General features: G+C 29.0%; 4 protein-coding genes across 8 annotated transcripts; 3 read left to right on the plus strand and 1 right to left on the minus strand.

Moving 5' to 3' along the window:
• The first annotated feature begins 8478 nt into the window (after positions 1 to 8478).
• On the plus strand, positions 8479 to 35842 carry LOC112602310 (prestin-like). The gene is made up of 3 exons (XM_025350327.1): positions 8479 to 8593; positions 32937 to 33853; positions 34483 to 35842. The coding sequence occupies exons 1-3, from the start codon at positions 8581 to 8583 to the stop codon at positions 35599 to 35601; spliced, it is 2049 nt and encodes a 682-aa protein (XP_025206112.1). The 5' UTR covers positions 8479 to 8580; the 3' UTR covers positions 35602 to 35842.
• A 14730-nt stretch (positions 35843 to 50572) lies between these two features.
• Positions 50573 to 55861, plus strand: LOC112602382 (GATA zinc finger domain-containing protein 8-like). 5 transcript variants are annotated; one of them, XM_025350439.1, is made up of 11 exons: positions 50573 to 50906; positions 51948 to 52094; positions 52433 to 52628; positions 52768 to 52908; positions 53753 to 53869; positions 54065 to 54250; positions 54336 to 54479; positions 54541 to 54770; positions 54846 to 55005; positions 55091 to 55236; positions 55640 to 55861. In XM_025350439.1, exons 2-10 carry the CDS (start codon positions 51999 to 52001, stop codon positions 55231 to 55233), a joined length of 1413 nt encoding a protein of 470 aa, XP_025206224.1. In that variant the 5' UTR covers positions 50573 to 50906; positions 51948 to 51998; the 3' UTR covers positions 55234 to 55236; positions 55640 to 55861. The 5 variants fall into 5 exon arrangements, with proteins under 5 accessions (XP_025206224.1, XP_025206245.1, XP_025206230.1 ...); XM_025350460.1 differs by having other exon boundaries at positions 54065 to 54091; XM_025350445.1 differs by having other exon boundaries at positions 50573 to 50895.
• A 120-nt stretch (positions 55862 to 55981) lies between these two features.
• LOC112602462 lies at positions 55982 to 57520 on the plus strand. The gene has a single exon (XM_025350538.1). It carries the CDS (start codon positions 56162 to 56164, stop codon positions 57518 to 57520), a length of 1359 nt encoding a protein of 452 aa, XP_025206323.1. The 5' UTR covers positions 55982 to 56161.
• Positions 57521 to 61436: 3916 nt separating this feature from the next.
• LOC112602468 lies at positions 61437 to 63641 on the minus strand. Its single transcript, XM_025350551.1, has 3 exons — positions 63177 to 63641; positions 61977 to 62235; positions 61437 to 61891 (listed from the first exon to the last, which is right to left on the minus strand). The coding sequence occupies exons 1-3, from the start codon at positions 63639 to 63641 to the stop codon at positions 61437 to 61439; spliced, it is 1179 nt and encodes a 392-aa protein (XP_025206336.1).
• Positions 63642 to 72089: the final 8448 nt, after the last annotated feature.

Genomic DNA, 72089 nt, shown 5'->3' on the forward strand with positions numbered 1-72089 from the left:
TTAGTAATAACATTGTAACGGCTTGTACCTAGTCATAGAGTATACTAACTATATATATATATATATATATATATATATTACGAGTATATACGTATATATAAACAAAGGAAACCAAATCTATTATAAATAAATTATAGTATTCATTTTATGGTTAGTTTTCATATACATATAACTTTATAGGAGTTTTTAATTGAAAGCGCTGTATGGATTTTGAGGTATGGATTTCACGGAATAGTTTACTTGTATACATATAAATATATAATATATACCTGCAGTCAACAACACGAATATTAATGTTACTTAGGTTATAGCTATTCTGTTTCCTCTTTGAACAAAAATAGTTGTTGTAGCTGGTTGTTTTAAATAATATTTAGATAAATACTAAAATTAATGGTAAATAAAGTAATAACTTAATTCTAAATTAAAAAAAAAAAAAAAGGTAAATGCAATCACAATAAATATTATGCTGTTTATGGTATATCTCAATTATCATTATATATTTGTCTACAAGTAACAGTATAATATTTAAATGTTGTATACCTAAATAAAACTTAAACGATTTAAATAAAAATATTATAAAAAACTTCATGGTTTGAAAAATATCGTTTTTACTTCTTCGTGATGATGGACGTTACATCTGCTTATATTATGGTATATTAATGACAGGGTTATTGTAAAAAATAGGTTTTAACATGGTTTTAACAACAATATATTTCATTATTAATCATTATTTAAAATAAATTATTTTTTATAGAATGAATTTCCTACGATAAGTCTTAATCGATTATCATATCATCTAAAAAAACTTTACTCATCATAATAACTTACAAAAAACTAAAAAAAAAAAAAAAAAGAAACATTCTTCTGATTTTGGAACAATATAGATTATATATAGATTTCTTTGTATTAGTTAGTTTTTTGTTAAAACACTATATATTGTACTAGAAATATTGGCAGATCTCAATATGCGACTAAATACGAGTTAGTTAAATAATTAATAATATTACTAATAGACGGCGAATAAAAGAAAACACGATCACATTTATTTTTTTTATCGTCTCTCTTTCCCTTTCCCTTTTTTTTTTTTTTTTTTTTTTTTAATCAAAGTTTAATATATATAATAATTATTTTTTTAATTTTTCGAACGCGCGAGCGTGATAAATTACCCAGTAAGTTTCAATTCCCTCTCCGCGCAGTTCTCACTCAATCTCCGAATGTGCCAACGGCGTAAATCAACAGTTAATTACCCGCGTTGTTGTTTTTCCACAACTAACGGCAGCCACCCCGTTTTATGACGCCGTCTAATCCATCATGTCACGGGATATCCGTCTGCACCACTCGTTGCCACTGTCGCCACCGATCACCGCTCACCCTCTCCCCCACACATACACACCCGAATTATTACAAATGAAATTGTCCATTCGAGTTAAGGGAGATGAACGAGAATGACGCACGAAACAGTGTCTGCACACCAATGCCCTTATTATACAGCCATTATTGCTATAGTAATAATAATTTTTTTTTCGTAACGCTAGCCAACAATATCATAATTTACGATAAAACAATGAGATTTTTCCATCAGCGCGATCGTATTCGTGAGTTTCTCGTAAGACGTTCGTACGATAAAAATCAGATCCCCTGAAATGTTTTTTTGTCTTTGAAACTGATGAAAGAATAAAAAAAAAAATCAAGTGAGCATATATATTATATATAAGAAAACGACGTGCGCTCTCGTGTCGAATTAAACAGCTTAATATAGGTATTATATTGATGAATACGCTGGCTGTATATTTTTGTGTGTATACTTTATAAACTACAGAGTGATTTACCAAACATGCTCATTTTTAATTTTTCGTTTAATAATAAATGTATCCAAAATCTTTTTGATAACTGTATGTAAAAATAGGAGGGGGTTCTCATTTTAGAAACAAAAAATTGTATCTCCATAAGACACTACCTACTTAAGTAGTATAAAACAATTCTCAATAATTTGAAATTATGATCTATAGACTTTAAGCATATTTTAATATTACGAAAAACAGTCAGTTACAATAATTGCACTGTTAAAAAATAAAGAGGTGAGTAGCATACTCGGCAAATCATCTTGTATATTATAAACTATAGAGGATTATGTTTTTTCATACATATTATAATGCATCTGTGAAATATATAGTTCAAATGGGAGAACGTGAATATTATAATATGTACGTTTACTGATACAGTAATCGGCTTTTGTAAACAATATAATTTATTGTGTATAATATTATGTATGTGCGCACATATTTTGTTCGGTTATAACTTATAAATTATAACGTATAGTGGAATTGCGGACAGACGTAAATTAATAATAAGACGGCGACGTTTAAATGCACTCCAATTCATAAATTGCATGCGTTTCATAATAATAATAATAATATAAACAAAACAAAGCGAGAAAAAAAAATCAAATAGATTGGCGTGGCGCCGGTTATTCACATCTCGTGATCGATAGCAGCTACCACGGTCAGTCAATTATTGCTTTCGAGTAGCAGAAGCGTGAAATTTACACAATAACAATAAATTTGAGAACATTCAACACAATTTGATCAATCGATCAATCTACGGCAAATCGCTGATAACGTCCAATAGCATGACGTGACTTCACTCATCATAACGTCGAAATCAGCTGCTGTCGGACTCTAATAAATGCTAGATCACCGTAGATGAGCTGAGGAAAAATAATGTTGTCGAATACGAATAAAAATTAACATTTTATATTAATATTAATAATAATAATAAGAGAATATTTATCGTATTCGTATACATAGTTATAGAAAACTCGTTTAGACATATTTTCAACTTTAATTTCGATATAAAACCTAAGCAATTTATTGAATTAAAAGTCGTTGTCATGGAAATAATAAGTTTCTTTCAAAACAAATATCGCACTAGACATTGTTTAAATTTTCGATCGCATCACCCACAAGGAATGTGATGATTAAAATACAATATTGAATTACAAACTGGAATTGTAAACTAATAATCAAAAAATTAATTCCTTGGTAAAAAAAAAATAATAATAATAAAAATAAATATATTCAGTTAACCAATGGCGCTTTAAATACTTAGGTAGCCCCGGGGGCATGTTGATTTTTCAAATGTAAAATAAACATAGGTTAATTAATCGAATATAAACATCTAACTATTAAACATGTTATGCTTATAGTATTACCTATTACAATTATAAATTACATTAAACATTATACGTACTACAATAATATTATTATCATACTTAATGCTAAACACTAAGTTATATATACTCGTTGATTTACGTATTGTGTAAACATTATTATTAGGTAGGTATTAACTACTTAATTTCTGTTATTTATACAGATCTAAAGATAACATATTCATAATATTCCAAATTCAGACTTTTCTGGTCTCTATGCATCAGTCAACGATTTATAGAATACCGTACACCAACTCAATATACGTTTCGAATAAGAATTTTAATATTTGAAACGATAATGACTTACTGTTCGTTACAGTAATAAAATATGATGGTGGCATTCGATGTTATTCGACAAAAAATTAATAATTAAGCCGTTAATAACGATTAATCGTTTATAAATAGCTGCCTGTACTCTCATGATAATAATATTAGAGGGATTTAGTTGAAAATATGTTTGAGACACATAGAATAAGCGCTAATAATATATTATAATAAAATACAATCTGAGGTATCTTTAACAATATTTTTATCGTATTTTTACCCACTTAAAATTGCATATTACATTTTAAAACGAAAACCTGTGCAATTGAGTACACTTGGATTTACGTATACAGATCATTATGTGGGAATCGACCAAACAGTCTTGTGATAAATTACAAAATCCCCTTAATAAATTATTTAGACAAACAGAATAAATAAAAAGAAACTGAACTAAATTTCGATAGAGGAGGGAAGAGTGCGAAACGCATAAAATAGAAATGTGTGACCATTTGCATTCATTTACATACATTCAGAGAGCCGATTTGTTGTGGAAATGGTAAATTGTACAGCGCAAAATCATGTGCATGTTTGTGGTCAATTGTGCATTTGTGCTAACCTGCTGGATGAGTGCCAAATTAATTAAACTGACAGAAAACTAGAATAAATCCATATTAAATGTGAGGTAACAAAATAGTAAAGTCGCTGAACAAATTCCAAACTTTTGACAATTTCAAATATCGTCATATTAAATATTAATATAATTGTACATTGCGTATAGTATATTATAAGCCCTTCTAATGTTGTGTTTTAAACTCACAATAAGTTCATCGACTTTGCACGAATAGTTAATTATTACCTGTATCGTTTCCTATATTCTTTTCGTAGCATAATAATTATTATTGTGATACCGTAATACGGGGAGGAGAAAAAAATAAATATTTAATTGAAGGACATAAATTTCTTTATCGCAGTTTATTTGAAAGATTGTTATTTAAATTGGTTTGTCGACTACCTATATTATCTCGATAAGATTGTCTAATTGGCTTTTAATATGTCACTCATATCGAGCAGTGACTATTAAAGTCTCCGATTGTACACGGTACGGCGCGTCGGTGTGACTATTGTCGTTAGCAAGGAGAGGGTACCAAACCTATATTTCTTCAGGCATGAAAAAAAAAAAAAAAAAAAAACATAATACTTCCAAACCGTAAATTATAATATAAACTATGACAATAATCATGAACCGAAAAACTAAAGACAACAAAACGTCTCCGGGACACAATAAGACTCTGTGTACACAAGTTACGCGCGTTCGCTTATTAAATATATAATATTTAAATATGGTTTGAGAAGTAAAAGTCATGATGTCGCTAAGGACATGACTAAACGTGGGAGTGGAATCGTGTTTCCTTAATGGAAATTATAAACGTACCTGCATCTGTATATGCATATCGGCACGTTGAATTAAAACAAAATAATATATAATGCGTATATGGAGTCTATATGACTAAATGATTACATACATAGACACAAATACGAATATAGGCGACGTTATGATATAATAAGCACGTGTATTGTTCAGCAAAATGCAAACATTTTTTTTTTTTTTTTTTATGTAAAACTATTTGATTAATAATTGGTATCTACCAACGAATTATAATAATATAAAGTAAAATATCAAGATGTATTCAGTCGAATGGTCTAATTTATTTGTACGATATGGAAAATAAATTAATTTTAACTTTGCGCTTAAATTCATTTAACGAGGCACCCATTACGTTGTTAATCATTTTTACGGCCTATTGTATCGATTAATTATTTAAGCGTAAACTTTAAATACAATAAATCCGGTCGATGAAAAAAAATAATAATAGTAATTGTAATATTAAAGACATGCAGTACGTATGTAATATTTCGGTACTTAAAATAATATAATGTTAGTTTAATAATACAGAAACGTATCGTCAGAAATATACGCAAAATCCACTCGTGGGTTTTTGGCTTGACGTTTACGACTGTAGTTTTATTGTTAAGAGAAACAACCTAGAACCGTATAATTACAATTAATTGTTTCATTAAAACAACAGTCGTAATTCGTAACATCGAAAAGGCGGATGGCCTAGGTACATTTATGATAAAGGTGAATACTTGCTACCACACTTGACGTTATTGTTCGTGTCGTGTGCATGTTTTTTTTTTATTTTACGGTCGCTTCGAATACGAATGGTATCGTCATTAAAATAACTGTCGAAGATTAATAAAATGATTTGTATTATGAAGGCAAAACACACATGCGTTACCTTAAAAGCAATTGTAAATGTTAGGAATGCATACGTCATCCCTGCTCTCCTATAATAAAATAATATTAATATTGTAAAATATTATATTATAACATCGATGTGAAACGCAAGGTTAGGTTAGATAAACATTATTTTTTTCTTTTAACCTTAGTAACAAGCTTGAATATGCAAGTAGTATATTGTTGGCAGAATCAAGCCCGGACTAAGGAGAAGCCTGTGGGGGGCACTGTTCTGGGGCCCACTGATTTTTAAAACTCATCTTTTATCAAATTTATATTTTTGATGCATTTAAAAAAGTTAAAAAAAAATTATTTCAGTGGGTATAGTAAATGATTAATAGTTATAAAACGAAAATGTTCTTAATTTTATATTACAAAAAATTACCAAATGATAATTGATATTACATATCCTTGATCTATTCGCATGAGGTGCTCATTTAAAATTAAAATAATTGTTCAGCTGAAAGAGCATTTTCAAAATTAATAAGAATAAAAAATAAATATAGAAAAAGCCAGACTAAGGAAAATTTAAAATCATAATATGTTCAGAAAATGATTTTTAGCAATTGATCGATTTCAATAAAATCATTGAACAATTTGTAAAAGAAAACATTTGCAAAGAAAAAAAATTTAAATTATTATTCTTTTTAACAAATACAGTGTTTTTATACATATATAAAAATAATAATATGTGTAAATAAATTATTACATAACTATTAATTTATATAGCCTTATGGCTTATATATATATTTTGACAAATTGTGCAAAGTTATACAATAATATACAGTTTTTTAAATGTAGTGGTACAATTTTTTTGAAGTTAAAGTTGAAAGGGAGGCCACTAAAGTTTATGGTGTTCTGGGACCCAATCGATCGATTAAGGATCCTTAAACCAGGTTTGGGCAGAATTATATTTTATTTGTTCAAAAGTTGATTGGCACCTGCTTAAAATAGCGCATATACAATTATTTTACAAGCCGAACAATGATCTTCAATATTCACACCTACGGGTGATAAAAGATTAGCATATTTTAATAATTTATTAGAGCGAATATCGAGGAATTCGTTAATATTCAAATACTTTCGCGCAATGAACATATAAATGAGTAATGACGAATCGACCAGATGTCTTAAAATACATCATAAATTTGACACTATACAGTTATAAGTTTAAAGGTATGGGTATAAAGCCTAATGAGGTAGATCTGAACCGCATTTCGTTTTATTCTACTCACTCGATCGACTGACGGACGTTTGGTGTACGTACAAAAGCGAATTATAATCAAAAACGAAAATACGAAAACAAAACTTCCATACAGTAAGACGCGTATCTTTCGACCGAAAGATGAAAAGAAAACACTACCCCTTGATGTTGTTTGGACGCCTGATACCGCGTTGTTGATAAAAATGAAAAAAATAATAATAAACATCAAACAACGTATATCCATTGTACCTCCCGAAAAACCGTTCTTCTACAAGCAAGCGTATATATCTATATTATTATAATAATATACGCTCTGGATATTATTGTTGGACGGCTTTGTTTAATTACCACAGTGGCCGGCATCGCATTTTAAGGGGACGATCCTGAATACAATTTATTGTTATTATTATTATTATTGGCGGTTTACACTAAAAAAAAAAAAAAAAACGGAAAAATACGATTATATAACAGTTGAGAAAAATTTCGCCAGTAGCATTTTGTCGGACGCAATATGTATTTTTATTTGTTGTGCCTACGATGACGTGTTCACAAGAGAGAAAGACAGATATGCATTATTATTATTATTATTATTATTATACACGAACATATGATAATCAAGAATTCCATTGTTCCGTCGGTCGTTAATTTTATACCGCATCAATTATACTTGAATCGGATGGGACAGACGAAAATGAAAGAAAAAAAACCACCAAAGTTTTAAGTATGCGTTTATAGTTTCAACGAGTTTTGCGTGGATCAAAAAACGCCGAGCCAGACCGTGAAAAAAACGATACGACGTACACACGCACATGAACACGTTTATTACATAAATGATTTTAGTACGGCAATATTAATTAATGTTTTCTTTTTGTTCCAATTCAATTAATACTTATTGTTTGTTTGTTTTTTATTTTATTATTATTTTTTTTTTTTTGGCGCAAAAAATAAATATATACCTACCTATTAAAATCGTGTTTATACTTTATACATAATATATGATATGTATTGATCATAAAAAATTCGTTTTATTGTTCCAGAAACATTCTATCACAAATACATTCGATACTTAAAAAACACAAATTCATTTGGCGTTAAAAAACAATAATAACGCTTTTTAACATCAAAGGTTTACTATTGTTTTTTTATAGATGTTATTATACAACAAAGATTTTAGGTAATGGAAAAAGTCTGTTGAAACTCATATTTGCTTATTGGTCATATTTTTATATTTAAATTAGTGTGTACAGTAATTATTTAATGATTTTACATTGACTTATTACGGGTTTTTGGAAAAATTAAAACTGAAAGTATGTAACAATTGTTACAAGTATTTACGTAATATAATTGTATAAATATATGATGTTCTAATTGATACCTAGTATTTATTATTTTTTTGGTAATTATACAATTTTAATGACAGTTTATTTGTAATAATGACTGGTAGTTGTTTTAAAGTGATAATTAGTCGACATTGTATTTACTCTTTCATTACTTTTGATTTAGGCTATCGGCGTCAGTCTTATTTTCAAACCAAACCTATACATTAGTCAAAAAGTTACTCAAATTTATTCAACTACGGAAACATAAGATATAAAGAACGCCACTATGTATTTTTCCCGTAAGTATTAAAAATTAATCATAATAATATTTTTATTTAATAATGAAACAAATATTTAAAACTTACTATTATATTTAAAGTGATAGAAATAGATATATTATAATTCTTATTTTAGAAATAATTATTCACCTTTCTAATATCAAGTCGGATTTCATGGTTCACTAATAAGTTATTAAATATTAACTTATTTAGATAATTATTGTCATTATCTTTATCTGTGTATAAAGTATTTAAAATAAAAAAAAAAATAAATATTTTTTAATAGAATCACGTTATATTATATAACGTAATTAAATATTAAATTATACACTATAGATAAGATTATTTGTTTCAATCTTCCACATAAGTGTGGTTTTTGGTAACATTTTTGATCTAATTAGTACTCAGATCAAAAATAGGAAAATATTGGTATATTCTTTATATTCTTTTCTATTCAAAATTTATTCCGATTATTTTAATTAAAGCCATTTAAAAATGTAATTTACTTTATTTGCCAGTCTATAAATTAAAATACTTGTCAATATTAACTATATTATTTTTTTTTAGATTTAAGTATTGTTTTAATAATTATTATATATAGAAATTTTTATAACTGATACTTAACGCTACATGCTTAAGATATTTTAAATTTCCACAAAAATATTGCATGTAGAAAATAATTTGTTTTTAATAATGAAATTATTTATTTTTTATTTTCTCGATCCATAATTCGTATTCATTTAAAAACCACACGTACAATGGTGTACATAATACATCTTTCTTACATGTATAATATACATATACAATAATATATTGTATTACAGTATATGCATAACGTTATATCTCATTTTTCTTCGTTTTTAAAGTATAATTTTAATTATTATCAATCAGTAGTCATAATATTTTTTAGTGGTTCTGAGAAAATAATATATATATATAATAATAAAGTATGATACAAAACTACTTGAATAGGTGAAATGCAATATAATATATATTAGTACTGTTATTTATTATGTATATTGTATGTAATATTTCTCACATAAATTTAAAACGTAAAAGTCATTCAGTAATTTCACTGTTCAGTATAACCATATTTTTCACGTGGCTAGTCTAAACTACTCATACAAATTTGACGAACATGTATTGTAAAATGTGATATATTTTTTCTTTGGATTCAAAATAATATACCATTTGCCGTATTATTCTCGTAATACGATTTTAATTTGACATTCATAATGGTAATTTGTTTTCTCACCGTAAACATTCATGAAAAAGTAACGTATATGATATTACGGTTTCGATTAACTATCGGGTTCTTATATACTTACATTCAATTACATAATCAATTCAGCAGATAAATACATTTTTGTGGTACTCCGGTATACTTACCTTCTGTTTTATGAGATAATTCCGATGACACTCATCAGCGGATCTTTTTAATCAATTCGTGTACAGGAAATAACGTCGACTTTAGTGGCGGCACGGAGTATCTTTAACTCACCAATATGAGGGTGTGAGCGGTCAAAAACTCGAAACGTTCCGACCCACGAGTTTGGAGATCTAATGGGAAATACTAACGACCGTGAACTCTAATGATAATGACATTTTCGGTCCCATCATAGACCCTTGATCCACGCTAATGGTGCTACAGAAGAGCCACATGTTATGGAATGTCCAAAACCCTTAGAAACGCCGCGTACTCGTAAAATCATTATTATGATTGTTATTATTACGGTTGTGTTTATAGTAAATTATTGTTGGTAGCGTTTATGAAGAAAAAAGACAGATGTATACGCACATACAAACACAATAGTGTGTGTATATATGTAATGCGGACGCGCAATTACAATGTCATTAGCATTTGGCCACTGTTCATCATGATTTATATACAACGGATTGTACAGTAGAATTGATGTAACCCTAAAAACATCGGGTTTAACGCGCCCGGAGGTCTTTAAATACAACAAAACGAGTTTCCGGGATGGGTTCTAAAGACTTTTTTAATTCACAAATTGTTTAATTCGTTGTTCTAAAATAAAACTCTTTTACTTTTTATCAACTTTTTCTAGCCAGGGAATAATTCTCATAATTTCAATACTAGTATTTATACGTATACTTAAGACATATAATCTCTTACCACATTTCTTGATTAAAAATATCTCGTGTGATGCATATATTGCTATTTAAGTATACTTTTTACAATTTATCTTATTATTTTTGCGTTATCCCGATAGTTCTGTCATTAAAAGTCCCGATATTTTTATACAATTCAATTTTCGTTTGAATTTAATGAAGTTATTTTTCTTACTTTTACGAATATAAGTTATTTATTTTAAAATGTTCATAACAATACTTACTAATAAATTTGAAGATTTTTAATCATACGGTTTTTGATGGGACTTAGCACTAAGCACAGAAGATAAACTTCCACTAAGCACCCGATTCATCTATAATAGAATGACTGGAATTTTGAACTAATACAAAGCGCATGGTTGATTGCTATTAGTGTACAGAATAGACGGCGTAGGAAGGTTCGGTTTTAGATGAATCGACATAGACATAGACATACACAGAGCAACGGTAACCGTTCGAATTTATCGCCGGCGACATCTGTTACTGTGGTGGTAGAAGTTGCAAAAGTCACGAACCGAAGATAAACGCAATATAATGACTCCATTAAAACCTAATCATTGGGACGACAGTGAGCGGTACGACGTGGCGAGTAAGCCACGCACAAAACCTATACATCGATGGCGGGGACCTAGGCGAAATTATGCAAATCAAGTTTGTAATACGAGTTTTAGGACACGCGAAGAGAAGCGAAAGCCGAGAGAGTAAACACAGATCGCTGATGAGGTTTAGTAGGAAGATTTCGGGTGAAAAGTTTACCTAAACTTTTTGCATGTACTCAAATTCCCATTGCCGTGAAAGTCACCGTGCTCGCCAAAAAACTATTGCAAAAAGCATGGTGCACGGGTGGGCAATGACCGAGTGCGGTCATTTCTCGTGTTCGACAAGGCGTGTACGACGACTGCACCGTGTTACGTATAATTTGGTAACATGCGTTAACGTGGCTTTTTACCAATCCTTCGACGCGTGTGCTCTATATGTAAATTTTGTCTATAACACAAAGTAACAGCATACGGTCGCAAATTATGTATGGATACAATGCATAACAGTAAAATATAATATATATATATATATGGTGATTCACCAACCATTTTCTCACTTGTCAATCGATTTTTGTCCTTTGATGAAACACTTGTTCAATATATATATATTTGTGTATTGAAAATGTTTTATTTACTAGGTACCTGTAAGGATACAAACTTATTTTTTGATAAACGAAATACCGCTTCTTCTACTAAGAATAAAATTGTTAAACAAAATACTTTTTCTAATAGTTTTGTTATATATAAATCTATATTTTAACAAATAGTTTCCAATTATTAAATAAGTAGGTATTTTTTATATAGATCTCATAAAATCATGATCTTATATAAAATAACAAAATAAATATAGTATAATTATATAATTTTTAATTTTTAAAAATTATTATAAAATGCTAATATTAATTACCATTATTTTAAAATCATCATAATTAGTTTCCATTACATCTTAAACTATAAAACTTTGTGTACATAAAAATTAATCATTAAGAAATTACTAGTTTAAATTTTGTTTTTTATGCAAAAATAATTACATAAATATCAGCTGCTTATAAATTTACAGAAAAAAAATTATTATCACTTGAAATATATACATTAGTATCGCTACGGGATATTCCTTAATGATAATTATTTAAAAATATGCTTAAAAAATTAAAAAAAATTAAATTAGAAAATAGATAAATTTATAATTATAGAAAAAGAGATTAGAAAAGCGTGTGAACTTCATTATTATATTACACAAAAACACAAAAATACCAGCCAATTTTGCCAATGTTTACATGCACAGATGTCTGAACGTGTATTAAATGTATTATTTTTACATGCATTGGAGAAAATAATATAATTATAACTATATTTTTTAACTGAATTAAACGGTCATTGTTTCTTACACATTAATACCCGTGTCGATAAGTTTGAGACTGATTAATTTACACTTTTTTTTTCATTTTCATAACATTTTATACTCATCGTGTTCAATAGAATTCAATAATCATCCACGTTCCTTAATAAAATTTATGTCAATACAAAGTACATAACTAACTCTCATTATAACAACTATTCAGTTTTAGACTTATATAACATAATATAATACATACAAGTTCTAAAAATGTGCAGATTTCCAATATTTGATTTTATTATTGTTGTAAAAATGCATTTCTTTGATCGTCAATCGTCATGGCTTATAGACTGTACACGAAATAACCCAAGTTTCGTAAAATAATAATTGTAATAATTTTTCATACTATGCGATTTGCTTTGCTTAATTGCTCATATGCCAAAATTCTAAATACCAGGTGAAATGTAATTCGTTTGTATGTCCAATACTTTGACTAATTACTAATTAACATCAAATATCCGTATTGTAGGTAAATGATTGTGTCACAGCACTAAATTATACTCATAATTATAGTACTTGTATCTACTGCTAATTAAACACATATACGTCGTGCCAAATAAATATCGTTGAGTTTTAAAAGCGATACTAAATTGCACATTAATACCTCGCTTTGTATGCATGATGTGTATACGAGATTGATAATCGGATTATGTCAAGCAGGCAAATTCTTGTTGAAAAATTATTAACATTTTTATCTATTATGCGTGTTCACTTGATTCAAAGACGCAATACAACAATAATTATAAATTATTATTGTCTTCTATTTATGAACTGCAAAAGTATAAATATATTTTTATATCTGCAAATAATCTCGATGGCCAATGAACCAATAATTTAATAATATATTATAAAGATCAAAAAAATAATTAATAAAACAACATAGGTAACAAATTTAAAAAAAAATAATGTTATTCAATAGGGTTTTGGAAAAAAAATTAGCTATCTCAATATTCTAGAATATTAGCAAATTAATTTTTGCAGTCGAATTTGTAGTACCTAGCTGTATAATATATTACCAACATTTTGAAAATTATTTGAAAATTAATGGTATAATTTAAGAAAATTCATGTTTGAGAAGTAATTTAATATATTATTTAATACATGATATGTTCCAGAACGTTATCACATACGAGCATTTGAGTTGCATGAAAGTTTTATTAAGATAAACACTGCAATACAGCGCCAAAATCTTTTTTTGGATAATTGGATATATAGTATTCATTATTATCTATTACATTAATCTTAAATTTTAAATAAAGTACTTTCGTGTACATTAGTAATGGATTTATACAAAACACGTGCACATCTAAGCTTTTGAATCGTATCCGCATTTTTATTAATTATATTGTCACCGCTTTAATGTTATTTTAATTTAGTATATTGTAGATATAAATTAATATTGAGTATACTTAACTTAAATATTATACTTAAAAATACTTATGTCTTAGTATACTTCAAACGTATATACAAATAATAAATTGTAATATGTGTTTATTCAACTAGACACTTAGTTCAAATGATCACGCTTCAATTTTAAATATGATAAAATACTTAAACATTAAATTTAAACTATAATATCACGTAATACTACTTTACAATGAAGTATAATCAATATAGTACGAATTTAAGTAATTATTGAGTAATTATACTTTACATTATTTATTAATACTGAAATTCGTGTTTTTATTCTTTTAATTGTATAAATATCTGTATATATTTTTAAACTTTAATCCACAAATTTTAGAAAAACATAATAAATGCAATTATTGTGTTTTCGATAGACACTATCAAAACATCTCGTTTTCTACAATGGGTTTGCATATCAGGTGATTTACATAGTATTAGACATTAATTATTTCAGAAAATATTAACTTTTTGGAAAAATATATTTTACATATTTTATGTTACAAAAAAGAAATATAGTTTTTACTATTTATTGTCGTTATCACTTTTTAAGTTTCTATTACTTTTTTGAATTTAATATTTAGAAACAAAATTTTATTCTGAATATTTTGTTACATGTAAATTAAATTTTAGACAAATAGTTTATTAGTTATAGATTATACGTGTTTATAGTTGAAATAGAGAAATAAACTAACATTTTGCAGGGTACTTCTACTACTCCTATAATATTCCAATAATCTATCTAAACTTAAAACTACTCGTCTAATTTGATTTTTATAGATCAAGCATTTCAAAAATGTTTGCTTTGGAATAAAGAATTAAAATTGCATGTTATAATTTAAAAACTAAAAATAAAATAAAAAATATATTTTTTAGAAAAATTATGTGAAATTAATATTTATTAAATATGGTACAAAAACATATAACAGAAATTTACAATAATTAACAATAAATGAATATTGTACATAGATAAGTAATATATTATAATAGAGTCATAAAATTGGTTACCCATATTATATCAAACACATTGTACAGTGGCATAAGCCGATTTGGTACATAATTAATAACTAGACTCAATATGATATAAGTTTTCGTTTTTTTTTTTAAATGACGTGTTTTATGTATAATATATGATAAATCAATGTTCATTGAAATAATTCAAGCCTGAAAGTAAAACTAAAAGGTATGTACTAAAGGTGTAATTGGTTTACTAACTGCAAAATAGAAGAAGTGTAATATTGGTGAACATTGGTCCTAAAATACAAATTTTGTTTTAAGCAAAACTGTTCCACGGCGTCCCTCTAAATTTTTTGGATGATAAAGATCAGCATTTTATGTACGTCACATGTATATGACGTTTAATATATATATATGATAAAAAAACAAAAGGTTAGATGTTTTTTTACTACTTGTGTAAGATACCATATTCAATGTGTGCTGTACGAAATAATTTATTGATGTACCATAAATTTGAAACACTGTCATGTGCATCATTGCAGTGACTCAATGTGTAATGTATTAATAATATAATAATATTTTTATAGGTATATTTAAATCAGCTAAGTACTAATCCATTCATACCGATTCGACCAAAATCAATTGTTATTAAATAGGTGTCGTAAAGTTTTCATTAATATTCTGCACCAAAATGAAGTGCTCGTATGGAGAATGCAATCTACTAAATAATAATAATCTGTTGAATGTGTCACTACACTAAGCTCTAATTCGAAGAAGGTACACAATAATATTGTATTTCCATAGTTGTTTGATACTTTGATTAATGATTTGGTACCTAAAGTTTACACATTATGTGATACATAGAGTTTCGAAAATATAGAATACAGGTGCATATTATTATTTCCACCGAGTTTTAGCAATGGAAAATTTACAAGTTCTAAGTTTTGAGGTAAAAATAGTTGACTACTTTTTGATATTATGATACTATTAATAATGTATTATGCAATTTAAAGTTCGATTACCTTAAAAGTTTGCCTCTGACAGACAAACTAAAAATGCACTACTAAACGTTAGTGTAAAAACTAATAAATATATACTTAAAAGATGTCAATAACTAAAATTAGAATGTTTAATACTAATTTTAATACTTAATATATTTAATTGTGTACTTGTACGTAGACATTATTCTTCTCTGTTTGAATAACATAAATACAATATGGCAGTACACTTGAGTTTTAATTGAGTTTAGAACACCGATATTAAAAATAAGAAATCGTAGAAAATAAACCTTTAAAACTGGATATTTATTTTACCATCAAACAGTTTCTAGGATTTCTGTAGTTAAGACTTAAATCGATGGTGGCTGAGCGTGCAATAATCCCAGTTATTCACAGTTGCTATGAACTTCGATAAAGTTACAAGGCACAACATTGTACGACAAAAACGATCAAAATTTGTTTTTTGTTCAACGGTCACGAGTTCATTGAGTGTTAATAGACTACTCGAAATACTGTATAATGTTACTTATATAAAGGTTGATTTACCAAGTATGCTTACCCCATTTTTTTTCAATAATGTAGTTATTCGAAAATTGATTATAAAAATTTTTAAATATACTTAAGACCATATTTTAAAATTCTTAAAAAATGTTTCATACTACTTAAGGCGATGATACAAACTTTTTTCCCAAATTAAATTCCTTCTTTTTTAAAGTACATTTATTAGTCAGTAATTTTTTGAACAGTTTTAAATGGCTTAAATCGAAATTAAAAATGTTTATACTAAGGATAATAATACTCAAAAATGGTTATACGATAGAACACAAATGTCATATTTGATCTAGTATTTATTATCTTAAGACTACTTTTCAAATAATATATTTTGATGGATTAATTACTGACATTTTCATATCACCATTATTCGTATTTATTTCAAATCCTCATTATCGTCATATAGACCATATATATTATCCTTCGAACAACACAATTAAATAACTCAAGTAATTCTTGTTAAAATGTTCATTTAAAATACGTTAATAATATTGTCAAAAAATGTATTTATTAAAAAATTTACAATAGAAAATGAGGGGAGGAGATTAGTATTAGAAGAACGCTAAAGTTTGAGAAACATACGAGTTATTGAAAAAGAAGTAAGAGGCGAGAACGCTCAGTAACTGAGCGGTGGTTGTAGATTAACGCCACGAAAACACAGCTGTATAGACAGTGGTAACTACTACTTAAACAGTAAAACGAAACAAAACGACTACCATTTGAGTAGATTTTTCAAAACGATTTCGTTTGTACGCAACCGACCAATGTTAAGTTTGCGCGTGACGATGACTGCCGCCGTAGTGTCACCTCCCGTGTGTTTGTCGCACAAATAACAGATATTTTGCACGGTCGCGTGTGTCAACGAGAAAAACAATTGGTGCGACGACACACAGCAATAAATTCTTATTGCCTAGCTGCTGTTGGCACGTGTTTTAACAACGCGCACGACGGTAAAGTCGATGGCTTATCGACGAAAATTATTATTCCCATGCAATTTGTTCCGGAACAATCGACCCCGAAGGCCCGAACAATATTACAGTGCACGTATGCGTCAAAGCGCAAACAGGTAATATAATAAATAGTGGTATAGGTATCGGCCGCACGCGTGTACGCTTAGTCGGTGATTCTGTGTGATCAGACGTGAAATGTTTAGCACTATTCAACATCAATCGTAGTCATTGCCTACGATTTTCAATGGGATAAGACCATCGATCGTTAGAGTATTATAAATACTAAACGAGAGACGATCGAAACTCTAAACGTATTGGACACACGCCGCGACGACTATTGTCTTCGACGATTTTATAGATAAAACTGATCTCGTAAGAGAACGAGAGTTTTGCATGTCACAGTCTGTTATAACATGATACATCTAATTATATCACACACACACAAACACATACATACATACACGTGCGCGTGTGCGTTTAAATATATACATAATATTTATGATACCTAGTTAAAGTCAAATTTAAATATTTCAAGTATATTGCTTGGTACTTATTCTATAATATAAATCATAAATTATCAAACTATTTTAATAATACAATTTTCTCGGATAGAGTTAATTAAGTTTTATATAAATAATGCGTGTTGAATTTTGTCAAACAACTAATATAATTCTTTTGATATCTCAACGCGGTGTGTTTTCATTTTGTACTTAAACCACCAGGGAACGAACATAGATGTGACGCCAAATAATATTATGCGCGTACGCGGTTGCAGTGTGTGTGTGTGTATAGAAAACGGATAAAATTCATTACGGTCAACGGACTTGACGGTCGATTTTTAGTGTCTTTGGCCGACAAAACGACATTTCTGGCTAACTATACACGCACTACAATGCAGAGTACAGGCAAAACACACTTCAACGACACACGCTTTGAAGATTTATGCTAATACAATAAACTAGTTTTAATTACATAGTTATCTGGCTGTGGTTCAAGTAGAATTCGCAGCATCTAGATACACGGCGGCGTGTTATGTTGGGCCGTTTGAATGGGCGCCAATAACAGGGGTAAATCATCGTTCTTCCTTTCGTTTGATAGACAACGCTAACACCGTAATAAATATCGATCGTTGTCGAACGAGATATTATTAATACACTCGTGCAAAACGAATGGCGTTCCCTACGACAGTAGTTTTTCATCTTAAACCATTCTCAATCGACGTTTATCGTCACGAAGTTTATAAAGTTTTACTGTATAGATGTCTATACATAGTATACATGATGGTAAACAGTAGAGTATAATGCGAATACAACAAAATTACTAGCGATCGGCTTCAGTCATCTGACAGGTATAATATTATCATGTGTAATTGACTAATAATCTGAATGAATGTAGGACATTTTCACCTGGAACAAGAGTACATTATAAATATAATAGTAGCAATACAATATATTATAACTGTCAACATGTAAACATGTGTCAAATAACTGCTAAAACAGATAATTATAGGTACCTATATGTATTATTATAAATTTAGATATCTTTAACTGAAAGTTCCACACGTCTTTTCAATAAATAAATAATTTATTTTTTTTGATATTTTTTATACGAAAAATTAAATGTACTTACTTATAACAATATATCATCACTATACAATGTCTCAATATTTTTTATATAATCCATAATAAATTAAAACTAAATAATATTATATTAGAAATAATTACACTCAAAAAGAACTTTTTAATCTCAGAATTAAATTGAATATAATTTTGTAATTTTTAGTACTTTATAAGCGTTTATTATTATTAGATTAGGTATAATATATTATACAGCTAACCCCAGTCGTATTATCAATGGATATTATCTTGATGACTATAAAGACAGAGTCAATAGTAAGTTACCGTTTTTATACATTACATATAACATACAATCTTCGAAAAACTACATGTAAAATAATATATATGCACAATAATATAAAAAGGGAAAAAATTACCTGTGTCGGTGAGGAGATGTCTCTTATTAGTAAAAATGGTCAGGGAGAAAATGTTCGTCTAACTGTTTTGAGTGTCCATAGATCATTTTAATGGTTAAATACACGTGGATATAATATAAAATCGAATGTCACAGAAAATACTATTATCAATTATTACGAACACAATATTTGTTAGGAAGCTTGCGGCGTTATATAATAGGTAATATGAAATGTTTATTTAACAAACATTTCTTTATTTAGCTTAATCCCACATAAATCACGAGATGGATTTAAGGGTAACTGGACATTTATATTAAACCTGACTAATAAATTATCATGGCTCACGGTCGAAATAACTCTGCCAAACGGTTAATAAATTAATACAAAATAAATAATTTATCAGCTGTATATTTATGATATATTTTATACATTTAGGAACTTTTTGACGGATATATTATATGTGTATGCGTATGCGTATGCATATCACATCCAACAATGATTTAGTTAAAAAAAATATATAACCAAATATAATAGTTAACAAGTATACAATATAGTAGGTACTTTAAATTAAATTGTTCTTAACGTTTCATAAAAATATAGAATACAATAAATTTGAAAAGTTCTGTTTGGCATATTATAACAAAAATGTTATTATAAAATTCAATTACAGAAATTTAAACCGCATTTAAAATAAAATGTGCTTGTCGAATAGAGCTTATACATTAAATCTTTATGGTAGTGATTCGTTTAAAAGGATTTCAATTTTTATCGTTTACCTACTAAACTTGTAACTGACAACTGTATTGTATTCTATAAATATATTTATACAATTAAGGTAATGCATCTAAACTATTGAAAAGTTCTAACTCTCACTATGACAACTCGTTACATAATACTTGTCAATCTTTATTTTCATTTTCAAACCGTCGAAAAAAATGAAATAATAAAATAACCAATAATAAACTTACTTCAGTGCTTCCTTTTAACATCACGGATCCACGACAGTACACATTTCTAACAAACACAATTTAGAAATTTGTATACAATAATATTATTATGAAGATAAGTGAATTGCGCAGTTAAAATACTTTACTACATGTTAACATTCATAAATAGTATACACAACTGTGATACTAATAAAATTTACATACCAAATAATATGATATTATGTAGTTGCGGAACATTTCTAGTTTTCATTACTATTGTCGTGCACAACCACTTTAGATAACCCAAAAATATCTTTAAATAAGGCTAGATAATAGCTGCAGCTGGCATATTTTTAAGATTTTTGTGTGATATGATATCGATATACATTATACATATATATAAACAATAAAAGCTTTGATAAACACCGTCACCTTACAAGTTGCGTTTCATAATATTATTGTATTACCACAACGATGAGTTGTGTCACAGTTAATCATATGGATTAAAGCAATATTGTTTTATGGCAAGCTCGAGCTGATTGTTTAATAATATTAACTGGTTCGTCAAAGTCGTGTTAATAAAAATAAAATTATTATAAAATTATTATAATGATATAATAATTACACAAAAACAATTTGAAAATAACTCTAAAATACTTGTAGACGATTTTCTTACTTATAAACCTTGAGCATAAGTCAATAACCGAAAACAAAATGGTTTCTCAATGTGTAGGAAAATAAAAATGGACGATTTCAATGTGAAAAAAGCGACTGTAAATGTGTTTGTGACGAATAATAAAAAATATCTAAACTAAAATAACAACGTCTGTACCCGGTGAAAATCCTAGTCGTTAGAAAATCCACAGGACATTCGACAAGATTTCGTTAGTTATATTATCATCGGGTTCCTCGCAGTCCGCACATACGGTCCATACATAAATCAACTCCTCTACCCCCATTGCGTTTCCCACACCCCGTCGAGACGTTTTCTTATTCGGCAGAGGCGGTGTGATTACTTTCTTTCCGCGAGACTGCGGAAAATATTCGTTATTTTCCTCAGAGGTCTGATGTTGTTGGCCTATATATATATTATATATGTATATGTATGTGTATGTATATTGTATATACATACAATATACATATATCAGTGTGTCCTTTCGTTGATGGTTTCATTTCGTTGAAAGCTTCCCCGCCACCAATCCTATCCCCACCGGTCTTTCTCTGACACTCTCAAACACACACAACTGATCATGCTATGTGTCTGTATGTGTCACACGACGCGCAGACGTCGTTATTGGAAGGGGTAGTTTTATTGCTAGCGTAGTTTTGATACGTGCCACGAGAACTCGTCAACGGTTCGTTTCACCCCATTTTATGAAATTTGCTCTTCATCCTTATCAAATCAAAACGTACACGCCACTCTTGTCATACATACCACGTACCTATACAACATGAAATATTGACTGAAATTCAACAACAACTTTTTACCTTATCATCTAATTTATATCGTATTATCTATTATTTAGTATCTTACTTTCTTATTATTGTATCGAAAACCGTTGAGATTCCAGGTTCGTCCTAACCTAATCGTTCAGATAGTCACATTTAAATTATCGTGTCATCTGCGAGACGTAGGTTTTGTTCTAATATTATATTTATATAGATATAATACCGTAGATTTCATTAATCGTCGTTTATCGTTTTTTATTTTTTTATTTAATCATCATTACGTCATTGTAACTCTCGAGTCTAATTTGAAATATTTGTATGATTTCAATCACGCAAATTTTTTTTAATGCCTTTTTTTCTAAATTTAGAACACTTCATCATTCACGCATACATACGCGCAATCATCAACTTCCCAAAATGAACACATGTTAATCTAGAGATCAGAGATGATGAATTGGTCACTGGAAGTGTATTCATTTTATTATTATATTTATACCTACTGAATGCCGTCATGAAACGTTGTGTGATAATATCTATTAATTATTTCTCATATCTGTTGCACATGTCTCTCAAAATATAAAAGTCACTTATTATTGTCTTACTGGAATAATTATAAAAAAACATCGAAGCTTGAAATTTCAGTCAACAGATGTGATATTATATATTCGTATATATTTATATATATCACCTATACGCAATCAAAAGTTAAAACAAAATTCAATACAATAACTTTATAAAAATTTCTATTATCTAATACCAGAAATCAAGTAACAATATTTTTCATAATTTATTATAGTAGTGCCTATATCAACTAGGTATCTTATTAGTACAATAATTATGTCAACTGATATAATATAAATACCTATCGCAAAAAATGAAAATATTACATTTAACTATTTTTTAATTATTATATAATTGAATTACACCGCGTAAAAATAAATTAATGATAACGTGTGCGTATATTTATAAGGTATTATTATATTTCAGAAATATTTATAATTTCAAATTAAGAAAAAAAACTATTTTTTGATTGGTAATATTTTCAAATAAAATTAAATGTGATTACAGTATATTTACAATATCATTCAAGTGATTTGTTAAATTATTTTTAAGTGTACTATAAAAAATATCAGCTATAGTATTTTTATCAATATGAGTTTAAAATCATCAATATTCAAGTGTAAAACTAAATAGCAATTATTAATATAAATAAATTGTAATCTATATAATAGTTATTAAATTCATTTTTTTTTTTTTTTTTTTAAGTCAACATAATTTATTTATACTTAACTCTTCTTCTATAAAGTTAAAAATACATAGCATATTATTAATTATTAAGACATATTAAAATCGTAAACAAATATCAATATTACATGCCATAGTATAATTATAATTTTAAAAATAAACGATTATATTTTTTAATATAATATTTAAAGTGCACCTACTTATTACGTAAAATAACTATAATAAAGTATTACAGTTTAAAATGTTTTAAAATTTTACTTTTCTATTTTAACATAAAATATAACATATAAAAACTTATAGATATTTGAGATTTTAAAAATTTTAACAAACCATGTTATACCAAATTACACATGTCATAAATTACTTGTTAATTTTAAACTCATGGTTAGTATCGGACAACAACTTTTTACCGTATATCATTGATTATACATACAGCTATTAAAAAAATACATTATCATAGTTAACACATATGATTATTATTAAATTATTTTCAATGTATTATAAACAATAGTATATGTAGTAGATAATTTACAAAATAAACTACTCTATTAAAACGTGTAATAGTTATTTGTTCAACATACAAAAATACAGAAAGTATTTTTATATTACAATATTTCATGTTATTTATAAATAAATAAATACAATAAAATAATTTCCATGCGTATAAATTGTAATATTAAACTATCAATTCTAATAAGTAATAAATTTACCAAATAACGTAAAAAGTAATTATAAAAAATAAAATAAAAAATGAATGAAACCGTTGATCATAACTAACGCAGCACGCAATAATATCGTATTTTGTATTTTTTTTTAAAGACTATAAAAATTAAGTATATTATAAATATTTATAAATATTATCAAGTAATAATTCAACGGGTTACGATATAGTTTACTAAAATCACGGGGAAAAAAATGATGTTATCTGAAACCCATGAAATACTAGTTTTGACTGTACTGATAAATAAAGTAATTTCATTCCAACAGTTATAAAAAAAAAATAATAATAATAATAATAATAATAATAATAATAATAATAATAATAAGATTGATCACCGCTAACATAAACAATAATAAAATAATTTAAATAAAGTGGTATACAGTGCATTTCTATATTATACCTAGTTTTCAAATATTCGTATAGTTACATATCATATTTCAGAAGTGAGGTTTTAGGTTTTTTTTTTTTTCCCAGAACAAGTAATACATATATAGATTAAAAATATCAAAATAATATACCTTGTTGAAAAATTAAGGTTTCAACTTCAAGATGCGTGATAAGATCATTAATACTAACTGTGTATTATTACAACGAAACACTGATAAACTTAACACCAATTCGGTCCAATGTCTAAGCGTATAAAGTGATGGAAAACGTAACCAAATCATTCCGTGGATTGTATTCTATTATTAGACAATTTTAAACGAAAAAAAAACTCGTTCGCAGTGGCACAGCCGGATTCTGAAAAATTAAAATATATCCACATTATTTTCCCACATTATTATTATTATTATTAATATTATTTCCCTCGTCCGTGGTATTCGATATTTTATACACGCCGCGCAATACTTTCTTTAATTTTTGTATTTCATTCGCGGCCTGACCATTATTAGGTACACAGAACGTAACGACTCCGGCACGATCCGCTTGAACAGGAGTAAGTATACCGCTGTGGTATTGCATTACTACCTACGACGATCGCATAACGCGCTGGATCGTCGGTCGGAAAAAGGTCCGTTTTCGAGTGTCGCGTCTGTTTTTCTTCCGATCGTATACCAATTAGGTAGGTATTAGAATTCAGTTCAGTCGTGACTCCGGCCCCGCTATACACCTATACTTCGCGCGGTTTGTCCGCGCCCGCAAACGCCTCTCCGCACGATAATAAATAATAATATTGTACATACCTCGGTATACATAATATTACGTATGTTTGTCGGCGCTGACCGTGCACATACCTACATAATATACGTATGTACACGCGACACGCCAACCGCTCCGATATAATATTGTTATTATCATTATTATTATATATTGGTTTCGAACTGTTTACACGAGGGACCGGCTCGACGTGTGTGGGCGACGACGAAAGTCTCCGAGCGCGTTAACGGCGGCGGCCGCTTCGAGGTAAATATTTATAATACGAGTCTCGGTAAAGCCTCGCACCATACACCCTCGAGTAGGACCGTTCGACGCGGTTCTTCTCCGGCGCGAGTTTGTGTATATTATAATATGTGTATTTGGTTAAGCACGACGACAGGACGACGGATCTCGCGCAGGAAAGCAGGGTGAAGGATGGCGTGCGCATTGTGTGTGTATACTCCTATTATTATTATGTGTTTTGGTATGTCTGCGCGGAACACGACGGACGACGTGACGGCCCAGTCAAAACACCAACGGGAGTGAATGAATTATGAGCTGACAAAAGATATATAATAATAATAATAATAATAATAATAATAATAATATACACAATATTGTACATTACATATTATTATATACGTATACCTATACGAGTCGTATAATATAGTACTGTGAGCGTTTATATAGTACACGTCCGCGCATTAAAACCCGAATAGATCATTCAACAAGTCCGGACGACACTGACTGCGTAAACATCGCATTAATTAAATTACATTATTTTTAGAGCTCTCGCGGGGCTGACGGACGGGCGGTTGTACGCGTAGCGGCAGCCGCGCCGGGAAGGGGGGGACACCGGATCTCAATCCCGGGCGGCTAGACGTTAACAGTCACGCGGAGCGGGGCTACACACGCGTGTACGCACGGTACGCGTACTGCACTGGCTGCTTTCGACAGAAATCGGTTCTTTTCGATTCGTCTTGCCACGAAAACACGTGCGTCCTAAGTAAAAAAACCGCCGTCGGCCGCGCCGAGCGTGTAATATGGTGTGCGGTGCGTGTGCACGACGCCACGATATTAATGTACGATACGAAATATAGTACCTATACCTACACGATATTATGACAATATTATAATATCGTATTGTATAATATATTGTAGACTGAAGCGAAAGAAAAACCACGTCCGTCGTCGGCCGGCAGAGGATTCGAAATTTATCACACTGTGAATAATAATATACGGTACGACACAATACACCTATATAATATAATACAGAGATTCTGATACGAAGCCGTTGTAATTTATACGCGTATACACAATGCGCGCCTCCGTGTAATAACGAATTAACAAGGACGACAAAATAATGTTCGGTGACAAAACGACGCGGCATAATACGTATAGCGACGACGACTTTTAATGTTCCGTTTTACTTTTATTTATTTATTTTTCTTTCGTCACGTTAAAACTTATCGTCCGCCCACGCGACACCCGTGTTAAGTTCACAGAAATATTGTCGACGAAATGTTGAATTATACGTTGAACGCATTAGTCACCTATAACCATAGTACCATATACCCACTATACCTAGATGATTTATAATCGTTTCTTTATTTCTTTCTTGAGTTTTTAAACGTTCGAATCAGATTTTTAAATTAATAATAATGTGATCATCAAGTCAAACGATTAACACAATACCATGCCAATAATGTATAATCATCCATAATAATATAATATATCATAATAAAGGTGTAATATTTATTATTTAAATTATGTTTTTTTTTTTTTTTTGTTTCAACTAACAAACAATAATACAATTGATAATCCACAAATTCATATCCTACTTGCAAGTTTTGTTATGAGAATTTAGATTTCGGTTGAATAATCTAAATGTTTAATAATTAATCAACTGTAAGATATTACTAGGTACTGAACTACTCCTCATAAATCAAATAACATGAAATTTTTAATCAATCAAATCATTTTAAATAATACAAATACATACATTATTATAGTAAACATAAAAATTAGAATACAGGAAATGTATTATTATTACATAATGTATATAAACATTTATTTATTTTTAAATATAAACATATTGTTTGATGGTACCTTAATGATTCTCAATAATAAAATTGCAAAATATTTTAAATTAGTTATAAATTGCTCCTTGACCATATTTAATAGTATAATACGTATCATAGGATTTATAGCTGACCATATCGCTGTAATTTATTATTTAAAAAAAATGTTTCATTCACTTATATAGTAATATCTTTGATATAGAATTTTAAACAATGGTCAACTTTTAACTTGTCAAGTCATTATTTATGTAGTACGTTTAAACACAGTTAGTAAATGCATTTATTTATGTTTACTTGTCATGTGATAAATATGGTTAATTAATGGTAAGTATCACAATTATTACTTATAAACATAAATAAATAAAAAGTGATATTATAAATACAATCCATGTAAATATTCAATTATGAAGTATGTTTTGATTAAAATACGATAAAAACACTCAAGTTAAATATATATCATACTTTTCTTTATTACTGATAAAATTCTTAACTCTCGTACTTAGTCTTTATTTCATTGTATTATTTTTAATCAAAATTTGAATAATAACAAAAGATATACTTTATAAATAAATAATAGGTGCATATTTCGTAACTTTTTTACTCTAAAATAATTGAGGTACATACAGCATAATTAAAGATACTATTACCCACAATTTATTCATAGTTTATAAGAACTTAAATCAATTAAATTAATAAACTTAGAAGTTAACTGAATATAAAGTATGTAATTTGTACAGAGTATAAATTGTTATTTAAACTACTTTAACACCAATTGATCTCACACTATTGTTTAAATAAATTTTAAAAATGCAAAACATTTAATTTCATGTTAGGAAGAAAAATTTAATTATAGCAGGTACTCGATATTTAAACTACTATGTATAAATATATAATACTAGAATTGATAACTAGTAATATGACAAACAACAGAAGCTAACAAATTTTATGTTATCGAAACATACAAATGAAGCATTAAGTATGTACTATAAAAGTATTAAGAAATCCTCGAGAAATTTATTTTACTAAGATTTTCGAATTTTTATGTATAAGACCAATAATACGTATGTTCAGTGTAACATAGTGTAATAATTCTTTAGATACACTAACACTTAAAATAGGTAACAAGACAGTCTCTAATCTCTATGAATGAAAAGTTAATTGCTAATTGTATCAGCTCTTATATTACTGTACAGTGGCGTACTAACGGGGAGAGGGGTTTGGGAATAACCCCCCTCCCCGAAATTTTTAGTTGATTTAATTTATTACGAGAAAACTAAAATTTTTACTATCTGTAAATTAATTGTATTGTACTTAGATATAACAAATTATCCATTATAATAAAATAAACAGTGTACATTTTAAAATACCTTTATAATATTGTTCTATGTAATTCTTATTATAAATAGTACAGCATACATTATCTAATGTGGGTACCTACGGGAATATGAGTATTTCCATGAAGATATTGTAGATATGGACATAGACGATCGGTGTAATTATTATGACAATCTTTTATCGTCGTCGTAAAACATATTTTATTTTGTGCGATTAATCACTTATAGTATGTTAGCCACTTTAATCTATAATCGACAATCGTTAACATTTTCATGTATTACCGAGACAGTACTTACCTACACGTTATTTTATCAACCATTGAACTATATTATTAACTTAGTGACGAAATTATAATTGCATAGAAACATTACGATATATTGTATATTTGTATTAAAAAGTTTAAGTATATTACAATACAGTATATTTACAATGGATAAGTGTCACGTCATCCAATATGTTAATTAAAAAAATTAAACCCCCCCCCCCCCAAGTTCAGGTCTAAGTACGCCACTGTTACTGTAATTAGTAAATTTTATCATATATTTATAAAAGACCCATATAGATAAAGCTAAATAAGATAATATTATGATATCAAAATTCAATATCTATAAAAAATGTTATGTAGTACGCAATCTAACTTTACAATATTACAATACATTAGAGGTAAGTTAATGAATTTAAAGGCATATTAAAATTTATGTATAATTTATTAAATACTAAATAATTTTTGGATGAATAAAAATAGTTATTATTGAATTGAACCAATAAATTGGACAGTTATAATAATATTTATGATTGTATGCGTCATTATGTAGAGGTATTTTAGTGTTATAATATAAACCAGTAACACAATATAAATTACACTGATGTCATTTATCAGTAACTAATAAGTTTTTCACATGATTATAATATAATATTTATAGGTATACTCATGTATTATATCCGTGGTTATCCATCGAATTATTATTGCTTAATTTATGTTCTCTTATACAATTATCTGTACCAATAAAACGTATAGATATGTAAATGTTTCTGTAGTTTTCGCTTATAGATGAAGACATAAAATAATCATCATTAGGGCTCAAAACTTAATGCGCTTAAAAAGTATTAAACATGCACACACTTATGCGTTTATAATAGTACAAATATGCTTTTAAAACATGCACTTAGTCTATTTTCTACTCACAATTTTCATAAATACAAATTTAATTTCTTTTTTTTTAAATATTTTTATATTTTATAATTTGTAATAAATATTTATTAATGAAAACGGGAAATTTTATGTCAACAAGCATAACGAAAACATGAAACAATAAAATCTAGAAAAAATCCTTAAAATAAAATATACATTATAAAGTATTTTTTTTATGGTCAAATTTTAAAATTGTATTATAAACATATCATTAATTATAAAATATACTCTGAAAATTACAGTCACTAAATATGCAAATATAATATGCACTATAAACTTTTAATATTATTTTCGTGAAATTAATTTCAAGCTCGTTTAATAATAAATTTAATAGCCTAAAAAAACATGCAAATACAATAACTTCTGAGCTGTAGTCATCATGATCACTATTAATGGTATACAAAGAGTTACTCAGTACAATAGCCTAAGCATTTTTTTAAGACATAATATTATTATTATTATAGTTTATAATTAATATGATTAAGAAAAACTACAACAATTTTTTTCGTTACTATTTTGATTTTTTTAATAATTATAAAAATACTTACTGTTTGAAAAATTGTTTATTAGTTTATTACCATTTAATAGTGCCTATATTATTTAATTTTTGTTTTTTATTAAAATAAAAGAATTTTTAATTATTTCATATTAATTAGGTATTTGTTCTTTAATATAATATGTTATAACTTATTTATTTTATTTTATTATTTATAATTATTATAACTATTATAATATATTAACGTATTTGTCTATAATAGTTGTTGGCACTTATCACGGTTAATAGGGTAAACAATTAGCAGTGCATGTAATGATATCTGATAAATCATTGATTATGAATCATAATTTATGATTTATTAATGGATAGAAAAAGATTGAGTACTTACGATTGATCTTTTTCACAACCCGATTGAGCACAAAAATAACGTGACGTTGTCACTTTGAACCATAGAATATTAAATAAGATACATTTTAACATAAATATTTATAAATAAATATCTTTTATTGGTTTTTAATCACATACATATTATTACATATTAAACCCAGGTTTGCTGTGTCAATTAGTTAAGTATACCATTCATAATAGAAAAAAAAGAAAAATTTGAATTCTTTCCTTAAGTACTTATTTCCAACTTTGAATAAGTATTTAAGTATGTCGTCAACATTTTTAAATTCAGAGTAGTCCTGATAAACCTATACAAAGAAGTTAATTTTTTGGTTTTTAAGTTATTTTCAACTGTTGTGGGTGTTTTTTGACTAATATGTTAGTTACTTATTACTTATTAGTTATTAGTAATCTAAACAACATACACGTATTAATAAAAGTCTGACTACGTTGTACACAATATTAATTTGTTATCGTGTTAATCGGATCGTCAAAGAGGTCGACCGATAACGACCATACTCAATGGAGTATCATCAACATTAGTAATAAAAATGTTGATATGGTTTTAATCAACATCTCTGACAACTTAACTAATACAAACTAAAAAGGTTATGCTCACATTATGTATAATTATTTTTATTGATAATATTTATCAGATCATTATCATTAAAATCAAAATGTAGGTAAATAGGTACTTATTTTATGATTATTTAAAATTAATTAAAACCACTCGAAAAAATTAATTGGAATGTTATTAATTACGTCAAGTTTTATTACAGTTGAAGTACACAATTAATAATGCAATCGTAGGTTAATTTTAATTTAATCTATTTGACAACTTTAGATAAAACATTTCACTTCTGCATATAATATAAAATGATGAACATAATGCTCTCATTTATTAGTATTCATCAAAAGTTACTCTTTGAATATTTTCAATAAACTATTGGTGATCAATAATTTACATTTGCTGTACGTTATTCAACACGAACAATTAATAATAATTCATCACAGTTCAATTATGAGTAAGTTTTAATAATTTATTAATTTAAATATAGTATAATAAATTAGAAAATCATATTTTTTTCAAATTTTCATATCATACATATTATACTAGTTATATAATCATGTACTCATTAAGTAGTCTATCAAAACATCGTACTCATAAAAGTTTTATTTCTAATTTAAGCCAATTATTACAAATTACAATATAATAACTCACAATTTTCATTATAAAATATCATAAAAAACGTCTGTGACATCACTGTCATCATTTAGCTTAATAATAATATAATAATAACAGTGGTTCAGGTGAAAATATTTTGTAGTAACAGATTTGTTACTTATAATTTTTTTTTAAATTAAAACATTGTTTTTGTTTGATTTTCTCAAAAGTATATTTTGAGATAGTAATATAGCAAACACAGATAAATAGTCAAAAATTTAAACTTAAATCAACATACTAATGCAGTTTTAAAAAAAATTCTATTGCATACTATTTTTGTCTGAAATAAATAAATAATTATTTAGAGAAATGAACAAATTTGGATAAAACGGATATAAATATATTCTAAGCCACGGTTACGGATCAAAATTATTACTAAATCGTTACATATTCATAGTTAATTGTAAGTCAATAAATTCTTACATAAAAACATAATAAAAAAAAAATCCGAACAAAATAATATTATTTGTTATTTTAGTGTATATTCAAACAATCAAGGACTTTAAGGCAATTTGGATTCAATTATTTTATAAAAGCGTATGATAAATATTTAAAATGTATCAATAAGTCAGAAGATTTTAAAGCTACTTCAAAGTTAAGATTCAGTAAGAGTACTGTTTATACCTAAAATATCGAAAACATCAATCTTTAAAAAATAACAACGAAGTTAAAATGATTATATCTTTATAATTTAATGATTCAATTAAAACTCTAACTTCGGTTAAGTCCAATTAAAATTCGGTTTAATATTTGATCGATAAATGTATTGAATATATTGTGATAGTTGTGTATTTTAATATTTTGATGGGAAATATATGAATAACGTAAAAGTGTGACACGTGATTAATATTATGTTATCGACACTTCACGTGTCATTTGGTTGTGTTTAAATTTGATATCGACTACTGTCGTATAGTATAGAGCTACATATGTAATCGAAATCGTTTTTAAGTTCAAACAACGTATTAATAACAGCGAACACGTAATTAAATAAGCGCGTTCGCTGATAATTCTTTTTATTTGAAGATGAAAATATTCTTGATTTAAAGTATAACTGCGATTACTAAAAATATATATATATATATATATCTCGTTGACAGAGTAACGGGTTAAGAGTTAATAAAATCCGTTACCGAAATAATAATAACGCAGTCGAATCGATGGAAAAAATTTTCGCTATCATTATAAACGACTCGAAGACAAGCGGATTTGTAATAACCGCTCGCTATTTTTTTATTATTTATTTATTTTTTTTCTGTTACTCTGCAGACGCTAAGACCGAAATGATAGACAGCGGTCAACCGGAAATCAACACGCAGCGGCACGTGTACCAAGTGGACGCGCTGTCGGCCAACAACAACGTTCCGGCCCGGCGGCCGGTCGCGAAGAAACCGCACAAGAAAAAACGCAAGTGCACCGACTACGTGCGGAAGACCATACCGTCCATCGACTGGCTGTTCCTCAACTACCGGTGGTCCAAGGACTTCGCGGAGGACACGATGGCCGGCATCGCGGTGGCCGTGCTGAACATCCCGCAGGGCATGGCCTACTCGATCCTGGGCAACGTCGAGCCGACCGTCGGGCTGTACATGGCCGTGTTTCCGGTGTTGGTGTACAGCCTGCTGGGCACGTCCCGTCACATATCGCTGGGCGTGCTGTCCGTCCTGTGCCTGATGACCGGAAAGGTGGTGACCACGTACGCCACTGACGACTCGGCGGCCGACGGCAGCGGCGGCGGCGGTGGCGGTTACACGGCCATCCAGGTGGCGACCGCCGTCACGATGGTGGTCGGGCTCGTGCAACTGCTCATGTACGTGTTCCGGCTCGGGCTGCTGTGCACCGTGCTGTCCGAGACGCTGGTCAGCGGCTTCACCGCGTCCGTGGCCGTCATTGTGTTCACGTCGCAGCTGAAGGAGCTGCTGGGCGTGGACGTGGCCCGGCGGCACGGGCTCATGCAGGTGCCGAACACGTTCTACGATTTCGCCGACCGCTTCCACACGGTCAACTGGGCGACCACCGCGGTGTCCGTCATCACCGTCACCGTCCTGTTGGTGTACGACAGGTACCTGAAGGAGAGGATCAACAGCAAGCTGTGCATGCCGCTTCCGATCGAACTGATCATCACGGTCTTCGCCACCGTGCTGTTCCAAGTGACCACGATCGCCCAGGACTACGACATGGTCCAGGTAAGCGTCGAACCACTATACTTATTCGCTCGTTCGCGTGGCCGCGTCATGATGACCGTCGACGAGCGGCCGACACGTTTTTCTTTCTTTTCCGAAATCGGTCGATAACCGCCCCGAACACTCTACACGACAATATATTTGCCAAATCGTGGTGGGTTTTTATCGTCGAACACCTACGCTTTTTTCTGCGTTTCACTCGGTCAGATATATATATTAGGTACCTACAGTGATACAAGTGTTTTTAAACGTAAATACTAAACAGAAAAAATCGCATACAATGAACTCGAGACCCACACATATTATATTATCGTTAAATCTATTTAGACTAAACGAGATCTTAAGTACCGCACTCATTTCTTACACGAATATATAAGTCGTACGGGTTTTCAAGCCTTAATAACTACAACTATTGCACAAGACTATTATAATCGCTACGTTCACCGTGAACTATTACCTCGGTAAAATTTGATTATATCACCGATTATTATTATTGTCGTCGACAACTACAACTGTAACTATCGTCGACACCGACGTGAATTCGTCAGAGAAAAACGGGTTAACTTTTAAAACGCGACGACGATAATCATCATTATTAGGTGTGATAATCTCATCATTCGATGACATTGCAGATGGGCGAAATCAAATCGGGCCTGCCGCCGTTCGAGGTGCCGCCCGTCAGCCTGTTCTCGGTCGTGTTGGTGGACGCCTGCGTGATCGCGCTGGTCGCGTACTCGATCACCATGTCGCTGGCGCTGCTCGTGTCGGAAAAGCTCAAGTACCCGTTGGACGCCAACCAAGAGCTCCTCGCCCAGGGCCTGGGCAACGTGATCGGTTCGTTCTTCTCGTGCCTGCCGTGCGGCGCGTCGCCGTCGCGCAGCGCCTCGCAGCAGACGGTCGGCGGCAAGACCCAGATGGCCAGCATCGTGTCCGCGGCCATCATAGTGATCGTGCTTCTCTGGGTCGGCGTCGTCTTCGAACCGCTGCCCAGGTGCGTGCTGTCCAGCATCATCGTGGTGGCGCTCAAGGGGCTGCTGATGCAGGCGCTCAACTTCCCGGAGATATGGCGCAAGTCCAAGACCGACGGTGTCGTGTGGATAGTCACGTACGTCACCGTCATAATGTTGGACATCGACTCGGGGCTGCTGATCGGCGTGGTCGTGTCGCTGCTGTTCGTGTTCGTCAAGGGCGTGCTGAACGAAGTGCAAGTGCTCGGCCGGTTGCCGGACACCGACCTCTATGTCCGGCTGGACCTGTACGGCGACGCCGTCGAAATACCGGACGTCAAGATCGTCCGGTACGCCGGCAGCCTGAACGTGATCAACAGGTACATGTTCAAGAGGAAGCTGATCGAGGCGACAGCGGCGGCGGACGGCGGTGACGACGACGCGACGGCGCAGATGACGGCCGTGACCGTGGTGGCCGACGGCAAGAGCCCCCCGCCCGCCGTCCACCGGCGTCCCACGGCTCGGTGCGTGGTCATCGACATGGCCGCGCTCCAGTACGCCGACGCGGCCGGACTGAAAATGATGTCGCAGTCGGTCGAGTCGCTCATGTCCGACGGACTGTGCGTGTACCTGGCCGCCGTGCCGGAAAACTCGTTGGAGTTTATCCGTTGCAACGACGGCATGAAAAAGTCAGTGCGATTCTTCCCGACCGTGCACGACGCGGTCGTCTACCACCAGTGCAACAGCAAAAAGATCCAAGACTCGACGTTTGACGGGCAACAGCCGTCCAAAACTCCTATTTGACTCTAAGCGCTCGTCGCGAAGCGCAGATCATTTTTTTTTCCGTTTAAAAAATAACTGTAAATTTTTTATTTTTTATATTTTATTTTTTTTTTTTTAACTGTGACATTGAAATATATTCAATCGACGCTATTACGTTATAATAGGCGGCCAACGGTATTTATGTATAGCAAAAAATATATTTTTTTAAATTTTTTTGCTAAAAACAACGACGCAAGTTTTAAAACCATATTTTTTTTCATTTTTTTTTTCGGTGCCATGTATTCGTAACTACCTATTATTATTTTTATATGTATACCTAACTGTCTATCGACTGGGATAAATGCATATATATACGTGTATTATTATTCTATATAGTATCTATAAGATTATTATTTTTTTACTTGATAATGTTAAAATATTGTTTTGTAACTATTGTGATGAATTGATGTAAAATATTGCTATAGTTTAAGTTTTAATATAATATGTTGTTATTATTATTATTATTATTATTTTTTTAATATGCTGTTTTGTAATTTATAATTCGTATGTTATAAGTATCCCGTGAAGTTATTATTTACTAACATTACTATGATATCATAAATAATCACATATTGGAAGAAGTATGAAAATCAAGTGTGATGTGTGTGTTTATTATAATGATGTAATAGATGAATTTTTTTAAGTTGTAATATATAGTTTTTATAATATAATATAATAATATAATCATTTTAAATATTATGATAATGAATTTGTTAAAATTTTGTTGTAATTAATGCAAAATATATTTTATATATCATATATACATTTTGTTGTGCAAAATTAATGCGTTATAAGATATTTATAATAAAATACAAACAAAAAGTGCAATACAATTATTATTCAAAAAAATAATAATTTTCGATGAGATTCAAGCCCCCACCACATCAATTATTATGACTGTTAGTGTACAGGGCAATAGCTCTATGGTATTATTGTAATACAACTACTTCATGTTACCTTCACGATGATAGAATAATTCAACAAATTAATAATTTTACATCACAAAATATTTATATTAGCACTTTATAAGCAATATATAACTTTTTAAATATATTGGCTTTTTTGTGCTACTTTAAGTTTTAATTTTGATTTGATTGGCGTTTTTTTTTCCATTTATATTAATACTCGTATAAATAATACAATATTTGTTTGTGAATAAAAATCTTAGAAATATAATAAAAGTTAAATACATAAATTGTTTTTACAGCAAAAACTTAAAAATATAAAAATTATATGTGTGATTTATAATGGTATTTTATAATCATTTTAAGTTTTAATGTTGAAAACATTAAATATTTAAACGAAAATAACGATTTTATAATTATTTTTTTGTTAAGCGATTTTATTCATATACGAGTACACTTGAAATATTTCACAATTTTATAAAATATTTATTTTTTTTAAATGTCTTATGAAATTATCTAATAACAGTTATCATATAATATTTGAGTTTTGTTTCGGCAAAAATTAATTCAACCTATCATGTTTTTACTGATTGAAAATAAATTACTAATCGTAATGTAAATAATATTATGTGATAAAATATCGTTAGGAATATAGGCCGTTTTCACTTGAAATCGTTTTTCGTGCGTAATGATTATTGAATTAAAATTTAACACATCTATTACAGTGACCTATTAAATAACAGGATTCGATCAAAACCTACAACTATAGGTATGTGGCGTAGCGATTTCTCTGGGTTTTATTATTGAGATATTTACATGCAACTATTATTATTACTATTATATTAAATATTATTTAAAATACTGAAAGTTCAAAAAATTTGTCACAGGTATCGCAATGTCAACGGCGGTTCAAAAATAATATTATTATATCTAGTTTTTATTTGAACAAAATATGCTGCAAATATATATACAACACGAAAAAAAAAGAAAAATATATTGCACAATTTTCGTGACAATTAATTCTGTGATCGATTGCACGTTGCGGTAGCGTCAACAGCGCTATTTTGCTTGTTCAGAATTTAAATGTGCAAAAGAGGTGCTAAATCCAATGACCAAAGTAGACGCGACAGTGTGTGCAGTACGGGACATGGGTTCAAGCCGAGGCAAAAGGGCCGTTTGTGAAATTATAAAACAGTAATTTGTTTTGTTGTGCGCAGTAATAACTGTCGACGAAACAGCGTTATAGGAATGCGGTGGCCTGCGTATATAACGCGACCCCATGTGTATGTGTGTTATGCAGCCGTATATATGCAAAAACCTCCCCATAAATAAACAACCAGCTCGTATACCTATTAAACTTACTCCTGCAAAATGTTAGTAACAAAAAAAAAAGAATGTATGAACATGTGTATGCGCGTGTCTCTGTATAAACTTTGGCACCCACATAAAGCTACCCCGAGCACATTTTATTTTTTTGCATACGATATTTTTACAGAAACCGTGAAATGTTTCTAGCAACGTATTCTGTATCGTTGAACATTATTATTTCAGTCAATGTACATAAAAAAAAAAAAATTAAATAAAATCTATTTTTTTAATTTTTTTTTCATTAATATCAACTAAATATAATCAGTCGAGTTTCAATTTTATCTATAAGAAAAATAATATTTGAAGAAAGTAAATATTGTGAGGATTATTTTACCTTTCAATCATAAAATTTACAAGTGTATCTTCTATTAAAGAAAGAAAATTATTAATTATTACATTATATGCAAAACAGTTTGTTCATTCTCCTTAATATATTTTAAAGTTAACTATATAAGTTTCTATAGTTGGTGATAAAAACTGGTAAAAAAGATTTTTTTACGAATAAAAATATTTGATAAAATCATTTTAAATATAAATATGATAACTGTAAATCTCAACTGATTTGGCTACTTATTGAAACACTCAAATGGCATGTGGATATTTTATCATATAAAAAAATATATAAAGAAATATATACGACAATGCAAAATTTGTATAGCGTTAAAACTAATTCATAGTTGCTTCGAGTTATATTTTTTTTGTTTATTTAAACAATGAGTCAAAAATGTATTTCATATTAATAAAAAAAATAATTTATTTTGAATACTTAAAAATTAAATTTTTATATCATAATTAACATAGAAAAATATTTATTTTTTTTTTAACTGTTTGAAATGTTTATAGGATGTATTATTTAGAACTGGCAGTATTCCAATTTCATTAAACCAAGAACTTATATTTTATAAATTAAAGTTTTTTTTCTAAATTTAGGTGATGATGAAACGAACTTTTTATTTAAATTTGTCCATACAAATCAAAATTATCGTTTTTCGCATTTCAGAAATAAAAAAAATATGTAGTTACGTATATCAGTATAAGTACAAAAAAATGAACAAATAAAAGTTAGTTTAGTATAAATACGCTTAAGGCTAAAAGTCAGTATAATCAGTATAACTTATAAGAGGAAAGCAAAAACAATTATGGTTTAATAAATAAATGCGATACGGCAAGAATACTACACTATACTATTTTGAAAATAATACTGAACGACCTATGCGAATTTGCTTGTGACTTGTCCTTTACAAAATATATTAAAACAAACGAAAACCGTAAAAGTTGTTAAATGTTTTACTAATTTCATATGACAACGTTATTTTGATTTTGTTTTTGTTTGTTAAACGTTTCAACATAAACATTTATTATGTTTTAATGAGTTTATAAGTTTAAAGTTTAAATAGTTTTATAATAAAAGTATAAATAATTAAAAACTATGAAATATTTTTATTAAATATTGATTAAATAAAATAAATCATGTAGACAAATAAAATTTATCTAAGTGAATTAACTTTTACTTTTTATTTACTTTTCTTGTATTAATAAATAAATTTATTAAATTAATTGTTCAACTTCCAATTTAATTTCAAAGATATTTCAATTTCCATATTAGATTATAGTGTTTAAATAGACCTGAAACAATTAAAACATTAAAATAGTTTTAATTGGTTTTTATAACTTATTAGTTAAAAAAATAGAAACATGGAAACTATTATTTACATTTTTAACTAAAATTTGATTTAACATATCTAGATTAGGGAAAACTGATCATCAATTTTTCTATGTAACGATTCCTCAATATTCGCAGTTTTAGGCAAACCAAAATTTAAACGGTAAGTATTGACCAAAGTTTTGGTGGAAATAAAAATTGATTTTTTTACTGATTGTTATCGTTATGCATTAGTTTCAATATAGTTTCGACCGCGTCAAACCGACTTTGAATTTTATTTATTATTACAAATATATAATATAAATTACAATTGATTAATTTCAATATAAAATAATTACTTATAATAGCACTCTGTGTGCTGAAACATTTTAAATCATAATAAATAAAAAAAAATTCAATATAGTAATAATAATCTAAAAGCCATATAGCCAGTTTATTTTCCAAAGTTGGTATATATATTTTTCGCTAATAAATTGAGTTTCATCTCTTTAGAACATCTTTAAGAAAGGCACATACTAAATTTTTTTTGAAAACGTTTTGTGATAAATGAAAGAACGAATGGGTGGTAGGTGGAAACATATCGTTAAATGTATTAAATAATTGCTCCTTTTTCAAAATGTAACAATTTTCAAATCTGGATTTTCATTTATTTATTTATTATTTTCATCAGAAATTTCATTAAAAGTTTAATTATTTTTACATCAACTTCTTCAGTATTGAAGTCAATACAAGAAAATTAAAGCAAATACAAGTGAAACATGATTTTTAGAGCTCCTTCACTTAATGAAACGTGTATAATGTATAAATATATAACATAATATATTTGATTAAATATAAATTTGATCATAAATATTTTTGAAATTCCAGCTTCCATTCAACTGTAAAGTTAAGTTCTTTTGATACCTAATATATAATTTTATTTAGTCGTAATGACTCGTAAATAATACAATTTTGTTTGGTTTATAAATTGATTTTATTGATGGTTTATACTTTATAGTTTAAACTTTAAACATACATCAAAAATTATATAATATTAACTTAGAACTATGATTATTATTATAGACAGGTTTATATTTTGATTGTTTTTTCATTAGACACCAACAATTTTAACTATAAGATCTATGAACGTGCAATAACTTTTGGAAATGCATAAAATAATAAATTCTAAAGTAGTTTATCATACTATATATTGCATAAAGTATATTTTAAAAACAAAAAACATATTCTAAGTTACTTTATTCTGACTTTATTTACAAATAATTTTTTTTATATTTTATATTATCGATTGGCAAAGTAAAAAAGCTAAACGACATAATATCGAATGTACCACGAAATAATCGATATTTTAAGCTTTCGAATAAGTACACAAGCATTTGTATTTCTCTGACCATTTAACAATAAAATATTTAATATTTATTTATTGGGATAAGTGACATTTAATTACATAAACACCAAAAAATAAGTATTATAAAAGTACAGATAACTTATCACATATTTTAATTTTAATACATAAAACAAATTTAAAAAAAATGTTCCATTTCTTTTAGTTTTTTGTTGATATTTTTCGAATAATCATACGCAATAAAGAGGTTAACTTAAAAATCTTTATTAGATATTTCTAATTTTAAAATAAAAGTTTTTTATTTGTTTTTAATGTTTTTTTTTTGAAAACCAATTAAAAAATATTAATTATATCAGAGGCTGCTTCTTGAATAAAAAGTACTCAATTGCTCAGGGTATTTTGATAACCTTATATGAAATATAATTATAGAACCACTTTATTTTTAAATTGTTTATAATAAGCCCTAATACCAAAGTTAAGAACAACTTAATAACAATTATGAATTACCGAAAACTAACAAAACTTTCTTTTAGTCTCTTTTTCATTTGCTAGTCGTATGTAGATACCTAATTAATAAAGTTCAGACAGACGACATTTAATTAATTTTACTATGGATACTAGATGAATCGTTTGACTTGGTAAAGTCATTATTATCAAAAATTTAAAGGCTATAAAGAAATTATGTGTTGTAAGTTAAACAGAGTATTTAATTTGTTTATCTTGTATAAAATATTTTCAAAATTAAAAACTTCTGTACCATAAGAATTGAAATGGTTTTATAATAAAATCTACATTTTTACTAAATATAAATATAATGAAATATTTGTTTACGTCATTTAATGGTAAAATAATATATAACTTAACTCTAAGGATGTTTTTAACTGTTTTTTACCACCAACTATTGTTTTACTTAATTTATGATACTTATTAAGAGTTATTATGTAAACTATAAATCAATCATCAATTACATATACTCATACAAGAATAACAGATGTCTTAGTTATTTTATATAGCCTTAGAGGTATAATATTATACATTTATCATCATACCCTAATAAGTATATTATAATGAACAAAACATTATTTTAATCGTATTGTGCTGTATTTATTAATCAAATGCATATAAATAATTATTTTTTCTAGATGTATGAAAATGTAACTTAGTCGGTCGATCATTATATTTAAAGCATATAATTTATACTGCATGCATTCTTTTAATCTACAACACCTTTTATTTAATTCAAGTTCATTTATTTCTAAGAACTATATAGTATTTAAACATTATATGAATTATAAACAATACATTTATTTTTATAATATTTGTTTTGAATACTTATATTATAAATTAAATTTAAAATTATGAAAAATGGTAAATTTTAAAATGTATTTTATTAAAAAAATAGTTTTGAATAAGAAAACTTAACATTATGGTACAAATAATATTAATATCGATAAAAGTTCTAAATTAGAAAACTTTTGATTAATGCTAAATCATTTTAAAAAAATGTTTACAATTTTAAAAACGTATGCTAAAATCGATAACATAAACCAAGTATGATGTTTAAATACATTGTATTTATGATTTATCACAAAGCTCTAGATAATTTTTAGAACTGATTTATTAAAATAATACTATCTTGCACTAATTTCACTTATTCAACTGATTTTTTAAAAATAAAATAATAGGATTTCTTTATCAATATACTTATAGATATATTTTTAAATTTTATAAAACAATATAATTATTTATCAATTTTCAACTACTAAATATTAGTTAGATAGGTATTATCGAATTGGATTTTAGATGTTTAAGTCATTGATTTTTTGAGTAATGTAACCTAATTAACAATAATATTCAATAAATAACTCAATTACCTCGCTCATTTAAAATCCTAACGGTCAATAATCGTTTTGTAAAATGAAAATAATACAATTATTAATTTTTTACCAATTTAATAAGTTTTAATAAATAAATATCAAATTGTATTCATCACATAAGACTAAATATCAATGAATCATATAATTATTATGTTACGTCATAATAAAACTGTTTTCATTAATTTCTAGTTATCTTCTGAGATGATAACAACGACGCGATGTATGTTATTAATTATTACTAAATACATTCAATTATCAAGTATAATATTTAAACTGTTACACAAGTTTTCGCTCGATTATATTGGTAGTTTTTTTTTTTTTTTACATGTGAAACGCCCCTTCTTTGTGACATAAACAATTACTCAGTCCAGTTTCCTTTGCAGTCGCTTTGTTTCGAGACTTGTATTTAAAAAAATAATAATATATTAATAATGAAAAAGATAGGGTGAAAACCCCTGTTCGAGAACAGGTAATTACTATAAAACGATTTTGGTGGAGGGAGGGGGTATCCTAAATAATCATGGATTATATCCATGTCCTTTACATTCGTGCCAAAATCGGCTCTTATGATCCTATTACCTATTATGCCTGGACGGTTGACGTTCCTATTATGGTGCAATGTTACCAAAAGAATATGGGGGGTCGTCGCCGCCTAGTTTCGTATTACTCCATAAAAAAAAAACTCATAACCGGTTCGGTACTTTTTTTATTCATTCCCCATATGTATATACCTATAATATTATGTATATTATGTAGGTATATCAAGGTAAAATTCATTGTCCGTTAAATTGTTTTTGACAAACTGCATAATAGGGTGCTCGTTTGATAACTTTGTTGCCGAAACCACAAAACCAACGTTGATTCCATTCGGTTTTTGAACTGCGAAATTGTATCACAAGAATCACAATTATGTCGTTGTTTTTAAAATTTTCAATTTTTATGACAAATAGAATATGGTCAAATTCTTGTCCGTACGTTATAGCCACTATAGGTATACTTTAACACTGTTCACATATCAATGGTTTATGTTATAAAATCATTTTATGGTAACTAGTAAATAGATAATATATTATATCAATTATTGTAAAAGCTTGCATTGTACAAACCTCTATTGAATAACAGATTTTTAATTGAACTCTATCAACCATCATTACACAGTACACACCCACAATATTCTAAATACGATATACGTACATGCACACACATGTTCGTGTAAGTCTCGTTCTTTGGCGTTACTATTGTTTTCAATCAACATAACACAATATAATATATTATTCATGTTGATGTTTTTATAGCTTAGTTATCTTGATTCGTATTCCAATTAGAATAATAAGTCAACCATTGATGGTTGGTGGTAATTTTTGAATAATTATATCCTATTTGAACATTTACTGGAAGTAGTTAAAATAATATGTTTAATTTATTTAACAGGAATGAACAGAACAAATAAGGAGAAATTATCAATTAATGATATAATAATATTTATCTCAAATACTATATATATATATATATATATATATATATATATATTATCGTTTCGTAAAAATATTTTTGATATTTGTATCTCTGTATCTATAATAATAAACTATATTATATTCAATTGAAATATATATAGTTAATTTTACTTTTAACTTACTTAAACTTTTCGTACATTCTAGAACATATTATTTTATTATCATTATATTAATAATGTAATAATAGATAAAAAAAAACATTAACAATTATACTTATATGTATAAATTTATAATATTTTATTCAAATAATTTCATAAATAAAATTTTAATTCAATTATTGAACAGTAAGTTGTTCATATCTTTTTTGGAAAAAAAATGTTCATACATACATTTATCTACTATTTCTGTAAGTTAAGTAGCATACTTACTAACTATAGGTTTTCTATTAATTTTGTCATAATACACAATTACTTATTAATCAGAATTATATTAACAGTTGGACGATGAGACGGGTGAATCTACTCTTTGTGTAGTTAATTTAACAATTATAAATATATTCAACTGAGATGTTGACAATATTGAATTATATATCTATAAGTCATTTATTGTTATATAAGATAATATATTTGGTTAGTGACTTATGGCCAAAATTTATCAATTTGTATAATATACAATATGCCTTACGCGTGACTTATTTTTAACGTAAATACTATTCTAAATTAATTTATATGATTATTATTTATTTTAAAGATTACTTTTTATCTTGAGCCAAAATAAACATATACTGTTATTTAAACAATAAAATATAGTAACATCAGAAGTAGTAAATCATTGATTTACTACTATCATTGATTGTCGGGATATTATGTAAAAAAAAAATATTGTTCAAGAAATTTAAGAAATTACGTTTATAATGTATAGTCTAAAGCCCAATAATAGTTCCAATAAATGCTTTTATGAGGTATGAGTTTTTAAATAATTTATTCTTTAATACTCACTAAATTATTAATAAAATACTGCATAAATTACACCAAATCGTCTATTACCTTTATTATAACTTATTTAGATAACTTTTATACTTCTTATTCATGTTATTTAAATTGAATTTTCATCAGACAAGTTGCATATTTTTACTTGACTGTTAATGATTAAGAGTTATAATTGATGACACAGTACGTGAAGAGTTTATCCGTGTGGAAAATGTCTTAAATAAAATATCTTGTTTGTTCACATAAAAATATTTAATTATAATTTAATCAGCATTCAGCAGGTTACACCGTTGTTTTGTCAGGAAACCAAATATTATATCCAAACTAATAAAATACAGTATGATTAATTTATATTTATCTTTTCTTCACAACATCATTGGCAATCAGTGGTAATGAAGAATCGTCCATTTTTCTATTGCAATATAATAATATATTGGACAAATATTTTTATATACGCTATCAAGATATTCATCTGACAAGTTATTAAATAACTGGTATCGCTCGAGGGAAACTGATATGGTATAAAAAATAATAAAAACATGAAGTGGCAATTATATAAACTAATAATATTTACTGTTATTTATTAGAATTATTTACACTACAATTAACGAAAATGTAGAATATTTTATTTGTTTAAAATTATTGGTATAATGTAATAAATAAAAACAGAACGTGCCACGATGGTGGTCTTTCCTTTTAGCTTACATTACGGAGAACTGGAAATCCCGGTAGCCCGTGCATTGATATAAATTAAATTTGATTTTAAAGATTGAATTAATTGAAATAGCTTGATTATCGAATATATATATATAAAAGAAAATTTAATATGTTAAGCTAGTCGTTTAATCAAATTATATGGGATAAATGACTGTAAAAATTGTAAAATTTCTCGAAATGGTTCCACAGTAAAATTATAAAGACATACATATCATTAAAAAATAAAAATCAACTACAAAATATAGGTACCTATTAGTATATTTGAATGTCCTGCATATAAAAAAAAATCACTTCTTCAAAATGCCAACTAATGATTAGATTTCTGATCTGTTAAAATGATGTATGAATCCTTTGTAACTCTCTATCCTTGAAAAGTCTCCACTAGAAAATCACTGACTGAAGAAAATATTATCACTTCTGACCAAAATTTAAATGAAACGCATAGGATAATCTAGGTGTATGCAGCGTATTCGCTAAAGCAATAAAGCGCAATATATTGATCGTCGACGATTATTATGTTCATTATGATTTCAAGTATTATTTATATCTAAAGTATATTACTTTAATTATGAAGTGCATCTGGAGTACAGAAATGTGACGAGTAAAAACAAAAAAAAATAGAGGAGGAAATTTAACAGCCGTTGCTGTTAGTACCTAAATGTATTTATTCGGTATTCACTAAAGTGCCTGTATCGCAGACAACTGTTGTACATGTAGTATTATTTAACTGCCGTTATATTATTATCTACCTACGTCCGACGGATACACCCAGATGGTAGGGGTACACAATAATACCATGGTTAACTAAGATATAAATCATTGTTTTTATTGTCCACTATCTCAAACATGACGAGTTTATAATCGTGTATTAGAATAATAAAAATAAATTTTATCCGAACCTATTAACCATTCAAACCGAACGTGTTTGTACTTAAATTTTTTTTTCCTAATTTTTATTTTCACTTAAAAACAAATTATCTTTATCTTTTTCTCTTTCGCTTTATAATTAATAATTATTGAGTTCGAATGACTGTAACCACTTGGATTATTCCAAAATATTTCATTATTTTTTTTCATATTTGTTTTTTGCCCGTCTCTCTCCCTCTCTTGTTTTTTACATATTTTATCCTATGGCTTTCGGGTATTTAGATTTCAATAAGTCTTAAACATAAATTATCATCAATACAAAACATAAAAATGTATATATATAGATACGTGTCGGGTATGCGCGTAATCCGAACGTACCAGACTGCAGGCTATTTGTTTATCATAAAGATGTAAAATATAATATTATTGTTCATCAGAGCAATTTACAACACAATTGATTTACTTCTACGCTCATAATGAAATATTATAGACCGTGGTAGGTACCTATTTACCATAATTATTTGTTGTTATTTAATTATTATTATTATTATTGTGATATCGTAATAGGTATGTCATTAAAAAAGTCTATAGTTAAAATGTATAAATGACAAAACAGGACACCTCCTAGTATAGTTTATCAATAAAATGTATTGATAAAATGTAAAATTACATGATTACTTTATTAAATTATATGCGTACAAACTATTTTAAATATGTTTTATTGGCTATATATTTTTTATTAAAAGACTGAATCATTTTTCTCTGCGTATATTTTCAACTGCATAAAAAAATAGCCAAATTGTTTTTTACAGATTAATAATTTATTTTGGTGAGATTTTCTAATTTTTAACATATTAACTAAAAAATGATAAATGTTGGTGACGATTATTTTTTTATTAAATTAATTTTTATTTATTATAATTATAACAAATATAACATAATATAATATATGTTATTTATTTATTAGTTTTTTAAATCATTTTCAATGTTATATAATATAATATAAGGTATATTTAATATTGTAATATACTTATACAACACACAGTTTTTTATTAATTGTATTTTATAATTTATTTGTTTAATTTGATATCTTTATCATCCGATTATACAAAAGCTTATAACATTACTAATATTTCCTGAATTACATTTTTTGTTTAGTAAATTTGATATAGTTTGTATAGTAGTACAATTTTGTAACTAAAATAGTCAGCAGGTGTACCTAACAAAATATTTAAATATTAATATAATATTCATCTTAACATTATAACTCGATTACACTAACGTTTAAATTTATTCACTATATTATTTCATCATATATGATTTTCTGAGAAATTATTTAGAGAAAATTTGATGAGCTGAATCTATTAATTAATCTATTACTCTTTAAACGATTTAACTAATAAATAACTGGTTGGTTTAAATATATTATTATTAAAAGAACCAGTTTTGTTCCAAATACGATAAAAACGTTTAAATAAATATTTACACGGGCAAATTAATTAACCGATTGTAAATAATTATTATGTAGAAAATCTGAAACACAATATTCCACTCTAAGCATTATTAAATATTAAAACTCCTTAAAAAAATAAAATTAATGTTTTTTAAAATCAATTTATTTCCCTTGACCAGTCTTAATAATTTAATTAAATAAAACAATTTTTTTATAATGGGCGGTTATAGTTTAAGTAATCATTATTGCCTAACGCCTATATGTAATAAATAGACATTACAATTTTTGAAGATTAAGAGTAAATAACTACAATTTTTTTATGTGTGATATTAACTATGCTTCTCAATATGTTGGATATTTAATGTTTTTTTTATTATGGTTTATCATAGTTTAAAAACTGAAAATAATCATGGTTTCATACTAAAACATAATACAATTAACTTACTGTACTTGTATCAAACATATTCAATTGTAGTCTGAAGATATTTATCATGACTATTAAGCTAGTATTTATTTAAGCAATAATTTCTACTTACAATGTTTTTTTAAATTTTTTATTAGGTAATACTTTTTACTTTACAATATATTATATTACCATCTATATAATATCTGTATATGGCATATCTTGTTATTTATTATGTATTTACAACTGATATTTATAGATTGATATTACTAAATGTAATTTACTTGATATTATATATATTATATTATAAACATACTGAAGCTTGAAAACTATAGAAATTAATTTATACTTCATTCAAAATTACTAAATCAATAAGCATTTTACTCTGTCAATACGAAAATTAACAGATTTTGACGTTTTGTGGCTATAATCATTCACCATAATACATTAGCTCTGTGAGTTATTCAAAGCTACCAAGGATTCACCAAGATGTAACAATATATTATTAATAATTAATATCGTATAGTTTCAGATAAAATTTGATGCCCAAAGAAGATTCTATTATTCTTATTATGTAACAAACTAAAAAATGTCGCTTTCTGTTTATAAAATATTAAAACGGATCGGTTGTATGAAAAATTAGCCAACTCTTGAAAAATTTCTGTTTTTAAATCAAAAACTCTATAGATTAAGTTAAAATGGAAGAAACATAAATAATAATGAATCTTAAAAATAATAAATTATGTTATACATGTATGTACTCACAAATCTAGTCTTTAGACTTGTGTTTTGGTTTTTTATCAAGTGCATATGTAAGATGTAAGATGTAATTTTTATTACCTACAAATTAAATTCAAGCCGATTAAAATAAGAATTGTACAGTAGACATTAAAAACCAAGTGGAATTTACTATCCAATAACTTAAAACATTTATTTTTTTTAATAGTTTTAATGTTATTAGAAATATTTCTTTTTTGTAGTATTATGTCACTAATCATTAAACACGATAAATTACATAAAATCACCAAAACTTTTCTCTAATAAAAAAGCGGATCTGACTGAAATTTTTTTTTTTAATAGGTATTGGAAGTTAACAAAAAAAGAATATTGTTTAGATGAATAATAAAATAATCAAGTTGAGTATTGACTAAAAAAATGTATTTGAAAATTCTAATACATATTGGAATGGAATGTTTAGACACACACATATATATATATATTTTTATTGAACTTAAGCCCGGGGACTAGGGCCATTAGCTATTGTAGGGATTATGAACTGTGGTAGGAGTAAGATTGGTACGGTAGGTGGTTGTTTTTTTTTACGATTGTTACGGTTGATAGCAAACACGTGTATATGTGGTAAGGTTTTTAATCACTACCCAGTGTGCAAATGTGTGACACTGACCTCGCCGAGACGTAGATTTTGAGTTAAAATTTAACTTCACAATGTAACGGATATACATGTATTGAAGTTATAGGAATGTAAAGTAATAGTGAACTCCGCGGATACCTTACTAAATTTAAGTGCATGCAATGTTTAATGATGACATGACATGGAACTTCATTCACATTTAAAAGTTACTTGTGAGTTATGTGATTTGTAATTAACATTACAATCGAGATGTTGATGGTATATCAATAATTTACCTCCATGTAAAGTTATATGTAGGTACCACATGTGACATTGTAATATATTATATAATATTATACACGCGTCCTACACTATTTACAGAAATAAAAATAAATTTATAACATTGGGTTTCCCAATGTTATAGAACTTTAATGAACCTCTTATAGACGGCGCATATAAGTCGCAGGCGAGTTGGAATTGTTGTATAATATAATAATATATAAATAATATAATTATTATTATTATTTATTATAAACTGATGTTTTTTATATCGTAGACCACAAAATGCAAGAAGCATAACCTATAACCTATAAGAATACCGAATATTATATTACTGCCGTCGACAATTGAGTATTGACATTCATTCGCTTATTATTTTCATTTTTCCGTACGGTCTCAATGGTCTCATACTCTCATCGTAATCACCGTGTTATATAGTGTATTAACTTTTAAGTATTTCGTTTGCACCGTTATTTGCTTTTAAAATAGGTAACTACCTAATAAAACTATAAAAGTGTTGTGTAAATATATTGTTGTCTGTTGAGTTTACAATAGCTGTCTATAAGCATAGAACATATTATGTACCTACTATAATATTCACTATTAAGGTATGTAAGTGGTAAGTCTACACATTTTTTATGTTTAATAATATATAGGAAATGTAAAACCATCAAACGGGCCAACTGTAAGATTAATTTATCTTGATGTATCTTTTTTTCAGTGTAATATTTTTTTTTTAATTAAGGTTTGGTTTATTAATATTTCTGATGCATATGAACCATACCTACAAATTATTCCTTCGATGGTTTTTTTTATTTTTATGCTTGCCCCGTGTTGTACTGAATATTAACAATGTGGCAATCAAATTGACATTCATGTTTTTTGTATGAAAAACCTATGTTATCATCCACTTAAACCAACTTAACCCTTAGGGCACTATTTTAATTTTTTTTTTAAATAATAGACCATTTTCTGAGTGTAACAGATATATTTTGTAATTGCAGGTTAGTATATATTAACATATAAGAATAATAATTACATTATTATTCTCTTATAATTTTCAACAATTTTTCTACGACATTTACCCATCAGTACAATATTAAAAATATAACTAATAACTATATAAGTACTATTTAGACTAAATTATTCTTGTTTAAATGGAATTGACTTGTTTAAATTGGCCTAAGTTGAACTAAAAAATTTAAATTGTAATATACAGAAATAATAATTTATAATATAGTAAACTATACATATACACATCCAAACATATTTTTTATTATTAACTTTTATTTAAAACACCTCATTCAATGAGTTTTATTAGTATTAGTGTAAGTTTTCAAACCTAGCAAAACAATAGATATTTAACATAACATTAATTAATACAAATTAATGTTTAGGTTAAAAATTTTAAGCTGCAACACTACTAAAGTTATTTAAATATTGTTAAGATAAAAAAACAATCTTTGTTTCACATTCAGAGTTCAGACATTCAGTATATGGTTAAGACTATAAGATAATATTTTTGCCCTAAGTTGGCTCGTTTAACAGTACTTACCTACTTATATAACTATTACTGGTCTGCTGTCTCCTATATTTATTTCAAACAACTATGAATTATAAATTATAATAAATAATAATGGTTGAAATTTTAAATTTTCAGCACACTTGTTATTAAAATCTTTTGTTACATCTACATCAGTACAGTTTTATTATGTCTTCAACGCAATCTAATAATGCTCAATCAAATGCCAATAACGCCATTGACTCTCATCAAGATATGTCTATTCCACCCATTCAACCAATTCAAGTAAATATTCAGATTATTTTTATTTTAAACTATTACAATACTATTAAACTTATGAACCAATCACTCAGACACCCCCCTTTAGATTTTTGTTTTTTCATAATTTTAATATTATGTTTAATAATAATAAGAGATCTGGAGTTGGACTAAAAAATATTACGTATGTAAATTATAATACATTTAATAGCTAATACTAGGTGTTAAATATCAGTTATAATAATATTATAGGTATTTTATGGATTTAGATTATCAAATGTTACTAATAAATTAATTTTTTTTTTTGTTATTTGTGTGATATAATATCTAATAATCACATTGTAATAATAATTATTATTTATTAGTGGGTTGTTGGATACTTTGAAAATGAAAATAAATATTCAGTGATCCCTTCAAATTGGTTGATTATGGTAAATAATACTTGGTTCTCAAAGTGGCCGAACAGTTTAAACATGGGCACAGTAAAATCAAATATACAAAATGGTACAGAACCTAGTAAAAGCTGGAAATGTTTTCCAGTTAGAACTTATGAAAAATATAGTAAGAGAAATACTTTAATATAAGTAGCTAATATATAGCTGCTTATAGATAAATTATAAGATATAATATGTTATAAACATTATAATATATTCCTATTTTGTTATATTTTTTTTTGTTTATGATATAAAAAAATAATAAGGTACATACAAAGAGGCATCTTTACGTGAAAAAGAATTATTTTCATGTTCTGAACAGTCAGACAGTGGAGTTATGGTCAATAAAAAAAGGAAGAAAATCCCCAGTGTTCGTCTATCAAATTTTTTAGAAGACAGCAATAGTGGTTTGTTGATTTTTTTATTACCAATTACTTAGCAATATTAATTTTTAGTTAAAATGTACAAATATTTTTCTTATAAGGTGATAAAATATAAAAATTATAATGTAAAGGTACCTAACTACTTAACTATACAGCTTTTGTACCTATCAGAAGTTCCATTTGTTACTTTTACCAGTAATGTAATTAACTTTTTTTTGGGGGGGGGGAGGGATTTAAATAATATACCTGTTTCAGGCAAAAAAAATAATATTTTGTAATTTTTTTAATTATTGACAATTAATACTTAATTTTAAACACATGTTGCAATGTTCATGACATATATATTTTTCATTCTACCCATTTCAAAACTGAGTTTTTATTTTTATATTTTATCCTCTAGTATACTACTGACTTAAAGCTATATATTTATTTATTTTATGGCCGATCTAAAAGGAAGTGCATATTATTAAGTACCATAATTCTAATAAAAGAAGTAGTTTTTTTTTTTTATCATTGTCTGCATATAGCTGATAGTTTTGAAAGTTTAAGGAAATATAAATAAATGTGTTAGAAACACTTGTTTATAATAAAATATTTAACCATCATCTATTCCAGCAGTTCCCAAACTTTTTTGAGGCCACTACCCCTTATAATTTCACGGGAATTTCACCTACAATTTTAACAACCCCTTTGTAATGTTAGTACCTGTTCAAAATATATAACATACTAAAAATAAAAATAATATAAACTTGATAAATTTGTGTTAAACTACATTTAAGATCTAATTGGTATAATATATTTATTTAAAAAAAATTTATAAAATATATATAGGTACTAATATTTATTTATTTATTTATTTTTTTTGTAGGTAGTAGCAGTGCAGAAGAGTCCCCTGTTAAAATAATTAAAGCCAAATCAAAAAGTTCTACACCTCACCCTAGAAAATCTTTAGATTTTAACTCTATGCCTTCTAATATTGTTGCAGGTATTTGCTCTATACCTTTACCTTACAAATATAATTAATAATTTATTATTTATTAAATGTTTAAAAAAAGTCTTAACACATATTATATTAACTGTAATATAGTTATATAAAATAATATAATGTAATATAGTATGCTTATGTAATTAATTGTTGTATAATAAGTACTACATGTTAGGTGTTTTAATTTAATTCTAGATGCTATGGATACATTGTATAATAATGGTGAACATTTTTCTCAGCCTATAAAAAGCTTTATTAATCATAATCCTACTGATCACTTAGAAATGCTTCAATCAAACTTAAGTGAAATTACCGCTTCATCACTCCCAGATAATTCTAATGAAATACATAGTGGAAATACAGCTTCTTTAATTCCAGATAGTTAATATTGATTCAATATAGATTTAAATATTAAAGCTACCTAATATATTATTTTTGTTTTAATTTTATAAATTATTTTGTATAGATCATCATCAATCATTTGAAAATTTTAATAATTCTATGATATTCAATAACAACACAACATTGCATTTGGGTGGCAATACAGGTTTGCAAACAAATCCACCGAACTTCGATTCATTGATTAATAACTCGTGTGAAAATTTCCAGGGTAATATTACTTTAAAAAATTAAAAAAACCAAAACTATAATATAATTTTTTTTTTCAATAGTGACCAATGATGACAACAGTATTATTTTAAAATCTGTTCTGGAATATGTTAAACGAATTGATAGTAGGTTGTATAAAATAGAAGAAGAGCTGAAGCATGGAAATCAAAATATTATGCAACAAAAACCATTAAATGATGAATTTGTATCTCTATTTCCAATGAAAGAACCATCAGAAATAACAAATGTTGATTTAAGATTGGAAAATAGTCCTGAATTTGAAAAACAATTTGTAAATAATTATTTAGATTAATAATATTTAAAAAAAAAAAAAAATGTAATACAATAGGTATTTTAAAAATTTTAGAAAATGTTTATGAAAACCATCAGTGGAGTTAAAGTAAAAAACTTTGTAAAAAGGGTGTTAAGTCGGCTTTTTACAAATAAATTAGCAATGAATTGTTCTTGGTGCGGACTACAAGGAAACTTTGGTCTACAGAAGTTGAGAATGTTTAGTTTAATGAATGGTTAGTATATTTTAGTACACAACTTACGTTTCTCTGTGGATAAATTTTTTTGATAAAAGAAATTGTATTCCTATTGTTTTTTCAGGTGTATGTAAAACTATATTCAACGATTGCACCGACTCCATGTTCGAAGAATTGGTGAAGGAATGGTTTAAACATGGAAAACAGCGTTATTTCAGAGAAAATAAAAATAATAATGTTACATCGAGTTTTAATGCAACAATGTAAAAAGTTATTTTAAGATAAAAGTAAACGATTATATATTATATAAATTTGAAATAGTAGTCGTTGTTATAGAACCTCAGTATGAATAACAAAAAAAATACCTAATTATTGCCAAGTTTTCTTGAGTTACCTATTATCTTATATAATGAATACGTTTGCATTAATATACCTATTTGAAGTTCTGCATAATTAAAATAGTCATAAACTTATAGTTACTATGATGTGTTTTCTGAGTGTTTGGTACATAAAAAATTAAGAATATGTTACAATTAAATCTACTTATAATATTGGGTAATGGGTGTACTTTCATAATAGTCTTGATAGATAAATCTGCATATTTAAAATTCCATACATTTTGTTGTTTCAAAATATTTATTAATTTATTTATTTATTGGCTGTTATAGAAAAGGAAAAACAAAAGCTCCTGAAACCATGTCAAAAAGGCATTTTGAAAGGCACATTAAATCCATCATTCAAAATCAGTCACCATGTTCCACATCATCATCTACAAGTGTAAATATTATACCAAACAGTAAATCAATGTCATCAAATAGTACTTCTGCAAGTAGCACAAGTAACTTAAGTAAACAATTATTAGTCTCAGATTCTGAAGTTATAAATAATAGTCATAATACAGTTATTTCCAATAAAAAATGTTGAAACAATTTTAAATGACTATACTTTATTTCATGAAAATTCTATCACAAATCCTTTACAAAATAATAAACCAATTTTAGCCGATAAACTAAGATTCATAATTTCAAAATATCATGTTTCGCACCATTTTGTAAATGAATTACTAACTATTTTACGTGATGAAGAATTGGATGTGCCTAAAGATGTAAGAACTTTACTAAGAACACCTAAATCAAATAGTCATAACATTTTGAATATAAATCCAGGAACTTATATCCATTTTGGGGTACATAATATGTTAATGCCAATAATATCTAAATTTTTTGATGAACTACATAATACATCTTTGTTAGAATTAGGATGTAATATTGATGGTCTTCCAATTTCTAAAAGTTCAAAAGCATGTTTCTGGCCTATACTAGTTTCATTTGTTAATTGCAATATTTATAATTTATCAAAAATTGTCATACCTATTGGAATATATTACCATAAAAGCAAAAAACCTTCATCAGCCTCAGAGTTTTTAACACATTTCATATCTGAAATGAAAATTATTATTGATAGTGGTGGCTTACGTATAAATGAAAAAACTTTTCAGTTAAAAATTAGTCAAGTTGTGTGTGATGCCCCAGCTAAGGCTTTTATATTAAATGTCAAAGGTCATAATGCCTACCATTCATGTAATTCTTGCATTGTAGAAGGTTCTTTTATTAATAATCGTATGTCCTATTTAGATATTAACTGTACCCTACGAACAAATGAATCATTTAGAGAAAAATTAGATGAATATTACCACAAAGGTGATGAAAGCCCTTTAGAAACATTGGATATTAACATTACTAATGTAGTAGTACTCGAATATATGCACAATATTTGCCTAGGAGTTATGAAAAAATTATTAAGCTTCTGGGTAAAAGGTTTAAAACCTATAAGACTTTTATCAGTACACGTGGATTTAATTAATTCTGATTTGATTGATCTTGGACAATATTTGCCCTCTGAATTTTGTAGACAACCTAGATCACTAGATGATATGGAGTTTTGGAAAGCTTCAGAGTTCCGATGTTTTCTTCTTTACACAGGGCCCATTGTTTTAAAAGGTCGCTTAAAAAAAAAACTCTATTCTCATTTCATTATTTTACATTGTGCTATACGACTATTGATGTCTGATAAAACATGTATTCTTTTTAATGATGTTGCAAATGATATGCTTAGGTCTTTTGTTAGAAAGTATTCAATATTATACGGAGAGGATACCATAAATTATAATGTTCACGGACTTATTCACGTACCAAATTTTGTTAAACTGCATGGTCCCCTTGATAATTTTTCCGCATTCAAATATGAGAATTATTTAGGATTTCTAAAAAAAATTACAAAAAATGGTAGTTATCCCTTAGAAGATATATATAACAGAGTAATTGAATACAATAGATTTAATAATTTAAATACTGATGTCACTTATCCAATCTTGAAAAATGAAATAGATTATTATGGTCCCTTGTATGGAAAAAATTTGTTAGTTACTTATTATGATTCAATAATCTTACAAAAATTCTCAATAACTTGTAATAATTTAAAAGATAACACGTTTTTATTACATTCAAATGATGTTGTTTCAGTAAAAAAAAATTATTCAATATCCCAACTCTAGTATAATGTTGGAAGTTATTAAATTTCATGAATGTTATCCTATGTTTAACTCCCCAATTAAGTCTACTGAAGTAGGATGTTTTTATGTAAATATTTTAAATGTATCATCTTATTATTTAGTACCATTAGATAGCATAAGTTTGAAATGTTTTTTTGTTTCTATATCCAATAATAAAGCTATAATGTTTACTTTATTGCATTCATTGTAAAAAAATAAAAGTATTAATTATATATGTATTATTAATTGTTTATCCCTATATTAAAAAACCATCAATAATATATTATGAGTTATGACTCAATAAGCTAACATTAAATATATTATATCATAAATAAAATTGTTATAAAAAAATGCTTAAAATATTTGTTTATGTATTCATTCCACCTGAAATGGAAGTCAATTTTTAACCGGTAATGGAAGTCCACTTTGTGATGTATAAAAAAGGGTTACAAAATACTACAATATCAACTTCACATGGTAAACTTAACATAGATCACATTTGATAATATCCAATGCGAGTTACATTTGTAACAGCATATAGCCTAGGTCTAATAACTTGGCATAAAGGGTCTTGGAGAAGTCGCTCTCACGTTACTAGGCTTTAATTTTAACCACACATCACACAATACAACGTCCATGTGACGTCTCATACACCGAGTTTTGCACACTGGGTATGTTCCCGGGTGATCACCCATCCGGGAGCTAGTAGCTGTGGCTGTTACTCTCAGTCGCATTCCGCAACTGATAGCAACCAACACGCCACGCCAAGCCACACACATATTATATTATTATTATTCATAATACAATATTATATTATTACATTCATGTGCTTCTAACATTTGGACAATAGGTAATAAAATGATTAAACCGATTTGTAGCACTGACAACATCCCTTTAAAATAAAACGAGGATATTTAATGTTACCCAGTAATTATTTTGAGAAATAAAATATTAACCTATCCGATGTTAATTCGGATAAACGTATTATATTTACACTGCGAACAGTGTCTACCAACAACTCTATTGTATTATTTATAAAATTAATTGACCTACTTTTAATATGTTGGTTTTCCATTGCGACTGTTATTTGTTTTATATCATATATTTCCCTTAAATCTTTAACTACAGATGGACCTTCTATTCCTGCAGTTAATACCCGTTTCCCGAGTCGGAGCTTTCTCCCTTATTACGTTTACTATCTTCATTTTTCTTTTTATAACATTTATCTATTGAGTGCCCCTTTTTTGAACAATATTCACATATCATGTATGTTCTCGCAATATTTATTTTCCCTTCATAACTTTTATTATTTTTAGATCTACAGTCTCTAGCGAAATGTCCGTATTTCCCACACGCATGACAATTACCTTTATTATATTTTTGCGTGCCCCCTTATTTTTGAAACCATTATAACTACTATTGCTACTGTTATATTGTTTTATTTCACTTGGGGTTATATTTTTATCTTCCACTAACGCCAACTGAATAGCTTGCTCTAAAGTGGTGGGATTTTTACTTTTTACCATAATTTTTATTCTATCTGAAATCCCCTCTAAAAATACCAATAAGGCCTGTTCCCTTATATTATTTTGGACTGCGAGTACATCGCTTGCACTTTTCCCTTGTGTGCTACCTTCTGATACGGCCTGCACTAAATTACGTATTCTATTAACGTATTCTATTAAAGTTTCTTTATTTCGATGTTTTGCACTAAATAACTCGATTTGTAGGTACGCTGCATTAGTGGGTTTATCATATGTATTTTTTAATAAAATTTTTAACATTCCCCAACTAGTTATTTTTTCGTACTTAATTACTTCGTAAGCCAAACCCTTTATCCGGTTTAAAATTGTCCTCCACATTATGTCATAGTTAGCTACCGGAGTTATGTCTACTACTAACTCGCATGCATTTATAAAAAATACCAATTTTTTGTCGATACCTCCACTAAACTCGGGTACCAACCGTATTACATGTTCCACCGTTTTATCTATACTAACGATATGTGCTGTTACACCAGTTCCTTCCGACCCACTATTACTATTTTCCACTGACATACTACTATCGTTACTAGTACCTACTATTATATCAAATATGTGGCTCTCAGAAAGGTCTACTGTACTTGTGTAACTATTATCTAATGTAATGTTTGAGCTATTACGACGTCTTGCGATATCTGACATAGGACTATGCTTACCAACTGTTGTACATTACTGCTTTGAATATTTGATTTCGACGCTTCTAAATGCCCGCTGGTTCACCGCAGATGTTGAGTTTTTTCTAGAAAAGTTGATCAGATTTCCTTTGAATGAACAGTTTGTCGGAATCCTCTTCGTTTTTGATACGATGTACGTGAAGATCCCTGTTTTCGGCACCAAAAATTTCCTGTTGTGATCCAGTTGTGGAGCACGGTTGTCGAAGGTCGACTCAAAATAAGTTAACACGTTGATTGATTAACTATTATTGTATGTTTATTAATATTTGATTAGTATTTAACACTTTTAAACACTCAGAGTAATGTTACAACTCAAGAAAAATACTTCTAGCATGGACACTGTCAACTATATAGTCGTCGTGCAAAAGTAATGTGTCTAGGTATCTCTAAGAGCGCCCTTATATATTGAACAACTGCCGGATCCTATAGTCTCTCACAAGGTCTCGTTTAAGTATTCATTAAGCATTTATTAATTTTAGAAATCTGCTTTTCCTTGTAATAATCATTAATAGCTATTAATACACTGTAACACGTATTCGACATGTAATACTTTTCTATATGTGTGGTCTTACATGCTGCGACTATCACAACACTCGCAAATACTTTTGGGTTATCGGAGTCCCTTCAGCCAATTAATTAATAATTAATTATTTTCAAGTACAACACACTTACCCGTTTATTAAAACCAAGTGGCTGTCAATATGTATATCTAATTTTATCCAGTTAAGGAATAGTTGGTTTGCTATTCCCACTACACGAACCGGTCTTAAGGACCGGGTCGTTGAATTGATACAAATAAAGTTTTTTAAGTTATATTATACAGGTCCTAGAAATTTATGACCTGCGTTCATAAACTAACACAATAGAAACGATATTATAGCATCGTTTTACAGATTTATTCATATGACTAAATATTAATATAATAATTATACTGTTCACTTTTACCTGAGTAACCCTGTTCTTGAGGGTTGTATTTTGAAGATCACAGGTGTAGCGGAGTACGAGTTGAAGCGATTGATTATATTATGATTTATCTATATTCTATAAGATAGGTTATTTATGCTGGGTTTACACGTGCATGTTTGTTGTGGCGCCAGTTGCAACTGGCGCGCCACTAAAAATAAACATGCACGTGTAAACATGTACTGGCGTGCAAGTGAAATGATTGCATGCATTGAAAAATAAAGTCAGATAATTCCAACTTTTCGTCGCGCCAGTGACTATTTTATTTTCAGTATAATAATTTGTACCTATTATTTGCGTTGTCGCACCTTTTCAAAATGTCAAAAATTTCAAAAAAATGGAACGGAGAATTAATTATAAAATTCTTCGAACTTTACGAAAAACATCCGTGCTTATGGGATGTATTTTCAAAAACCTATAAAGATAGGATTGCCCGGGAAGATGCGTACAGGGAAATTGCAAAAGCAATGAACATAGAGGGGTTTGAATCGGCGGAAGTGAAGGCAAAAATAAGATCTCTAAGGAATGCTTATACTTTAGAATTAGCTAAAATTCAAAAAAGCAAGAAATCTGGAGCAGGAATAGATGATACATATAAGCCAAATGTAAAATGGTTTCCAATTGCTCATCGAATTTTACACCAAGTAGTACAAACACGAGATTCACAATCAACTGAAATAAGTGTAAGTATAATACAAATTTAATTTAAGAATACTAAAAATTATAAAAATAAATATAGTATTATTTCTTGAGATTAAGCATATTCATTTGCCAAGGTACGGCTCCGTCTCCCATAAACCAATCAGCCAAATTATTTCTTATGTTTGAAGCATTTTTTGTATAATTATTACTCTCACTAGCACTAGTCAAATCTGGTAATCCCAGTCCTCGAATTTTTTTTCGCCATGTTCCATCAATTATTACTCCATTTTCATGGTCTTCTTCGTCAACACAACCCCGGTTAAGATAAGAGGAAGAATTCATTCTTAACCAGTTATGTAAAACACACGTTGTTTTTACAATATTATCTGCCTTTTCAGGAGACAATGCATTTGGTTTTTCAAATATTCTAAATCTAGAAACAAGAATACCAAATGCAATTTCAACGATGCGTCTAGCACGTGATAGTCTGTAATTGAAAACTCTTTCTTTTATTGTCAATGGGCCGTGATGAGAATAGGGCTTCAATAGATAATCTTTAAGTGGGAAATGCGTCATCTGCTACAAATATTGTATTAGGTGGCATATTTAATAAATTATTTTCCACGGCATTCTTTAAACTAGATTTTGAAAAAACACCCCCATCAGATGCCCTTCCATTAGATCCAACATCTATATATTTGAAACAATATTGATCATCAACAAGTGCAAACAAAATAATGCTAAATGAGCCTTTATAATTGTAAAAGTTCGATCCTGAATGAAACGGGGCTCTTAAAACCACATGTTTGCCATCCAGGGCTCCACCACAGCCCGGAAAATTCCATCTATTTGAAAATCCTTTTTTTATATCATCCCACTCTTCTTGGGTATTTGGAACCTATAAAAAAATGTAATATAAAAAAATAAAAAACGAAATAAATGAAAAAATTTTTAATTAATTATTTACTTGATAAAAATTAGCACTACTTTTAAAAAAAGAACAATGTATTTGAGTAAGAAAAAATGTATTTGAATCTTAATTTTTAATTTTTTTTATTCAGGGACAAAACAATTATTTGAATGAAACTACAAATAACGATGATGATACAGAAGACACGGAGTTTGGAAATGAGTCGAATAATATGGATGAAACAATCAATTTTCCTTCTCCAAGTCATTCTCAAAATAACAAACGACTAGCTCCAAAATTAAACATTGCACCAAAAAATCAAAAACTGTTATTAAATCTCATATGAACAGCACAGAACGTGCTATACAAGATCTTCGAGAAATATCGAGCAAGTTGGACGAAAAACCAGAAGAAAATGAATTTGACTTTTTCGGAAAAACTATCGCATGTATGTTGAAAAAACTTCCAGAAACATTGGCTGTAGAATCGATGGCACATATTCAAACATACTTGGCTCAACAACGTTTAAAAGGCACTGTCAATCAAAATCATCGAGCATCTGCTATTAATGAAAATATAACGTTTTCACCATCTTCATCAAACTACAACAGTTATTCTAGTCCATCATATACTACGGGTTCACCAATCAATACTTTTGGATACTCAAGTAATGAAAATTCTCAAAATACTCAATCAGATATTTTAGCGAGAGCTGTTACAAACATTTTACAGGAAGATATATATATGTTAAATGAGTAAAATTATTTTATATTCTTGTAATAAAATAATATTAATTGCTATCATATTATTTTTAAAAATTATGTTCATAAAATGAAGGTATAATGTTAATTTTAAAGGTTTTTTTTAATTTTGTATTTTATTAAAAAATAAAGTAAAATTAAATTGTGTTAGATCATGTAACTACTTACTTTTATGTAATTTTCAAGCACACTGTAAATAGAATCACACACTTCAGGTAGAAATTTTGAAATCGTACACTTCGGTACTCTGTATAAGTATTGCAATGAAGCAAATGAGTCTCCGGATGCTAAATATCTTAATGTAATTTGGAGTTTTAATCTAGCTGGTAATGCGTCTCTCATTGTTGTGTTTTGTTTTTCTATTGATGGTGTAACATGCTGCAGTAGGGTTTCAAAAAGGTCTGATGATATTCTTAAATGATTTTTGAATGAATTTGGATCTTCTAACGCAAGTTCTTTTAAAAGTATATCGGATGCTCCAAAATGTTGTCTTCTAGCAATCCACTTCCTTACCCAGACTGACCTATTCTTTTTTTTACTTTTTTTTTCTAAATCTGATATGATATGTTCAGTTACTAATTTTAATACTATTTTACAAGCATGACGAAAATGTAATTCCTTTTCAGCCGACATTTTAATTAGTTTAAAATATAATTATAAGTATGATTAATTAAAAATTTGAAAAATAATAAAAACATGGAACTACAACAGTCATACAAATCAACAACGAACGTAATGAAGTGGCGAGAGATTGATGCTAAACTGTGTAAACAATTACTGGCGATACATTTTAACTGGCGTACATGATGGCGCCACAACAAACATGCACGTGTAAACCCACCAAAACCAGCTTTCCGAAAAATCCGCCAGAATGCGGGCACTTTAGTGTCCCGACCAATCGAAAAATTACAATTTTTTTCTTCCAATCGTCGTTATCTCCCGCCGTCGTCGTTATCGTTATCTCCCGCCGTCGTCGTCATCGGTTGGGTTATTGCTTATTACTCATTATTATTGTTTTTATATACCGTTTTGTCCGCTTTTCGCCCGGTTTTCCGGCCTTTCGAGACCTCTTTCCGTCGCGTTCTCGACGCTATAGCCCGGAGCGGGTCTTTTTCGTCCGGTCCGCGCGTCTCCGGATTTCGTTCGCGGCCGTTGCGTCCGGAAAAAGCGTACTCGCGGCGCGTTCTCCAGTCGGTCGTCGTATCGTCAATACTGTTTTTTTTTTTTTACGATACGATAAATCGTTTATCCGTATCGATTACGCGTTTTTTTGTTTTCGGTGTCTCCGCCCTCGGACGCCTCCGCGACCTTATCGTCTCGATAGCGTACGAAATACGATTATATATGTGTATATATATATATAATAATAATATCATATAAAAAAGAAACGTGCGTACCGTTGTTGACGTACGTCAGATCGTGTTTATTATATACAAAACAATCGCAAAATCGTTGCTCTTCAGTCGTTGTAATGCCTTTAATCGCATACCTTTTGGGGGGGATATCGTGATATGTGTATGTGATGATAAACTCGGTACGTCGTTGAGACAATACGATTAAAAAATGTAAACGAATACGTCGGAAACGTTCTAAACGACAATAAATATGCGATTTACGGTTTCGTGACACGCGAATCGTAAAAATTGTACGGGTCAAACGACGTATAATGTAGCATTCGTCGCATCTCTAAAACGGTTTAAGTGCTCGAGATTCGGTTACGGTTTTCAACTTGAGCGGTAGTCGATAGGTGTTAGGATAGGTCCCCCGACGTTAGGTAGGCAGGTTCGAATCCCGGTCCGGCGCATTCCGGGCGGCCCCATAAGAAACTACACGTACGGGATTTCTTGCATTTTTTTTTTCATTTAATTCGATCATTACTAATTGCTATTTTCGTTTTGAAATGACATTACTACTCATATAATATTTTTCAAATTTTAAAAACGATTTTTGATCTCACACATTACATTTTATACTGCTTGATTGATGATGACAAAATATATTATATTATAATATACTTTACACGAACGTTAAATTACACAATAGTATTCAATTAAACCAATTATAGTTATTGCTAACAGTATGCACGATTCAAATGTACATATTATGTGATATGCAATTTATATTATAGCCCGAGAACATTCTATTGATGACGATACAGTTGTTTCACTCGGTTTTTTGACGGTGAATTTACTATTTTATATGTTTAGCCTTTCATTCGCTTACTTTTGAAAGATACAGGGGAAAAACAGTAGCAAATTTTTTTTCTTTTGATTTTTAAATATTTTGTCATCACAGAAAGCGCATATTATTTCTTTTCGATATCTAACCATCTATAAAATATGAAAAAAAATATTAATTATGTATAGTTTTTTTGATTTTCAACTAGCTAACGTTTGACATGCGTTTTCCATAATGCGTTTAACATCTCTCCTTTACGCCCACGTCGTTCGCGATCCGACGCAGTCGGATCGCCTACCTGGGAGGTTCAAACGCGTTTAATTGGATTTTCAGTGGTGATCGCTTGACAAATCGAGCGCTCGATTCGACTTAAACTTTTTTGCGTACGAAACAGCACAACGGTTTCGACGTCAGGAGGTATGACAATCCGCCGCAGCCAGATTGCCCTGTCAGGTATCGATATTCGATGGGCGATGACTGATAACTAGACACTTAATAACCCTTTCGGAGTGTATTTATTTATTTTCCATGCACAAAAGCACAGGGCAAGCTACGGGACAAGGTGTATTAAACCTGTGAATTTAATGAAATGACCGACCACTAGACGCTCGAATTAGACTTTTATTATTTATGCCAAAGTGTAGAGCCACCAAATCAGAGGTACCAACATGTCAAACGTCGTTATCACTGGTTTTGCCTACTAGACTTTTCTAACTGCTGTATTCTTAAGTCCTGTCTCCGACCTAGGAAATTCACTTCAAACGATATTCAGCTACCTAGGGTACTCACATACAGCGAGTTTTACCGACCTAGGGTATTCACATACAGCGAGTTTCACCGACCTAGGGTATTCACTTACAGCGAGTTTCACCGACCTAGGGTATTCACTTACAGCGAGTTTCACCGTTGCTAGTGAAAAAATAAAACCGCGATAAAATTACATTATCAAGAAATATTTAATACAATACTGCCACGATTTGAGTTATTGTAGTTAAAATTAATATAATACTAATTCAAAACAGCCACAAACCTAAATATGCCAGTCTTCAAAATTCCTCTTAATGTCACTATTTATGAAAAATAAAACTGTAAACCGCCATAAACATAATTATGGCAGTTTTGAATTTTTAGAACATATTTAAATGATGATTTAATAGAAAGTAATACACATATATTTGAAATGTGGCAGTATTCCGTTCATTGAAGCGAAAAAAACAAAAAATGTTATACCGACACAAATCTGTGACGCTGTATTTAATTATGATAACGTTTGTGGCGGTCTACCATTTTGTAGTAAAAAATTTTGTGATTCTAATGGTATTATCATACTCAATATAACTAAATTTTGAGTTGTGGCGGTCTTGTTCCAAGTGTGCGATATATTATATATATTATATTATTATATATATTTTTAATCAAAATGTGAAATACTCTGTACTAGTAAAATATAGTAACTATTAAATAAATATAAATATAAATATAAATTACTTACAATAAATGTTCTTTTCTTTTTTTTCCAACGAGTCAAACCCTTCTTTAAAAATTCGACAAACGTCGTTCCAGCTATCCTGTTTTACAGTTTTATTGGCGTAATCGGAGTGTGATGTGTTCCATAACGAAGGGCGACGTTCAATTTCAATAATTAATTTGTCAGTATCAAAACTCATAACTAATTTTTTAAATTTTAATGATAATTTTAATTATATTATATTACTTTAATAAATTAAAACGTTTAAAAAAATAATATGGCAATAAATAATCTGGACACACGTGTCTCGTCTGAACGTACTGATTGAAATATATTTGTTATCTGTGGCCGAGACACAGACACTGTGTCCGGCGACTAGAGGGGACGCGACACGCCGATTCAGTAGCGGGACACGAAGTCTGTGTCCGTGTCTCGTGTGAACGTTTCTATTTATAACAGCATATTTATAGCTGTTCGATTCTTTTGAGACACTCGTGTTCAGCCACTAAGTGTCTCGTCTGAAAGCGCTCTAAATCATTCATATTTGTGGACCACTTGTTTAATAATCAATACATAACTAGAAAATAATTTCTTAATTCTTATTATAGCTTTCAATAAAAATTAATCATAATAAGGTAATCCATATACTATTTGTACTTATGTCTTATAAGTTATAATCTGAAGTTTTAATAAATATATTCTAACTTTACCGGCCATAGTTCCGCGATAGCTGTCCTACGGCACGCACGTGCGTACAGTGCGCTAGTCTTACGACTCAACGTTACTCGTTTATTATCTGGTTTTTTTTTTTTTTTTTTTTTTAAGCCGGTTAATCAAAGATATGACTTAGTCTTAATGTACATATTTGCTCTTCTCTTTCAATAAAGTCTCGTGCACAATAACAAACGGAATTAATATTCATATGCAATATTGTCCTAGTTGCAATATTGTCAGCGTTCTAGCGCATACGGTCTTATCGGCGACCGCCTCGGCGGTCTCGATACTATTATATAACAATCTAATTACGTTATCGCAACCCGCCGTCGTCTTCAAACGTACTAGCGTGACTGCTATTGTATTTATTCAAAACTAATTAATAATTTATCCTAATCAAAATGTCTAGCGGAAACAACAACAACAACATTAATAATAATAAAGATATTGGTAAAATGAAGAACACCGTATCCCCGGTAACTATCAGTAAAAATAAAACCTCCAACTCGTCACTTGGTACAAGTAATAATCAACCAGATGTAGAATGGACCATAAAACAATCTAAAAGAAATCTCTCCAGTTCTACTAATTCTGAACCAAACTCTCCACGTGAGCCACTTCCCAAAACCAAAAAAAAAATATTCAAATCAGCAAATCGTTATGAAGCTCTCGCTTCTAACGATGTTCAAGATTCTAATCAGCTGAATAATCAATTCGACTTCTCTCTCAATGATTCTACTGAAAATACTACCACTAACATGCAGACTGATTGTACAAATGATCCACCAATTAAACCTCCTCCCCCAATTTTCGTAAGAGGCATCGAGGATTTTCCTGAGTTATGCACAATACTTATAGCACTAATCGGTGTTGATAACTTTGTCTGCAAATCATTTACAGACAGACTAAAAATTCAAACTAGCACTCCAGACGCATATAGGTCACTAATACGATATCTAAAAGAAGAAAAAGCCGAATACCACACCTACCAACTTCAACAAGACAAACCTGTCCGAGTCGTAATTCGCAACTTGCACCCATCAACGCCTACTACTCTTATAAAATCTGAATTAGAATTACTTCAATTTGAAGTGAGAAATATTACCAATGTTCTACACAAAACAAATAAGTACCCATTACCTCTTTTTTTGTCGATCTGGAACCCAACAGCCAATCAAAAGATATATACAAATTGACATCTCTTTTACACACAAAAATCAAAGTAGAGGAACCTTTCAAAGCCAAAACTATAAGCCAATGTTTAAATTGTCAAAACTACGGTCACACCAAAACGTACTGCGGTTACCCACCACGTTGCGTTCGCTGCGGCGCATGCCACACTTCATCCGCCTGTACAAAACCACGGGATACTCCACCAACATGTGCACTCTGTCAAGGGAGCCATCCAGCCAGTTACAAAGGATGTGTAGTATACAAGGACCTCCAACGACGCAAGAAACCTTCCACTAGTAATCATTTCTTTTTATCAGATAATATTAGAGATAAGTCATCAGTTGTAAAAGATAGCCACCCTACTAATGATACTAGCCCAAACCCCAACCCATCCTATGCTCAGGCCACGTCAGGCCAATCCTCAAATCAACATCCGCCTCCACCGGTAGCTGATATCAACAAAACAATAACAAGCTTTCTAGAGGATTTTAAATCTCTAATTAATCCTTTAATATCCCTACTTACCAAAGTAATAACTAGTCTCTTAGATAATAAAAAATGATTAATAACACACACACAAACAAATCCCTTTTAATTTTATTATTCAACGCAAACGGCCTCAAAAATCATGTAATTGAAATCCAATCAGTGCTACAAAACAAACGTATTGATATAGCATTAATTACGGAAACACATCTTACTCAACACTCTAATGTACATATTCCAGGTTACAAATTACTGAAAACCAACCATCCAGATAATACGGCTCACGGTGGAGTCGCCATATTAATTAAATACACCATAACATTCCAAATTCTTCCCAATTTCTGTCAGAACTTCCTACAATCCTGTGCGATTTTAATTAACATAAATAATATCCCTGTAACAATTGCTGCACTATATTCACCTCCAAAACATACTGTTACAATTGCAGACTTTAATAACTATTTTTGTACTTTCGGCAATAATTTTATAGTGGGAGGCGACTTTAATGCCAAACACCAAAGTTGGGGTTGCCGAACGAATAACCCACGTGGTCTTGTCTTACGAGATGTCGCATGTATAAAAAAACTTAAAATACTTGCTCCCCCAGGCCCTACTTACTGGCCAACTTCTGCTCAAAAAAACCCAGATATACTCGATATATTTGTCTCAAAAACCCCATCCAATTTATTTCACTCTATTGACAATATCTTGGACTTAAACTCCGACCACTCTTCAGTCGTATTAACACTTAACGAATATCCATTAACTCGCCTGGAACCTCCCAAACTCTTCAATGCCACAACTGATCGTTACAAATTTCATGATCTTGTTAACCAAAAAATAAAACTGAATGTTAAATTAAAATCCATGGAGGATATTGATTCAGCAGTAAATAGCTTCACAAATATAATCCAATCAGCGGCATGGTCATCCACCTCTGAAGCAAACCATTCCTGTTTATACCAACCTTCCTTGCCGAGTCATATACGTACACTTATAGTGGAAAAACGGAGAGCAAGAGCCCTGTACCAACGTGACCGTCTCCCTTCTCTTAAACAAAAATATAATAAATTGGCCAACTCTCTCAAAAAAGTTTTATCTAAAAATAAAGATATCTCACTTGCAAATCGCTTGTCTAACCTCTCGACCAAAGACGGGAGCCTCTGGAAGGCAACCAAACAAATTCTCCAATACAAAGCCGCATCACCCCCAATAAAAAACCCAGATGGTAGCATTGCTTATTCTGATGCTGAAAAAGCAGAATTATTCAAAAATCATCTTCATGACATTTTCCAACCTAACCCTGAAACATTCTCACTAGCTACCACTAATTCTGTACAAATGTATCTTGACTCTCCTCTTCCTATTTCTCTACCTGTAAAACACTTCACGCCCAGTGAAGTAAAATTTACAATACAAAAATACCCACTTAGGAAATCCCCAGGATTTGATTTAATTACAGCGGAAGTCACCAGATGCCTACCTAAACGTGCAATCATCCTCCTTACCCACATTTTCAATGCTTCCTTAAGACTCTCTTACTTTCCCCTTCTCTGGAAATTCTCTAAAATCATCCTAATTCCAAAACCAAACAAACCACTGGACTCCTTAAATTCTTACAGACCAATTAGTTTATTACCGTTTTTCGGCAAAATACTGGAAAGGCTTTTGCTTAAACATATCCTACCAATCATATTAAATAAAAAAATCTTACCCGACTATCAATTTGGCTTTCGTGCTAAACACTCGACTATTCACCAAGTCCATAGAGTGGTCGACGCTGTCTCTTTTGCCCTCGAAAAAAAACGTTACTGCACCTGCGCATTCCTTGACGTATCCCAGGCCTTCGATAGAGTGTGGCATGAAGGTTTACTTTACAAATTAAAACAATTCCTACACCCAAAATACTACATTATACTTAAATCTTATCTCGCAGACAGACACTTCCAGGTCCATTATGGTTCTTCAGACTCTAATGTAGCAGGTATTGCGGCAGGAGTTCCGCAAGGTGGCATCCTCTCCCCAATACTATACAATATTTATACATCTGACCAACCGACCACGCCCAACACATTAGTAGCAGACTACGCGGACGATAAAGTCATAATATCGTCCAGTCCAGATCCTATTATAGCCTCCACAAATCTACAAAACCATCTTTCATTAATGGAAGATTGGTATAAAAAGTGGCGTTTTAAAATAAATCAAACCAAATCAGTTCAAACTACATTTACACTTAGATTAGCACCATGTCCAGAGGTATCGCTTTTTGGTACTCAGATCCCCTCATCCCCAAATGTTAAATATCTCGGCCTAACTCTTGACCGCCGTCTAACCTGGGCTCACCACATCAAAGCCAAAACTTCACAATTAAATTCCCGCTTACAAATAATCAAAACCCTAATAGTCAACAACAAACACTCTAAATTAAATATTAAACTACTTCTTTACAAATCGCTTTTAAAACCAATTTGGACGTACGGCTTACAGCTATGGGGTAACGCAAAAATATCAAATCTAAATAAAATCCAACGATTCCAAAATAAAATACTAAGAAAAATTACCAACTCTCCACTATATGTCTCAAATCACTCCCTGCATAAAGACCTACATATGAAAACAGTTCAAGAAGAAGCTAAAAATTATTACAAACGATTCCACCTACGCCTTAACTCTCATCCAAACGAACTTGTAAAAAATCTGGCTTCATTAACCATTCCTGGTAATCCTCCTCGTCGCCTTAAGCGCAAATGGTGTAGAGACCTACTTAATCCCTAACAAAAAAAAATAATAATTATTATTAAACTAAAACTAAAAAAATAAAAAAAAAACATAAGTGTCATCGGTGGGTGGCTTCTTAGCTCATAATTTCATGTATTTATGTAACTCAGCTCATACTCTTATTGTGCCGTTGGTACAGATTGTGTATTATTAATAAAGAAAAAAAAAAAAAAAAACTTTACCGGTAAAAAATGATTCTTAATTTCTATGCATTTTAATTTATAATGTTTAGTAAGTAGTTTAAATGAATAGGTATTCTAAAGAAGCTTCAGTTGCACATA

This window comes from Melanaphis sacchari, unplaced genomic scaffold (genome assembly GCF_002803265.2).
Source record: "Melanaphis sacchari strain LSU unplaced genomic scaffold, SCAv2.0 Contig103_pilon_pilon, whole genome shotgun sequence".
Lineage (NCBI taxonomy): Eukaryota > Metazoa > Arthropoda > Insecta > Hemiptera > Aphididae > Melanaphis > Melanaphis sacchari.

Coding starts and splice junctions, on each gene's coding strand:
- LOC112602382 (XM_025350439.1), top strand. CDS start 51,999: ATGTCTTCAACGCAATCTAATAATGCTCAATCAAATGCCAATAACGCC. Junction 52,095..52,432: donor CACCCATTCAACCAATTCAA/GTAAATATTCAG, acceptor ATTATTTATTAG/TGGGTTGTTGGATACTTTGA. Junction 54,771..54,845: donor CTGAATTTGAAAAACAATTT/GTAAATAATTAT, acceptor TAAAAATTTTAG/AAAATGTTTATGAAAACCAT.
- LOC112602310 (XM_025350327.1), top strand. Junction 33,854..34,482: donor AGGACTACGACATGGTCCAG/GTAAGCGTCGAA, acceptor ATGACATTGCAG/ATGGGCGAAATCAAATCGGG.
- LOC112602462 (XM_025350538.1), top strand. CDS start 56,162: ATGTTAATGCCAATAATATCTAAATTTTTTGATGAACTACATAATACA.
- LOC112602468 (XM_025350551.1), bottom strand. CDS start 63,641: ATGTCGGCTGAAAAGGAATTACATTTTCGTCATGCTTGTAAAATAGTA. Junction 62,236..63,176: donor TGCTTGAAAATTACATAAAA/GTAAGTAGTTAC, acceptor ATTTTTTTATAG/GTTCCAAATACCCAAGAAGA. Junction 61,892..61,976: donor GGGTGTTTTTTCAAAATCTA/GTTTAAAGAATG, acceptor TCCCACTTAAAG/ATTATCTATTGAAGCCCTAT.